General features: G+C 39.5%; 3 protein-coding genes and 1 long non-coding RNA gene across 7 annotated transcripts; 1 reads left to right on the top strand and 3 right to left on the bottom strand.

The window, feature by feature from the left end:
• Window positions 1-16,573: 16,573 nt before the first annotated feature.
• Window positions 16,574-26,317, bottom strand: LOC103722841 (protein IQ-DOMAIN 12-like). Of its 3 annotated transcripts, none has more exons than XM_008813537.6 (6): window positions 25,964-26,317; window positions 24,554-24,675; window positions 24,198-24,482; window positions 21,868-22,098; window positions 17,652-17,783; window positions 16,574-17,510 (listed from the first exon to the last, which is right to left on the bottom strand). In XM_008813537.6, the coding sequence occupies exons 2-6, from the start codon at window positions 24,626-24,628 to the stop codon at window positions 16,875-16,877; spliced, it is 1,359 nt and encodes a 452-aa protein (XP_008811759.3). In that variant the 5' UTR covers window positions 24,629-24,675; window positions 25,964-26,317; the 3' UTR covers window positions 16,574-16,874. The 3 variants fall into 3 exon arrangements, with proteins under 3 accessions (XP_008811759.3, XP_008811760.3, XP_038972889.2); XM_008813538.6 differs by having other exon boundaries at window positions 24,554-24,648; window positions 25,964-26,266; XM_039116961.3 differs by having other exon boundaries at window positions 24,554-24,714; window positions 25,964-26,132.
• A 5,182-nt stretch (window positions 26,318-31,499) lies between these two features.
• Window positions 31,500-41,380, bottom strand: PAP16 (purple acid phosphatase 16). 2 transcript variants are annotated; one of them, XM_039116959.3, is made up of 5 exons: window positions 40,981-41,378; window positions 36,501-36,725; window positions 35,477-35,750; window positions 35,206-35,380; window positions 31,500-31,856 (listed from the first exon to the last, which is right to left on the bottom strand). In XM_039116959.3, exons 1-5 carry the CDS (start codon window positions 41,276-41,278, stop codon window positions 31,626-31,628), a joined length of 1,203 nt encoding a protein of 400 aa, XP_038972887.1. In that variant the 5' UTR covers window positions 41,279-41,378; the 3' UTR covers window positions 31,500-31,625. The 2 variants fall into 2 exon arrangements, with proteins under 2 accessions (XP_038972887.1, XP_038972888.1); XM_039116960.3 differs by lacking the exon at window positions 31,500-31,856 and adding an exon at window positions 31,886-34,279 and having other exon boundaries at window positions 40,981-41,380.
• A 15,206-nt stretch (window positions 41,381-56,586) lies between these two features.
• On the bottom strand, window positions 56,587-58,129 carry LOC149752976 (uncharacterized). The gene is made up of 2 exons (XM_089924632.1): window positions 58,120-58,129; window positions 56,587-57,143 (listed from the first exon to the last, which is right to left on the bottom strand). The coding sequence occupies exons 1-2, from the start codon at window positions 58,127-58,129 to the stop codon at window positions 56,587-56,589; spliced, it is 567 nt and encodes a 188-aa protein (XP_089780758.1).
• Window positions 58,130-58,641: 512 nt separating this feature from the next.
• LOC149752977 (uncharacterized) lies at window positions 58,642-59,443 on the top strand. Its single transcript, XR_016396078.1, has 3 exons — window positions 58,642-58,776; window positions 58,866-58,967; window positions 59,064-59,443. It is a non-coding gene; the product is annotated as an uncharacterized LOC149752977 (long non-coding RNA).
• The last annotated feature ends 1,505 nt before the right edge of the window (window positions 59,444-60,948 follow it).

The following is a 60,948-nucleotide window of genomic DNA, read 5'->3' on the forward strand; positions in this document are numbered from 1 at the left end:
AGCAATGAAGGTGATGACCCCGGAGTTCATGTAGATGTTGCGATCGACGGCGACAATGGTGAAGGCACCAAGGGGGAGAGACAAAGGAGCTGAGCCGAGGGGGATGCCCTCCTTGTCTTGGATCGTGAACTTGAAGCTGCGGATCACTTTCGAGGACTAGATTCCCTAGGTGACAACCTTGCAAGCAAGGATCTTCTCGAAGATCTGCATCTTTTCAACTGAAGAAAATTGGAAACTTCAGCATTGGTGGGGGTGGCGAAGGTGAGGAATGAAGCCCTTTACCTCATTGTTTTTGCTTTTCCTTTTTGCTCGGGTCAACCGAGTTTAATGTACTCTTCTTTTTATTTGGCTTCTTCTAAAGTCAGTGTATATATTCACAATTTTATTGAAAACAAAGTGTTTCTCAAGTACCTGACTCCGATCTTGGTTTGCCTCATGTTGTTGTTTGCTCTTTGTTTGAGTTTGCAATAGGCCTCGGCCTTTCACCATAGATCTTTTCGCTCAGTTTCGTTCACCTACCAAAAGATAATGTAAATAAAGGACTTTTTAAAGTACATGTTTTCAGTTTTTATTTGTTGTCGTTTATTTCTTTATTCGAGTTTAGGTCGTCGCATCAAAACCTCTTGGTCGTGGAGCTTTAGCTTGTCTTGGGCTAGTCGGCTGATTTTTTCGAAGTCCAACTCTTGAGAAATTCTAAGAGGGCTCGGTCTTTTCCTTGGGCTATTTTCGATCCGAAGAGGTCAATTGGCACACCAAGCCTTCGACGTAATGGCTGATTCTTCTACTGAGCCTTCAGCACGACGGCCAGTTCTCCTTCTCGGGCCATTATCAATCTAAAAAGGTCGGTTGGCATCCCAATTTTTCAGCGCAGTGGTCGATTCTCCTACTCGAGCCATTCTTGACCTGAAGAGGTTGGTTGGCACGTTGAGCCTTTGGCATGGCAGACGACTCTCCTACTTAGGCATTATTGACTTAAGGAGGTCGGTTGGCACCCCAAGACTTTGGCGTGATAGCCGGTTCTCATGCTCGAGCCATTATCAATATGAAGAGGTCGGTTGATTCACTGAGCCTTTGGTATGGTGGTTGATTTTCTCATCTCAGGAGTATGCCCCCTCAAACTTTCCTGAGGTTGGCTTCTAGGAGAAATCCAAGTGGGCTCGACCTTCTCATATCCTGAGTATGCTCCTAGAGGCATCTCTGGGTTGGCTACCTAGAAAAAAAATTGAGTGGGCTCGATCTTCTTATTTCTAGAGTATGCTCCCAATGACATCTCTGAGGTTGGCTACTTAAAGAAAATTTGAGTGGACTCAGTCTTCTCATCTCTAGAATATGCTCCATAAGGCATCTTTGGGGTTGGCTACCTAGAAAAAATTTGAGTGGGCTCAGTCGGCTCAATCTTCTCATCTCCAAAGTATACTTTCGGAGGCATCTCTAGGGTTGGCTATCTAGAAAAAATCCAAGTGAGCTCTATCTTCTTAACTCCGGAGTATGCTTCCGAAGGCATCTCTAGGGTTGTCTACCTAGAGAAAATCCGAGTGGGTTCGATCTTCTTATCTCCAAATTGGGGTCTTTAAGGAATCTCGAGCAAGCTCGATTTAGGGAGGCTCCAGGCATCCCCAAGATGCACAAGCATCCCCAAGATGCGCAAGCATCCCCAAGGTGTCCCAAGTAGAATAAGCTTGTCATGATTGTCCTGTATTAGAGATAGAACATAACAAGAGGATCTTTTATTAGAGATGAACTTGGACTACAATGGACCTTACTAATAATAGACGCGCAGGTTGTCGGAGTTCTATGTCCATAGAATCGGAGTATCATCGAGCTACTATAGTCAATATGCTCCCAGTCGCACAACTTCGATAACTCGGTATGGGCCTTCCCCATTTAGGCTCTGCTTATCGAGTGCTCCTAGTTGGGACACTTCAACCTTTCTCAGGATGAGATCTTTAGGTTGGAAGAGCCTGCTTTTGACCCTTAAGTTGTAGTACCTAGCTACTTTCTACTGGTACGCTGCCATGCGGATCTAAGCTCACTCCCTAGTTTATTCCAGCAAGTTGAGGTTGGCTCGGAGCTGATTTGAATTCGTCCAGTCATCAAAGTTCTCCACTTGAAGTGATGGGAGTCCGATCTCCAATGGGATCACCGCCTCTATTCTAAAGGCAAGGTTGAAGGGTGTCTCTCCGGTAGGAGCTCAAGATGTGGTTCGGTATGCCCACAAGACATTGTAGAGCTCTTCAAGCCACAACCCTTTCGCCCGATCCGGTCTTACTTTTATCCCTTGCAAGATCATCCGGTTGGTCACTTCGGCCTTCCTGTTGGATTGGGGTTGGGCTATCGAAGTGAACTGGTGATCGATCCTAAGTTTGGTGCAAAACTCTTCAAATTGGACATTTTCGAACTAACACCCATTGGTGGAGATGATTACTCGAGAAAGTCCAGACCTACATATTATGTTTCACTAGACGAATTCTTGAGCTTTCGCCTCGATAATCCGAGTCATTGGCTCGGCTTCCACCCATTTGGTAAAGTAATCCACCGCTACAAAAAAAAAACTTGCGCTACCCAGTTGTCGCTGAGAATTGTCTGAGGATGTCAATCCCCCACTGCACGAATGGGCAAGAGGCACTGAATGACATCAACGGTGCCACTAGTAGCCATTGGACATTTGCGTGGTGTTGGCATTGCTCGCACCTCTTGATGAAGTTGGAAGCATCCTTGTGCAAGGTCGGCTAGTAGTAATCTTGTCATAGGATATTGTAGTCTAGAGACCTACCCCCCAGATGATTTCCACAGATTCTCTAATGCACCTCCCAGAGTGCATTGTTTCCCATTCTGGTTGGGGGCACTCTGCCGAGTGCGTTGATTCTAATGTGAATCAGGATCCTAGTCTTGAGAGCAGTGACTGACCAAGCGTATGCGGTGAGCCGACGATTGAGCGTGGGGGCTGGGTTGATTGAATTTCAGTCGGGTCGGCTCTGACGCACAATTGCCTATTGTAGGCCCTGGACCGTCGCGGTCAACATTTGCACCTATTGAGTGAGCAGGTCAAACTGATCCTTGTATACAGGTGTAGTGGGCCAATCCGGTGGAGCGAGTTTGGGGATTTACAACGACCCTAGGTGGTCAAAGCACAACGTTGCGAACCACGCAATGTGTCGTGGGTTCCTCATGACCTCATGCTGGGTGTCTCTTCCTCCAGTTGAAGTTGTTATAGCTAGGAGATATACCTTCCTCTAGCTCCAATCTGGTGTCGTCAAATCTAGACTGAGGTGGGAGTGTAGCTCCGATGACAACAGTTGATGAATCGGGTACTAGTCTCCTCTGCTAGCTAGCCTAGAAGAAGTCCACTTGCCGGCCAATTTCCACTGAGGGACCCTCCATTGCCAAAGTCAGAATTACGAGGCAACAATATAGGAAGGAGAGATCTCAGCAAAAGGTGATTTTTGTGAGCGATAGTAAGTGCTTATTATGCATGTACCTTAAGTCTTCCAAATTGCCCCTTTTTATATAGGAGAGCCAGTCTTGTCGTTACCTGGGTCGACATATCGATGTGCAATGAAGCTAGGCAACAACAGTTGGTACGGTCGCGGTGCGAAGGTTAGTCTGTGTGGGTAGAGTGCAGTACAGGTGTGACTCTGGATATGGGCTGCCATGACTGCGGACGGCTTGGGCTGTCAGTTGTTAGGGCTGCCAACCCTGGTCGGGGGCGTTGATTGGAGCTAAAGTCATTCACCTCTGTTCATGTTCGAGATCGGGGGATCGGTCTAGCCTGAAGTCGGGGTATCCCATATTTTCCCCATCAATCATCATCCTTACCCCTTCAAAATATAGTGTGTGTGCCTTCTTTCAAATAGAATTTACTTTCTATTAGCTCCCTTATTGCCGCTTTAAACTATTGTATTACCTTTGTATTATCCAAGACCTTTGCTTGAGGAAGATGATTGGAGTGGGTAAGCAACAAGGAGGACTCTATCTTTTGCAACAATCTACTGCTTTTGCAGTTACTGTGAAATCTACTCTAGAATTTAATGTTTAGCATTGACACCCGTGACACTTGATTTCTTTTCCTTGCTAGGTCAAATAATAATATTTTTGTTTACAACAAATATATCATTGCAGTATGTGCCTTTTGGCAAAAGAAACTAGGGTATCTTTTTTTGTTAGCTTATTTTCTACTTCTATCTCATTTGAATCGATTTACTGTAAAATTTGGGGTAGATACAAAGTACCATCCTTATCTGGTGCATATTATTTTTTAATAATTGTTGATGATTATGCTCATTGCACTTTGGTGTATTTGATGAATCACAAATCAGAAGCACCTCATTTTTTGAAATCTTTCATAGCCATGGTGAAAACTCAATTTAATAATTTTGTTACAAATATTTGAAGTGAATGTATCAAAAAAAAAAAAAAAAATTAAAATGATAATGGTCTTGAATTCTTTTCGCAAGATAAAATTCATTTTTCAAGAATATGGGATCCTTTAATACCATAGTTGGGTTGGAACTTCTCAACAAAATGGAATTACTGAAAAAAAAACATCGATTTTTATTTGATGTTGCTAGAGAATTAAGATTTCAAGCACGTTTGCCTTTGACCTTTAGGGTGATTGTGTTCTTATAGCTTCCTACTTGATTAATCTAATACCTTCTCTTATTTTCAATTACAAGAACCCAAATAAATCGTTGCTTAACTCTAAACCCACTTATAAGCATCTTTATTTTTTTTTCTTATTTAGTTTATGTCCATAATATCCACCACAAGTATCAATTTATTGCTCGTGCTTGATGGTGCGTGTTCATTAGTTACCCATGTAGTCAAAGGGGGTATAAGCTTTAAAACCTTGATAACCACACCACTTTTACCAGCCGAGACGTCAAGTTTCATGAATATATGTTTCCTTTTCATGAATTACTTGTTAGTCCTCCAACCCATTCTGGTATTCCATTATCAATTCATGAGCTGACACATAAGATATCACCCCCATATTTATTTGATACTTCTCTAGAATCTATACCAACTCCTAGTACTAATGAGGATCCCAATGAACACAATCATGATCCCATGATTCCTTACAGGAAATTCTTATGCTCCCATTGTCCCTCATTGCTCCTCTGGACAACATTCGACCCTATGTTGGCTAAAAGATTAGGAGGGCTCCATTAATTATTGCTCACTGCCACTCTCTATCGGCTTCTTCGAGTGTGATCTCAAAAAGTACTATATATCCTATATCTCAGTACCTTAAATCTCAGAATTTTTTTAAGCCTCTCATTGCTTTTGTTACAGGTTTATCTTCTAATTCTGAACCTAGAACTTTCGTTTTCATCCAGGCAATGAAGCATTCACATTAGAGAGATGCCATGGCAATAAAAATTCATGCCTTAGAAGAGAACAACACTTCGACTGTCACTTCTCTTCCACCAAAAAAGAAATCCATAGGCTACAAATGGGTTTACAAAATCAAATACCATGCCGATGGTTCCATTAAGATGTACAAGGCATGATACACTCAGCAAGAGGGGTTGGACTACCATGAATTTTTTGCACTAGTTACCAAGGTTAATCGCAGTGAGGTGCCTTTTAGCGGTACCTACTAACAATGGATGGCCGTTACATCAACGATATGTGAATAATTCTTTCTTACATGGCAACCTACATGAGAAAGTTCTTTATAGTTTTTCAATAAGGGGTAGAATCATGTTTTGTAAGCTCTATAAAGCTCTTTATAGTTTGAAGCAAGCACCACGGAATTGGTTTGTGAAGTTTCAACCACTCTCTTTGAAGCTGGCATTACACGATGTCACGCCCCGAACCCATCACCCGGGTCCGGTACGTGACCGGCCGCATGAGCCCTAGAGCATTGCCCTAAAGATCATGCAAGGCCTAAGATAAACAACAATTCAATAAATCCACAACTAATTAATTAATTCAAATTGACAAATCTGAAATGTCCAAATAAACAATCGGTTCAATTACAAGATCTTCAAATGTTCATAAATAAAAGAGAAGCTGCTTCCAACTATCTAGCAGTCTGACTCCATATCGATCTCACTTTTTGTCCCACCCGACATATCCTACAAATCCAGTGCCTCTGAAAAAAATGTAAGTATAGTATGAGCTTTTCCAGCCCAGTAAGAATCCCAACAGCCACACACAATAATAATAATAAAATAATCAAAACATCAAATAAATGTCATTTCATCTTTTCAAAAGCTCAACAAATAACAAGTGTATAAAATCAGTACATATACACAAATCCTTTTTCACATTATGTGATCCATTCCCGTATTACTCTGATCTCAAGTTTTCAGACTTTTCACTTCTGGCTTTGGACTAACCAAGTTCATGACCCAGTCCAAGACTGCACAAATCCCACACATAAGCTCGTGGCAGCTATCCCATGCGTAAGCCCGTGGAGGCTATCCTACGCATAAGCTCGTAGAGGCTATCCCACGCGTAAACCCATGGAGGCTATCCTACGCATAAGCTCGTAGAGGCTATCCCACGACAAGGTTAGTCCAACCCATTTTACATGTCTAGTTTTACATGTTTAATCACATTTCAATCATGTCACATATTTTCATAATTTCTCAAAAATATGTTATTCATTCCCAATTTAATTATTCCAATACTTTCATAATAAACAAAATGCACACCTCATAGTGTCATACAAGCTCAAAAACAAATAGCAACATGCTGATAAAATATATCCAATGATAAATCCAATATATGCATAAATAAAGTGCTCAGATGTAGGGATTCTTACAGAAATTTGTGGACTGACTCAAATACGGATCCGGATCACAACCTACGAGCTGGGGTGCTGAGTCCCCTGATCAAAACCTCCTGACTCTGCTGACTCCTCTCCTACAACATCAGTTACCAATCACAAACTAAATTTTTTAATATTTAAATATTCTAAACCATAATTCACATCTATTATGGGGTCCATCACCAGGTCCCCAAACATCTCAATCCTTCCAGATCTAGGACAGTCAGGGTGGTCTGACTCCCACCCTTGTACCACCGGCCTATGTCGTCGCCAGCTGTGGCCGCTACCACACCGGCGATGATGGCCGATCCCCATGAAGAGGCCAAAAGAAAGGGATGATCCCTCTCTCTTCATGGTTGGGAATACATCTCCCTCCCTCAAATCCTTTTTTTTTTGATCCAAGGGCAACAACCATGGTGGCTGTGCCCTCTCCTTCCCCAACCCAACAACACCACTGGCCGAGCCATCGCCATATCATCGCCGGCCAAGAGAAGGAGGGAAGAAGAGATATCTTCTTCTTCTTCTTCTTCTTCTTCTTCTTCTTCCCCCAAGAGCCGGTATGCTTTCCTCCCTTCCCCCCTCCTCCATCATCAACGGATGGCCATCATCACGGTGGTTCTGCTTCCCCCACCCGACGGCAGCCACAGTGGTCCCGATCTCCCCGCCGTCGCCGGCCGGCGGCCCACCGACGTGAGAGAAAGCGGAGAGGGAGATGAAGCCATGAGGAGAAGCCCTCGGTCCAACAACCCCCATCCACAACAAAGCCCTAAAAATCTCTCACAAACCAACACAGTCCCGTCCAACCCCCCCATATGCCATGGATCCCGGCCAACCGGCGGCCGGCGGCGGTGAAATCCGAAAGAAAGGGGCCGAAACAGGGGTATCCTGTTTCGGATCCCTCTCCGACGGCTTCACTGGCCAAAACTCCACCAACACCACCCAAAAACCAATCAATGAAGCACAAGGGATTACCTCGGTCCGGCGGGATGCTCCGGCGGCCCTTCCGGCGAGAAATCGGTGGAAAAATCCGTGAGTAAACCCACGGATCCGAGGCCTCTTCGTGCGTTTGGTGGGTATCCTCCTCCTTGACCAGCCGGCTTGCGAAATCCGCTGCCTTCCCCCACGATCGCCCTCTTCTCCGGCGGTCAAGCTCCCCCGACGACCGGCCTCCTCTCATGCTGCCGCCCCCGCTATGTTCCTCCTCTTCCATGATTGTGCCTAGGGCACAATCGTAAAAAGGGAATGGGCTCGGTCTTTTCGGGCCAGCCCATCATTTTTTTTTTCTGGGTATTACATACTCTCCCCCTTAAAAAAATTTCATCCTTGAAATTAACTTACTTGAAGCCTCAAACTTTAAAAAATATACATCCATCATATCATCCCTGAGATCTCAAATAGTCTCCCTCTTGGAGTACCTACTCACAAGATTTTGACATACAAAAATCATAGCATCTCAAAACTTGATCCTTTCTATTTACCACACGTAGTAAGTTCTTTTGATCTCCTTCAAAAGAATTTCAAACTTCCAACCTTGGATTAAAATGCCATAACTATATCCCAAAGAGATTAATTTCTCTTGATTCTACACAGAGATCATAATTGGCTTGACAGAAATAGGAGAAATCTTTAGTATCAAATGCTCTTAATATTCTATAATCATTTTTCTTTTCTTAACTTTGCCTGTGATTAAATGATCAATCTTTATCCTAGGAAAACCGCAAACCTGTTCAAATAGGTATATTAACAATGTTAGAGCTAGAAGTTGAAGAACTATGTTAAATCATTCCAGGCCCAAGCTTAATCACAGAGCTATCAATCCGTTAACGCTAAATTTGAGATGCCCCAAAATTCTTCTTAGAATTATCAAAAATAGGAGAGCTCATAACTACTTCCAGTAGGCAAAAAAATCAACGATATTCCCCTCTACAAGAAAACTGAGCTAATAACTACTTCCAGTAGGCAAAAAAATCAACGATATTCCCCTCTACAAGAAAACTAACTCAAGTCTTCTATAATAATACCTTTCAGATCAAGGTATTATTATTATTATTTATTTTATTTTTTTTTAAATCGGTTTCAAAATAACTCAAACCACTACACTTCCGCTGCGCACTCTGATCTAACTCATCAAATTCTTTAAAGTCACAAAATAATTTCTGACCAAAGCATCACTTTGCACCGAGACTAAGAAAATCCAAATTTTAAATTTTCAAGTAGAACTATAGCAAAATCTCTAGATCTTTTTGTCCTCGATTTATATAGAGTATACTTACCATAACTAACCCCCAATCCTTTAGTCAAGTTTAAGGTCACTACGTGATCTCCACAACCTTCTTAGAATCCAAAATATCTAAGTTTAATTTAAAAGGGATAATTCTTGTATTTCCTTAGCAATTTAATTAGAAAATCTACATTGATTTTCCTTCCAACAGAATTTACTTCAAACTCAATGGGTTAGAACTGTTGAGCCAATATCACTATGAGTAGGAATTAACTCTATCCACCTCCAAATCCTTCTTCACCAAAATCCTTGATGTCTATGATCAATGCTACACATAATAACTCACATAAGCATCTCAAAATTGAAATCTCTACTCAATATTGTATTTTACAATGACAAAAATTTCTGGTTAGATCAGAAACCTAGACTTGAGTTCAAGTTAACACATCCAATAATCTCCAACAATTATAAGAAAAATTCAGGAGCCCAATCCAAATATACAAATTCAAATAATTAGAATACTCCACCAACTTGCATACTATATGGCCTTAAGAATTTAATCCACTAATAGAAATACATAAATTTACAATATTCAAACATGTCAATTCCAAATATAATCCACATACAGATTTAACCTCGAAAAATATTCTTTTCAATATTATGAAATCTTCTTAGCTCACTCCAATACTAAATCAACGTACAAATCCCACTCTAATAATTAGTAGCAAAATCAAAAGTACAATCACATCAAAACCCATTTCAAGTTTGAATATTCAAGTTATTTAAATAATATCTGAACATGGTACGATCGATATGCCATTGCTGACCTTCCTACACTTATCTTAGGTCAAACCTCTCTTATCATGATCAAAGACAATTTATACTTTTCTTCCACACTCATCGAAAACCAAATCCGATGCATACATTTTATCACAATGCCCAGTGATCTTACACCTTAAGCACGAAATTTAATTGTCATATCCCAAGTGATCATAACCTTAAGCTATGATATATTTCTGCAACAGTCCCTAGTGATTTTAAACATATGCTCAGATTCCAATATCATTCCTGTTACAATCTCAGGTAATTATAAACCAAGGTTCTGATAGTTTTCCTATCATAATTCTCCACTCACACTCATCTGAACCTAAACCCTAGGATACCTTAACCTGAAGCTCTAATACCACTCTGTCACGCCCCGAACCAATCACCCGGGTCCGGTACGTGACCGGCCGCATGAGCTCTAGAGCAGTGCCCTAAAGATCATGCAAGGCCTAAGATAAACAACAATTCAATAAATCCACAACTAATTAATTAATTCAAATTGACAAATCCGAAATGTCCAAATAAACAATCGGTTCAATTACAAGATCTTCAAATATTCATAAATAAAAGATAAGCTGCTTCTAACTATCTAGCAGTCTGACTCCAGATCGATCTCACTTCTTGTCCCACCCGACATATCCTACAAATCCAGTGCCTCTGAAAAAAATGTAAGTGTAGTATGAGCTTTTCCAGCCCAGTAAGAATCCCAACAGCCACACACAATAATAATAATAAAATAATTAAAACATCAAATAAATGTCATTTCATCTTTTGAAAAGCTCAACAAACAACAAGTGTATAAAATCAGTACATATAAACAAATCCTTTTTCACATTATGTGATTCATTCCCGTATTACTATGATTCTCAAGTTTTCAGACTTTTCACTTCTGGCTTTGGACTAACCAAGTTCATGACCCAATCCAAGATTGCACAAATCCCACGCATAAGCTCGTGGTAGCTATCCCACGCGTAACCCCGTGTAGGCTATCCTACGCATAAGCTCGTAGAGGCTATTCCACGCGTAAGCCCGTGGAGGCTATCCTACGCATAAGCTCGTAGAGGCTATCCCACGACAAGGTTAGTCCAACCCATTTTACATGTCTAGTTTTACATGTTTAATCACATTTCAATCATGTCACATATTTTCATAATTTCTCAAAAATATGTTATTCCTTCCCAATTTAATTATTCCAATACTTCCATAATAAACAAAATGCACACCTCATAGTGTCATACAAGCTCAAAAATAAATAGCAACATACTGATAAAATATATCCAACGATAAATCCAATATATGCATAAATAAAGTGCTCAGATGTAGGAATTCTTACAGAAATTTGTGGACTGACTCAAATACGGATCCGGATCACAACCTACGAGCTGGGGTGCTGAGTCCCCTGATCAAAACCTCCTGGCTCTGTTGACTCCTCCCCTACAACATCAGTTACCAATCACAAACTAAATTATTTAATATTTAAATATTCAAAACCATAATTCACATCTATTATGGGGTCCATCACCAGGTCCCCAAACATCTCAATCCTTCCAGATCTAGGGCAGTCGGGGTGGCCTGACTCTCACCCTTGTACCACCGGCCTATGTCGTCGCCAGCCGTGGCTGCTGCCACGCCGGCGATGATGGCCGGTACCGGTGAAGAGACCAAAAGAAAGGGATGATCCCTCTCTCTTCATGGTTGGAAATACATCTTCCTCCCTCAAATCTTTTTTTTTTTTGGATCCAAGGGCAACAACCATGGTGGCTGTGCCCTCTCCTTCCCCAACTCGACAAAACCACTGGCCGAGCCATCGCCATATCATCGCCGGCCAAGAGAAGGAGGGAAGAAGAGATATCTTCTTCTTCTTCTTCTTCTTCTTCTTCCCCCAAGAGCCGGTATGCTTTCCTCCCTTCCCCCCTCCTCCATCATCAATGGATGGCCATCATCACGGTGGTTCTGCTTCCCCCACCCGACGGCAGCCACAGTGGTCCCGATCTCACCGCCGTTGCCGGCCGGCGGCCCACCGACGCGAGAGGAAGCGGAGAGGGAGATGAAGCCACGAGGAGAAGCCCTCGGTCCAGCAACCCCCATCCACAACAAAGCCCTAAAAATCTCTCACAAACCAACACAGTCCCGTCCAACCCCCCCAGATGCCATGGATCCCGGCCAACCGGCGGCCGCCGACGGCGAAATCCGAAAGAAAGGGGCCGAAATAGGGGTACCCTGTTTCGGATCCCTCTTCAATGGCTTCACCGGCCAAAACTCCACCAACACCACCCAAAAACCAATCAATGAAGCACAAGGGCTTACCTCGGTCCGGCGGGATGCTCCGGCGGCCCTTCCGGCGAGAGATCGGTGGAGAAATCCGTGAGTAAACCCACGGATCCGAGGCCTCTTCGTGCATTTGGTGGGGATCCTCCTCCTTGACCCGCCGGCTTGCGAAATCCGCCGCCTTCCCCCACGATTGCCCTCTTCTCCAGCGGTCAAGCTCCCCCGACGACCGGCCTCCTCTCATGCCGCCGCCCCCGCTATGTTCCTCCTCTTCCACGATCGTGCCTAGGGCACGATCGTAAAAAGGGAATGGGCCCGGTCTTTTCGGGCCAGCCCATCAATTTTTTTTTTTTCTGGGTATTACACACGATCTAGAGTTGATTTCTCATTGTTTATGAAGCATCATAGAGTTAGCCATATTTTTATCTTGATTTACCTAGTGAAGCAACCCAAGAGAGGAGTGAATTAGATTTCTCAAAAAAATTTCTAAGTATGTGTAGTGTAAAACTAACTTCTGAAAGTGTACATGAGAGGCTTAAGACAAGAGTGCACAGTAAATATACAAAAAAATAAAATCAATAAAGAAAACAATCAGAACATCACAAACATAAAGAAAAAAAATTTATAGTAGTTCAATGTCAAACCCAGCACTTACATCCACTCCCCCAGGCTCCCTCCTTAGAAATTTTTAATCCACTAATCATTCTCAAATGATTACAACTGTCGTATATTACTGACTAGGAATCCTAGCTTAACCCATGTACTCACTCATTTTTCGGGCATGAGCAAATCCTCTATACTCCATTCCAAGGTACTAATCAACCTATCCTAAGTTTCAATACGCTTGAAACTTGTTACCCATAAATACAAAGAGAGATAATGAAAGAACAATGAATACAATAAATACTCCTTAATGAGCTGAAATAAAACCAATATAGCACTTTTTAATTTGCTTGAGGGAAGCTCTTTTTGTATTGCACTTCAAGTGAAAATCTTCGCTTAATGCTCTTGAAGTGGTGGTTGTGCTTGCATTGAATGCTCTTCAATATATGTGGCTTTTTTTCTCTTTCAATATGCTTAATCTCTTCAATCTCCTTTCCATGTGCTTTTATTATCTTGATTATGGGTTCAGAAACCACACGTTTCTCTGGATCATCATAGCGTACTTCCACATATCCACTCAGAGGAAAGTCTTTTCGTAATGGATGACCCTCGAAACCATAATCTGTTGATATACGGCGTAAATCTGTGAAGCCTTTGATATCAACTAGAGGTGTTGGAGAATGGTTTTTGACCATTGAAGGCCATTGGAGAGTGGTTGGAAAGCATTTAATATAGTTTGTTCGTATTGAAAAACTAGCCATTATAGAGTTGTCATAACTAAGGTGTCAACCTTAGGGGCTCGTTTGGTTCGCGGGAAAAGAAGGGGGGAAAGTGTGGTCAACGGAAAAGTAATGAGATGCCTCTTTTTTGGTTGGAGTTTTTAAAGGAAAGACATGAGAAAGTTGTATTTCCATGGGAATATGATTCCCACATTTGATGGAAAAGTCTTTCCCATGAAAAACATGGAAAATTTACTTTTCCATGAGGTGAGAATCACTTTATTTTTATTTTTTCCCAAAAGGGCCCTTCGGCATTAAAGAGGCATTAAAGACTTAATTTTTATTAAGGGCATAATAAGAATTATACATAACTTTCCCAGGAAAGTGGATGGCCAACCAAACATAAGCACTTTGGAAATTTGTCACTTTCCCATGATCAACCAAACATGCCAAAAATACTTTCCTGGGCATCCTCTTCCTAGAAATTTGTTTTCCAGGAATCATATTCCTAGGAGGGAAAATGCTTCCCGCGAACCAAACGAGCCCTAGGTCTTTAGGGGTTGATTCCTGGTCCTTATAGTCGACTCCTAGTCCTCAAAGGTCAACTCTTAAAAGGCTAGAAAAACTCTATTTTCTGCCTTTGGCTTTCCAGAGGTCGACTTCTGAATTTCAAGGGTCGACTCTTGCATCTTGGGGTTAACTCATGAAAGGCCAAAAAATGAGGCTCTTTTGTTTTTGACCTGTGGCTCTTTAGGAGTTGACTCCTACAATCTAGGGTAGACTCCTAGCCTGTGCCAATCAGCTCCGAAGTGCTAGATTCGATTTTTAAGGTTCAGTGGTTAACTCCTATGCACTTGGGGTCAACTCCTGATGCTCAAAAAAATTTAAGTGCTCTATGTTGACTTGTGGGAATCCAAGGATCATCTCTTTTCATGCTTGAGTTAGCTCCTATGGTGTAGAAGCCTCCAAATAGCTTCAAACTCCTCTCCAACTTCAAAGTTTTGATCTTTTAAGCTTCTCCATGCTCCTCTAACTATTCAAACTTCTAAAGCTTCCTCGAACAAAAAATTAAACTACTCCAAAAGAAATAAGCATTAGTAACATACTCAATTATTTTATATCATCAAAATCAATCTTTTGGGTCAACATCTTGTATACATTAATATCATCATCACCGACAATGACTCTATTATGATTGATCATGTCAAGTCTTTCTTAAGCTTCAAATTCCATGTCAAATATCATGGACATCTTAAGTTTTTCCTTCGCATTGAGGTGGCTCGATCATGCAAAGGTATTTTCTTGAGTCAATGGAAACATACTCTAGACATACTTGATGATGCTGGTTATTTAGGTGCAAAAATTTCTGATTGTCCAATGGAACAACATTTGAAGTTCAACAACTGGAATGCACCTTTACTTTCTGACCCTTCATCCTATCATAGGCTTGTCGAATGACTCATTTATCTACTGTCACATGTCCCAATATCATCTATTTAGTCAATATCCTCAGCCAATTCATGAGCCAGCTAAGAAAACCTCATATGAATGCTGCTTGGCATATCTTGTGCTATTTAAAAGGCACTCCTAGTCAAGGCATTCTACTTTCTTCTCAAATTCCTCTCCATCGTTCAGCTTATTGTGACTTTGATGGGAAAGCTTCCCTACAACTTGATGCTCAACATCAAACTATCGTATTTTTTTGGATGACAGTCCAGTCTCATGGAAAACAAAGAAGTAACATGTAGTTTCATAATCCTCTACTAAGGCTGAATACTATTCCATGGAGGCTACTACATGTGTGCTAACTTGGTTATGCTACTTGTTGAATGATTTGAAAGTTGATCGTCGTCCACCATCCACTTTATATTGTGATAATCAAGTGGCTTTAGACATTGCTACAATCCTGCTTTTCATGAAAGAACCAAATACATTGAAATAGAATGACACTTGGTCCATGAAAAAATTTCGTAAGGGGTTCTTCAAACAAAGTATATACCATCTGCAAGTCAACTAGAAAGCTTTGGTTGCGATCAATTTAGTCACCTTGTTAGCAAGTTGGGCATCATCCCTGCACCAACTTGAGGGGAAGTGTTAAAGAAAATCAAGGAAGATTAAGGCACATAGTAGAATTCCTCTGTACTGAAGATCTTTCCAGATTCATTGGAACACAAAGCACATGAAAAAATCAAGGACAGTCAAAGGCACATGGCAAAAACTTTTTGTACCAAAGATCTGTCCAATTCATTGGCATGCCAAGCACATGGGAAAATCAAAGATAGTTAAAAATACATGGCAAAATTCATCTGCATGAAAGACCTATCCAAATTCATCCTATACATATCACAATATTTCTTTTTTTTGTATTTTTTACCATTTTTAACCTTTAGATTCTGCATGAATGATAGGATCTCCTCTGTTCAATTGTTGTATATATATATTCCACTTCATAAGGTAATAGACAACAAACCATTTTTAAATCTCTATATTATTTTATAAATCCAATAACAAATACCATGATCAACCGATGGCCAACCAACATTAAAACTTTTGTCATGTGTAGGATTTTTTTGAAGTATCTTTCTAATCAAAATTTTGCAACCCGGTCTTGACAGAGTGGTACCTTTACCACTTTTGCGAAACTCAAGTCATTATTCCATTTTTGAAATCTTAGACTGGGCATTACAAAGAGTAACGACAAGGGGCTAGGCATAGGTTGAGAATATTTAAAACTTTAAATTGTTCCAAGAAGAAGACCTAAAACCAAGAAAATAAAGGATTGGCCTCATCGAAGTCTTAGACTAACCAAAAATCCGAATCCCTCAAACTTAGCTAGACAAAGTTTACAATGGCCAAGGTGGTCCTCTTCGACCAAAGCCTACCATATTGAGTGTTTTATCTTCAATAAAAAGTATTGAAGGTCAGAAGCTTATATTCCCCATTGCTAGTGTACCACCTGATTAGCTAGGTAATCCTCCCTTGTTGCTACTGTTAAAGGAGTCATGCATTAAACCAAAGCCATTCACCTTTTGCTTCATAATGCTACCTTCCTACTAGAGGATTTCTGTTTCAAAGATCATAGATACATGATAGCAAGCAAGTTTACGCAGGGAATATATAAGGTAAAACATCTAACAACCAATTGGTGACTTTGGCCAATGATGAAAAAATTTCTTTTTCACAGAAGGGTAAAGGAATAGGTATCCAGTAACATAGTTAAACAATTCAAATTTAAGACATTTTTATTCTAGGATACATTGTCAACATTATCCACTGCTATGAGCATCACTGCAAACCTTGGTCGCAGTCTATATAGATGCAATCTCAAACCACACCCATGCAAAACTATAAAGAAACTTTCAAGAGAGAATTCTGATCCACTCCTCTAATATAAAATCCCAAACTGCATTACGAGAAGAAAAACTGAAAGCTTCTTATATGCTGCACTCTCACAAGAAGTTCACCTAAAGGCATCACCTCGATCCCAATCCAGCAAGGAGCATTCAGAGTCAAAGCCAAGGTAGTTAGAGGACCTGTGAACTTTATTGGGACCTGTCTGACCTTTCAAGTTTGGTGATCTCTGATTAAATACTGAAGGTTTGCTGGTCTTGCTGGGGCTTGCATCACCGATGATGGAAGGGAATGGTGAGAGGAATCTATTCGTATAGGGGGAATACTGATCAGAACAAATGTCAGTTCCCACCCGCTGTTTTGGTGTGCTCAATGATCTAAACCTTGCCTTAGTTGATGCTGTTGATGCCATGTAGTTTGGAAATGAAGGGGATGGCCAGAAGGAATCGTCATCCCTTGTGGAAGTTCGTCTTGACCGGTTAAATGATCTCCTGCCAAAATATCTGAGTTGAGTTTCTTCTGCCTCATCTTTGTTGTCAGAATCCAAACAGATTTGTGAATTTGAAACATGAATGTCCTGATGGAGTTTTTCCTCTGGACTTGGACTCGGATGAACCACAGGAATGTCCTTATCCAATGGCTGTGAGCCAACCCATTGCTCTAGCCAGCTCCATCTATGGTTCAGATCATCAAAGTCTAGTTCTTTAGATGATGGAGTTGTTGCCCTTCTTGCGTTTCTCTTCTCCTGATGAAAGAAAAAGATCAGAAGCATGGTGGCAAGTAAGACATGGATGCTTACTAATCAAAATGAGAACTATACTCGTTGAAACACCCCTCTTAGGGCGAGCGGTAAAGAAGAGAGTAATGTGATCACCAGAAGCCCTACCTGATGGACTGATGCATATTCCATTGCTCTCTCCCGCTTTAGTGCGGCCTCTCGCCTGGTTTTCAGTATGGCATCAATCTCGTCCTTCGATAATATGCTTCCATCCCACCTTCTCTCATTGCTTTCTTGAAGCTGCCCAAGCAATAACACAAATAAATGTGTAAATTTTATAATAGTAACTTATACTGGTCCGGGTAAAGTTTACAATAGGAGATAAATTTATGGCAAATCATGCAATGTTGTAGCCTTCTAATTTTTCAGACGATCACAAGCCACTCGCACTCTTGGAAAGATAAGATAAACTGGTCATATAACACTGGGTGAAACAGGAAAATTAAATGGTTTAACAACATATACTGCTTGTTATTGGATGTAAAAGAAGATGCTGAAAAATTTCTATAATGAAGAAAATTAACCAAAGTACCAGAGGTTGGTACATCATGCACCTGGGCCACAGCAATATTGTGTGGACCTCCTGAGTATTTTTTTCTGTATTTCAAGAATAGAGATAAATTGCAGATGTAGTAGTCCACTATTTTGGGCTAATGGGCTGGCCTGAAGAGGCCAAGCCCATTAGCAATCAATCATGGTCGATCACAATCGATCAGGGGAGGTAGAGAAGGAAAGGACTCTAAATAGGATGAGATTCCAGCTTTATCCGGCCAGTGGTTGGATCTCCTTGGACTCTCAGAGTCTAGCATGATCAAAGGTTGGGAGTTTCTGTCACGCCCTAAACCCATTACCCGGGTCAACCACGTGACAGGGCCACATAATCCCTAAAGCAAAGCCATAGAGATCATGTAAAGCCTAAGACAAGCAATATCCACATATAACCAATAATAATCAAATTAATTCAATAAACCACTAACATTAAATAATCAACTAGTTCAATTACAAAGTTTTAAATGTCCATCGGTATCAACAAAATAAAAGAGATAACTAGCAAGCCCATAAACTCTATCCCACGCGTAAGCCCGTGGAGGCTATCCCATAACAAGGTTAGTCTGAACTATATCTTAATCGCCTGATTTACATATTACTCTTGTCAAATCAATTTTTACTTACAGAGTGTATTTCTCTCAAGTTCCAGGTATTATTGTTCATATAACCATGCTTTCAATAACTCATACATATAATATCCATATGAGTATATTCGTACTAGAAATTATATAAACCATACCATTATATGCCAAACCAAATTTATCGATGGAAAACTTCCGATGCAAATCCAGAAGTACAAATCAATAACATGTATATATATTTATAATTGTAACCAAGTACAGAGATTCTTACCTTTACCAAAGACTAACTAAATACAATAATCACGACCCACTTCACGATCTACGAGCTAGGGTGTAAAGTACACCGATTAAAATCTTTTCGCGTAGAAGACTTTCCCCTTATAGAATCAAACTCGAATATCAGAAGAAAAACATGCATGGACTAGTAACCTAGACTGCCTACCAACGTCCACCAGGGGTCCATCACTAGATCCCCCGAGTCCCTTCATCACTTACTTAGCTCAACTAAAAAGAAACAAAAAAAACTATGAGAGAGAAAAACTAGAGAGAAATAGAGAGAGGAAAGAGAAATGGGAGAAGGAAGAGAAGAGAGAGAAAAAGAGAGAAACCTCTCTCTCTCTTCTCTCTATATGAACGGGGAAGTTCATCTTCCCCTTCCCATCCCCCATCCCCCTGCAGGTCGAAGGGGTGGCAGCCATAGTGACCCAGGCCGCCCACCCCCACCAATTGATGGCGGCGCAACCTAGGCATTGTCAACAATGACGGCCAGCTGACATAAGGAAGAAGAGAAGAGGAAGAAGATCAATCCACACAGATCTCGGCCAAGATCACTATCGATCACCTAGGCCAATAGCTGCACAATCTCAGGGGTCCCAACCAAGTTCAAGCCCGGCCTAATCCAACCATGTTATGTCCTAAATTTAGGGCATAATATTTTAGGTATCAAAGCCTAGGTTTGATCATAGGTAGAAAATTAAGCTTAGGTTTATGATTTGTAGGGGCATAGAACGAGTATAGAAGAGTTTGGTTTAAATCACAGTTGCACAGCAGATGTTTGGTGGATAATTAGATGAAGACTAAGTACCTTCATTTGTTTGAGAGTGAAGTTAGGGTAAGTTTCAAGGATGAAACTCTTTTTACAGAGGTAGAATGTAATGGCCTGGTCAGGGCCCGATCTGCTTGACCACCCCTACCAAGCTTTGGCTTGACCCAGCCAAAGCTAAGTGTGCCTCGCACGTGATGGGCGGAGACTTCCATCGGGAGTCTTTCTTTCTTCCTTCTCCCCTAACAACTCTGACTCGAAGTTGGAGACCTAGGGCCGCCGAAGCCTTAGAATTCCTCTATAAAAACACCTCCCCACCCCTTTGTAACCTCCATTACAAGCATCATGCCTCCTCTCTTCTTTCTCCTTGTTTTGTCGGGTTCCTTCCATTGTGAACACTGGAAATCTAGGCTAGGGAACATTATCGGAGCTAAGGTAAACACCATCCTTCCTTTCCTTTGTTTTCTTTTCTTCCCACGGCCTTAAACCACCATCATTGTCCAAGAAATCGGTTGAAAATCGACCAACAAATTCTCTTGTTAATTGCCCCCATTTTACCTTTTTCTTCATTTTTCGAGCCACCGATGCTACTGCCTCTTGATGCCAGACCCCTGGTCGAGTCCTCCAACCTCCCTACAACCTTTCCGGTGGAGCTATGACTGTTGGTGATTGGCCAACAACCAAAAAATGGAGAAACCCCCTATCCTCTATTTTTTCAACCCCTTTTTCCATGATTTCTCGTCGGTCCACCACCGCCATTGGTTATCCACCGGCCGCCGGCTATGCCCCCTAGCACAATTCCCAACGATCACAACCTCCTTTTCTTCTAGGATAGATAAAAACTCTCCCTTTCTTGTTTCTCTCTTTTCTTCCTTTTTCTCTCTCTAAGTAGACCTATGGACCCCAATGATGGATCCGGTCTTTCTTTCCTATGGATCCAAGTTGACCCCCATAAAGAGGCCCTGAACTACTATGGCTTCATGATTTATTGATCGAATTGCTTAGACCTAACCCATCTAGAGCAGTCAATTGTTGTACTGGCCAATTGTTCCCTTTTCATGTTATTTTAATACTATTAAAATCATCAAATAGGAATTAATTTTATTTTTAATATTTTAAATAGGTTTAGTAGATTCATCTAGCAAACTTTGAAGGTTTAAAGTAGAAAAGTAAGTAAACCTTACACTCCTTATAAATTTTCAAACTATAATATTTTTCATGCATTTGATTTGCTATTTATAATACCATATTTTTTTTAAAATGAAGGATCAGTATATGTGATATAGAAATCATACTTTATTATGAAAAGTAGTTCCATAAATATTTTTAATAAAAATGACATATTTATGAAGCGCAAATCTATCATGTCATTTAGTGTGTTTTCATCTACTTTGTGCTAAGAAAAATATTAAATATTTTAAAGGCTCTCAGATAGCTATGTATAAGCCCCTAGAATTGGGGAAGACGAAGCTAGCATCCATACAAAACACGACCCTGTCAACAGATTTAAAGTTGGCATACGAAGCATGATACATTATCAATTACGAAACATGCCCCAATCTCGAGTACAAGTGACCCTAGTACGAATATATGTGAGCAATGCTTTAAATTATGATATAGCTAAATGGCAAAAAAAATGAATTAAGTATTTATTTGCAATATAAATTTAGAACAATATTTATGAAATATGGATGATCTGTTCATGCATAATTTGCTTTATGAGTAGCTTTATCACATTGTACCATGAAATGCTTTATTTTTGTAATATCTGTTATTTTTTTAAATAATGCATGCATTATCATAGAAAAACTTATGATTGATCCCATCAAGTAGTGTAAGTCTTACTTACTGAGCTAGGTAGCTCACATCTCTTTATTTTGTTTTTCTTTTTCTAAATGAATAGGATCACTAGGAACGAAGGATGGTCAAGACTTGAAGTTCACGCTAGCAAGCTCGGCAATTTTGTAGCAGAATTTTAATTCTTTAATTGACTATGAGTTTGTAGTTTGTGACTTTCTAAATTATAATTTAAATTATATGTTGAATAGAATATTAAACAAAATATTTTGAATCAATTACTTGATAGCGTTGAACATGAAGTAATAGGGGATGAGGTAACAAAATCAGTAAGCAGTGAGATTTAGGAACCTACCACTGTCTTTATATCCTCCTTTTCCTTTGATTTCCTATGGATAAGGTCTCTGCCATCACGATTCGGATTATCCTCGACAATTCTCATTCTGCTAGCACGGGCCAGTGATTGAATCTTCATAAGAGACTGCAAACCTTTGAGAGCAATGGCTGTCTGACGCCTCACTGATTGACCACGAACAAGAGCTTGAAGCCTAACCAGGCCCTTCAGTGCTCGCAAAGCTCTCCTTGCCTACAAGGAATTTGTACCCAAACCAAACACAAATGTAATGCCTGTCATACTAATAAACTCTTGAAAATTCAGTAAATAACGAAGGCTTTCTCTAAAGGGTGTGCTGAATTAAGTTTTCCATCCTCATCCAAGATGCCTACGCAGGAAAAAGCATAATTTGAGAAAAGTTGGTATATCATGTGGACACATAAAAGTTCTGCATGAAAAACCTACGATTTAAGTATGTATGGATAAGTGTAATAAACTTCAGGGAAGATAGGGAGAAAAGTAAATCTTTCTAGAGTGCTTCACAGTACTAGTGTATACTGTCACATACCGGATAATATCATATCAGTACCAAACCGAGACTCGCTATGCAAGATGTACTAAATCTCGGTGCACAAACCGACCTCCGTACTGGGCAAAACAATACTGTACCAGCATGGTACCAATATCGGATCCAGCACCAAAAAGGCAAACTTTATTCAGAACTTTTAATTAGAACATGGGCTTCGAACTAGGCTGAGATACAATTATGGATCAGTATCAATCACTCTCCTAGTTGATACCATCTGAAACAAAACTGAAATTGTCTGCTATTTTGACCAGTATAACTCTGTCATATAGTTGGAATCTTTGCAGCAAGATGTCAAGACAATTAAGATGCTTATAATCTGAAAGAATATTTTTGCTTCAGCCAAGCAAAAGTTTAAGTAAAAGCTATTAGGAAGACCTCAGCCAATAACGCTATGATGTGAATGATATCAACTTGACCGACAATAAAATCATATTTGTCACTCTTTTATTTATCATTTGAACTAGAAAGGAGCCTACATGTAAGCTTTATTTTTATTTCTGTCACTTGAAAAGAAAGAACTTTGATGTGCATTGCAATAAGAAGGTAAATAATTTTAAAAAAAGAAAATTGTGATAAGACAACATTGCTTTAAGAACTCTAGAATCTAAATCATGGTAAAATTAACATACTCAAAGTCAAGTTTAGCTGTGACAAAAAATCGTATATGGGTCAATTTGTTAATAGAATCTTGGTTTTGTAGTTAAAGTTGGAATATTCTTTTTAGTATTATATTATTTCACATACAAGAAGAATTGCTTCTTGGAACTTGCATAATTTATTGGTTCACGCGAGAGCATTATTGCTGTCCAACACTGACTGACCTCCTTATACCATTACATCACATTAAAGCATCTCTTGGAAAAAATGTTCAACAGTCTGGGTACAGTTCTGAAAATGTTAACATGGAGATAATAAATATAAAATATTCTACAGAATAGCTAAAACATGGCCAAATTTTAACACAATATAAATGCAATACTAAGTATAGGCTGCTTTTGTTGCGGAATAAGGAATGAGAGTAGCTATATAGCCCTCTGTCTCATTATTCCTCCATAGAGGTGCTCATCCTTTGTTCACAGGAAAAAATTGTTTGGTTGCAACCTGGGTAATAATGGCAGGAATAGAGATGAAAAAAGTAATAGAAAAGGTAAAAGTTGGGATCAAAAGTGAAAAAGTGGGAAAGCGAAGCCAGTACAATATTAAGGTGACTGAATGTAGCATGATAAACCAATACCCACAAGTTATTTAGGTTTATTCCACAAGTCAAATGCAGCCGAAAGAGCCCAAGACATTCTTGAAAGGCAAATGGTACAACTGATAAGGTGGCATAATGGTCGAGGGAAATAATAGCTCATGAAAGAATTGATTTAGTAAAGAACAACTTGGTTGATCCCAAGGTAAAATTGCATCACGGGATAAGAGAACATGGGAAACTTTAAAACTGTATGAAAGAGAGTAAAGAAATCCCTGTCATATTATACCCTGGTGCTGCAAACTTACATTTAACAAACCAAATGATCTGAATGTTCTACTAAGATTTCAAGCTATAGGCTTGCATGGGACATTCAAGTCCATGAAAACCATAGCGGAACTGGCAAGCTTATGGAATTTTTCATTGTATGTATGTGTTGGCATGCACTGAGCATATTGCACCATAGGTGAGATCATTGTGATAGAGGAAAATGGCAATCTATAGAATATCTGGTATCTCATGAACAGTAACAAAGTTTGCTTAACAAATAAACAGTAACACAGGGCTTACAAGATAGCCACGGAAGGCGGTCTGAATTCTGATTGCTGCAATATCTCTGCTCCTATGATAAGATGATGGAGTTCCTGTGAGGCGGACAACCGCAGCAGCTGCCTGAGCAGCAGCAACAGCAGCCTCGGCAGCTGCTGCAGTTGCAATGGCAACAGCCACTGCATGCTTGCTCTGCTCTTCTTCTACTTCTCTGAGTGATGGTTCCTTCTGTGGTGATGGAGCCGGAAGGGCAGGTGAGCATTTGGATTTTAGCCTTCCAAAAAGCCATCTTCTCCTCCTCTCACTCTGAAACAGAGGCAAACATGACACCCAATCTAAAGTGTTGTAAAGCCACAAAATGATGGGTAAACTCTTACATTTTCCGGTATTGATCTGGCCTCAGAGCTAAAGAACCTCTTCACGCGTTCAAACCAACTCTTCCTTTTTTCCATTGCATAATCATGGCAAGGTACTGAGAAATTTCAAACATGAATGCCACCTTATTTGCATTACAAGTAACTTATTAGATCATAGTATCCTACCATAAAACAAAGAAAAATAGTAATAACATCAAAAAATATATGAAAAAGTTCAATAATAAAGTAAGAGAAGAAAAAAGAAAGATATATCATAATTCATAACATTATCGTGCATAATTAATTAGAACTTCATGCCATACCCAGCGAGGAAAAGAAAAAACCGCATAGACTCTGTGATTGCCATCTGTTCAGGAGTGAAGGACATGATATGGAAGGCTATAACAAAATTGAAGTTTTGATTTTGGGGAGATATACGTAAAGTTTACAGATTACGAAGGATATAACACGCATTGATATATTGAATGCAGCATTATGAGAGCTTTTGCCGAGAAAGAGGTCTCAGACAAGCAGAGTCTGGCTTTATCCACAGATTAAATGCCTTTCTTCAGAAACTGCGATGAGATATTTACAGTCATATCTCTTGTTCACTATCCAAAGGTGATTCAGTAGACAATATCCAACAAAAATCATGGACACACACAACTAATTGGAGGAAATCCATTATGTTTGTTTGCCATCAAACCCAAAGAAGAGAAGTTTAGACACATTGTGGTTGTTACTATCAACCAAAACTCAAAAAATCTTCGAACATCTCCTTGCAGAAACATGAACAGTAGAAACATAAACTGTTTGCAAACAATCATACCCTAATAAAGACATGTAGTCAAACTTACATCAAATGCAAATAGTAATGAAATCTAAGCAACGCCAAAATATTTAACTCCCCACACAAAACCAAACCGAAAAGAGAGAAATAAAATATAGGGAAAAGGAAACAGCGATAATAATTATGTTTATAAAAGTCATTTCAATTTCTTTCTGGATTAGCCAACTAAAAGACTAACACCATAACATGCATCATGCCAACTGGATGAGGAATCATAATATTTCCTGCAGCCACCTACAACACATCGACAGTGCAATACCAACTAAAAATCGCCTCGAGTTGGAAATCATGGCTACAGAGCTATAGCGCATTCCTTTTTCCCTTCCCATGGACAGTTGTAACAGAGTTCAGAACTGACCAAGAATAGCTAATACAAGGTGATGCCGGTTTACCTATCATCAAATCTAAAGGCATAGGTGCCTGAATGGCTTAAAACCCAATAAATCTCCTCGACAGATCTCTTAGAACAGAATAACTATAGAATATAGCGTAATTCAAATATCTGTATGCGATTTGCACCGAACCTAGAAGAAGATACTGTGCATTTATATCTAATAAACAAAGGATTAGTGTATGTATACCTTTTCACAATGAGACAGCACTGGTTTAAGGCCCGTAACTTCTCAAGGGACATATATGTAGGATATCTTCACATAGTCCTCAGAGAACCTGATCTAAGAGCAGCCAAGAGTGCCATTTGAGAGCCCCAACTCCAGAACTTGATCATTGAAGGGAGAAAAGTTATTCACTGGTCTCCCCTTACTTTTCTTTTGTCTTTATGTTAATTTTTTTCCCCTTGCTTTTCTTCTGGTTGCTCCACTTCAGCAGGTGGAGAGGGTGGGGAAAGGACTGCCTGGAAAAGGCTAGACTGCCTGTTTTGAGACGCATGTTTTGGCCACGCCGCTACTATTCAAATGCCAGTTAGCAGACTCAACTTTTCATCCTCGAAAGCAAACCAAGCTGCTTTCACAAAACAGCTGTCCAGAGAGCCCACGCAGGGGAGGACAAAGGTCCACTGGGAAAATTACCCATACACCCTTGTTCGTATTGGGTAATACTAGTTGTGGGTTTCGAAAGGAGGTGCACGTGTCTTGTTTTGTGAAAAGGATCTCTCTCCTCTTTGAGTGTCATGAATTTTTTTTTTTTTTCTAAAACAGATATTTCATACAATACGAGTACGAATACATCCAATAGAGTCGGAAAATAAAAGATCCCAAAGTGCTCCGAGCATCTCTCTCTCCCCATACTATAGGATACCTCCTGAGTGGCTCGCAACATATGCCGCCACCCAATCGGCCGCTCCGTTAGCCTCACGATATACATGCATGGCTCGGAATATGACACACTCCCTCGCCATCTCAAAAATGTCGCAAAGTAAAGGGTGAAGCCCCCCATAGCTGCTCGAGTCCTTTCGGACCCAGCTGATCACAGTAGTCAAATCTCCCTCCAAAAAGACTGACCTCGCCTGAAGCACTAGCCGCGCGTAACACATACCCATCCAAGCCGCCCGCAGCTCTGCCCCAGGGACCGAGGTGTCAAAAATCTGACAGCCCCCTGCTGCCACCACGCTAGAGCTCGACTCCCTGATGACGAATCCAGCCCCTCCTCTCCTACCTCCATCCAAAATTGAGCCATCAAAATTGACCTTGAGAAAACTCGGAGGTGGTGGCTCACAGGTGAAGAATACCCTATGTGGAGCAGCCGAAGCAGTATGGGGGCCCCAGATGTCCCGAGCTGTCAAAGGTCTATGGGCTAGGTCTACATGTATGATCTTTGCTGCCTGAGCTCGAACCCGCTCCATCACGAACCGCGATGATGGCCTGCCCTTGCCAAAAATCCGAGCGTTCTTGGCCAGCCATACCTGGTAAGCTGTATAGGACGCCCGAATAGCCAAGCTGCGCATCTGAGGGATACCAGCCCATCGCCGAACCACCTCCAAAAAGCAATCCCTCCGGCTCCAAGCATCCTCCGGAATCCCAGTCAGACTTCAAGCACCCCGCGCCCAGTCGCACTGGAAGAGCACATGATCCACTGACTCGTCCATCCCACAATCCAGGCATAGGGGGGAAAGACTCACTCCTCGTCTACTCAACACTGAGCACGTCGGCAGACGCTCCCAGGCCACCTTCCAGAGAAAAAGAGCGACCCTCTGATGTAGCCCAAATCTCCACACCCAGCTACAGTCCAAGCCCGATGCTGACATCCGCTGAATAGCTCGGGACACATCACCGACCCCGACACTCGCTCTGCAAGTAGTGCTCCACATCCTGACATCTGGGCCTGCAGATCCCGGAATGAGGAGCGCCCGAATCCGCTCTACCAAATGCTCTCCAAACGATTGGCCTAGTCTGTCACCATCCCACTCCGTCATCCCCGGCCTGAGAAGGTCAGAAACCCGAAGCCCCTCTGCCCCCTCATCACTAAACATCGTCGGCCATAATCTCTATGGGAGTGCATCCACCCACGGATCCTCTATCACATCAATGCTTCATCCGTCGCCGATCAACCATCTAGAATGCGCCAAGGCCATCGGCAAGTACCTCACGATCTCTCGCCACAAAAAGGAAACCCTCTGGCTGCCGACCGCCTGCACAGTAACTCCGCTTCGACCATATCTAGCTGTCATGATTAGGCTCCAAAATCCATGTGGCTCCAGAACAACCTGCACTGCCCACTGTGCTAGAAGAGCCTCGCGCTGCGCCAGGAGTGACTACACCACAAACCACCCTCACGCAGAGGCAAGCATACTCTCTTCCAGGCCACCAGATGTACTCCATGACCCCCCCACGAGAGCCCCATAGGAAACCCCTCATGAGCTTCTCAATCTCCTCTAGGATCCTCTTCGGCATGACTGTATGTGTCATCAGATAAATGGGCATAGAATATAGAACTGACTTGATCAGCGTCGATCTGCCCATCATAGAGAGTGATGATGCTCTCCAACCCTCTAGCCTGCTCCGCACCCTCTCCAACAAGGTAGAGCACTCCACCACCTGCAGTCTCCTTCCTGTAAGGAGGATCCCTAGTAAACCAGGGTCCCCAGAATCGCCCATACCTCCCATCGTGTCCTCCGCTCTGTGCTCGGACTGAAGTGTATGGCTGCTTTTTGGAGTTGACTATTTGCCCAGACATCTCATAATACTTTGTCAAAACTCTCTGAAGGGCTCTCGCATCAGTCTCTCTCGCCCTGGCGAGCAAGAGACAGTCGTTTGCAAAAAGTAAGTGAGAAATGGGGCGGGCACCTAGGGCTGGACTATAGGCTACCAACTCCCGGTTCCCACAAGCAACATGCAAGGCACATGACAGTACATCAGAGCAAATGATAAATAGATACGGGGAAAAAGAACATCCCTGACGAAGACCCATAGTGGCTCAAAAGAATGGCGATGGCGTGCCATTGATCAAAATGGAAAAGCTAGGCCTGTGCACACATCCCAATATCCAGTCAATCCAAATCTAGTGGAACCCGAAGCTCTCTAACGCTCGCCGAAGAAAATCCCACCGTATCCGGTCATAGGCGTGCTCCATGTCCAATTTCACTGCCATCAAGCATCGCCTTCTCGAGGCGCGCAGTAGATCCCCCATCATCTCCTGAGCTAGCAAAATGTTATCAGAGATACTCCTCCTCCCTACAAAAGCTCATTGCTCCTGGCTAATAATCCTCGGCAATATATCTTTTATCCTCCCCACCATGATCTTCGCGACCACCTTGTACATAGTAGTGCATAAGCTAATGGGTCTATAGTGACTCGGTTCCGAAGCATCCATTCAGTATCAATGTTATAAAAGTGGCCTTCCAATCATCTACCATCACCGTCCGACCAAAGCAAAACTGTACTGCCTCCACCACTCCCCTCCGAATAATGCACCAATACCTCCAAAAGAAGAAGGGTGGAGATTCATTCGGTCCTGGGGCCTTATCCTCGGCAAGACTCCATACCGGCTCCTGCTCCTCCATCTCTGACACTGGCCGAATCAAAGCTGCATTTTCTATCTCCTCAATTCTGACCGGCGGCCTGGAGAGCTAACCTATAACATGTGCTCCACCATCCTCCGTCCACCTAGATTTGAAGAACTCCAATAACACCCGTCTCACTGCAGCGTTCTCCTCCACCCGTGGACCTGCCCCAACCCTCAAAGAGCGAGTCATGTTCTTCTGCCTCCCAATGACTGTCGATCGGTTGAAGAAGCTGGTATTCTGATCACCATCCTTAACCCACTGAACTCTGAACTTCTGTCTCCAAAAAATCTCCTGGTAGCGGAGCAATGAATGATGGATAGCTAGTGATTGCCGTAAATCCACCATATCTGCCTCCATAAGCTCCTCTCCCCAATCCTCCCGCCCTTGAAAATCCACTATTAGAGTCTCCACCTCCTCTAGTCTCCGGAATTGAGTGTCATGGATTCATTTTGAATTATTTGCAGAATTGAGGAGCTTGTTTGTCTTTTGAGGCTGCCAATCAGGTTTAGTTGGTAGAATTACCATGGATTGGTCTACTCCTGATGCATTTTGATGGGCTTTTACGTATAGCTTATGATCTCAATGAATTTTGATTGGTGTTATTGAGATTCATTGTCAAGTCTTAATCTTATTACAAATTTTGTTATTTGGTCATTAGGTCTAATTACTTTAGGATTTGGGTCAAGTTATATTGAGCCTTAGGCTGCATATATTTGAGTTTATTTTTTAATTAAAGTGGGATATTTGTATTTTTATCTTTCAAGAGGAGGTATTATTTTTTTTATTATCTTGCATTAGGAGAGAGATTGTGATTACCTAGTGTACAACAAAGCTTTTGATGCATAGTTAATTCTGAAGCTATGCCAAAATCCGAGCTGTTAGAAGACTTTATGCATGAGAATTTGATTTCATGTATAGAAGCCAACTGGAAGCTGCTCAAGTGGAAGTATGTGAATATAACCAAAGTTTTACTGTTAATTTTATAGGTGTGTAAGAAATGGCTGGTACTTGGTACTTTAGTAAGCAGTGATTGTAACTCGCAACTTAATATTTGTTGGTGTAGCTCGCACTTCTCTACAAATATTTTTTTTTGTGTTTGGTGTTTATTTTGGATCTTGGGCCAACACGCCGATATACTTCATCTACTCCAGATAGCGTTCCGCTCTGCAAGTCCTACCTATTTGTGAGAAAGACAACGAGCTTTGGTATGTGATGTAGGAAGGTTCTTTCTTACATTAGTGAGAAAATTTAGTTCCAAAGAATTCAATTTATCCAAGCTAAAACTAGATTGAATCAGACAATCCATGTAACCTTGAGGATTAATTTGCCATGCAAAATACGATTTTGCCAAGTTGATCCGACAGAAATTAGGAAGACTAATCACTCTAGCTCAACAATAGAGAAGATCAAAAAAAAAAAAAACATCCCAAGGGCATTTAGGGTGGAAAGGTGACCAAACCCAAGATGAAAACTAGTAGGCCCATGACCCTAATAAGATAAAACATAAGCTAAATTAAACCAAACGATCACATCTAAAATTATATAAGAGCAGATTTTTCATCCTCCGCCCCTGATCAAATCAGAACAGATCCGAGTCAAGCATGATGGAGCCCAACTCGGCTTGTACGTAGTCCCACTGTCAAAATATGTGATGGATCCACATGCATTTGTACCCAAAGTGAGGCGCACACCCCCATATTAAGTGGGGAAGGGTGCGGTCGACACGAAATCCGAGTTATTTTTACCCTCAGAAGTAGCATCAGAGGGGGGGGGGACATTTGCAGACAGGGACATGTGCTTCCGAGGAGGGTGTCCGAGAACCAGTGTGAAAGAGGAGTCAACTTCGTAGAAAACTACAAGAATGAGTTTTGGGAAGTGGAGAGATGCCCTTACCTGTGTAACTCGGTGGGGCCTCTCACAACTGTCTCCCTGGTGTTTACAGCCATGACTCTGCATTGGACTCACCTTATTCCCATAATCCCATATCTCCAATTCACATTCCCCTTATAATTCACTGCACCACTTGTCAATATCTATTCCACAATAGAAGAAGATCAGAGACTGCCCCATCAGCTATTTTCACCTTGGGAAACATAATAGAGCATGCTTAATTTTTTGGGCCCAATCACATGGACCTCATGTGAGAATTCAGAAGCTTTTCAACAACAAGCAAATATAAGAATGATGATATATATTGGTAATGTAAAATATGTATATGTGACACATAAGAGATTAATGAAATTCTGCTATACAATCAATCTGCATTATTTTCTCTCTCTTGCTTAACAGCTGCAGGTGCTTTCTGAGCTCAAAATGACTTCGCTGTGCTCGGACCCATCCTCCATCCTTATCCAAGACCTCAGTGTAAATGGCTGTTCAGTCATCTGGATAATTCTTGCTCCCCGGGGCCAGTCTCCGTAACCACCATATCCGGTATGGCGAGCAAAGCACAGCCAAAGATTCTTATAGGGGCAGCACCAATCTAACCCATGGTTGTGGCCAACAAAGACTGCCTGCAGAGAACACAAACAAGGATAACAAAAGGGAAAAGTCACTTTTCCATGGATCTATCCAAAGCACATGGATGTCCTGTTGTCACCAAGGACTACCATCTATAATGCACAAATAATAGTTATATCACCTAATCATTAAGATCCATGTGATAGATTGTGCAAGCTCTTTAGAATACAGAGCAAAGTAGAAAGTTGTTGACCGCACTACCACAAAATTAATCATCCCGAACTTTGACCATCAATCTTATACAGGCAACAGATTGATGAGGTCAGATATGTTATATCTATGTCCACTAAAAGAACTAGTTAGCTACATGTTGGATCTACTAGATGTTGATTTGGTACACAATGAAAAGTTGGAATCAGTCAACAACCTTTTTAATATCAAGCAAAAAGGAACTAATAAAGGGATTTAATTACATGTAGATTAATTTATTTCTCCTTTGTGTTTGCCTCGTAAAGGAAAAGTAAAAATCCTTGGGACGCGTTTAATTTGCGGGAGAAGGATGAAAAGTACGGTCCATGAAAAAATGACAGTGTCTTATATTTGGATGGAGGCTTCTAATGAAAGAGAGGGGAAAGTAGCCTTGTCTCATGGGAATAAGTTTCCCACCTGCCATGGGAAATAGAAACCTCTGTAGGATATGGGAAACCCACTTTTCCATGGGCTAGGAATCAAAGAAAAATCCTTTTCTTTTCAGAAATGCCCTTAATCCTAGTGTCTTATGTCGTTTTTTTTTTCTGCATATAGTCAATTTTTTAAAGGCATAAAAGGCATTTTATATAGCTTTTTCAGCAAAATAGATGGTCAGCAAAATATAAATCACTCCAGAAAGTGGGCTTCCACTTTCTCCAGGTCAACCAAACATGCCAAAACAACTTCCCCATATAGCTAGACATCAGCTTCCCAGAAAACACATTTCAGTAAGGTAAAATTCTTCCCGCGAACCAAACAAGTCCTTGGCGTCTATCGCCAAAGCAACGTAACAGTGTTCATCATCTTATCCAAGATTTTGAAGAATTAATTAGTGCCTCATAGTTAGTTGTGCATTCAATAAAAGAGAGCTGATACATCTTGGAAAAAGAGATGGAGACAGATTAACATGTCACTTTCAATTATGCTCATTATAGGACTTCCAGAGTTAAATCCACAGGTGGGTGCACATGGGATGGATTCCAGAGTGGCCAAACAAATTGCCCAGGATTCTGTCAGAACGTAAGGACCAAAACCTGACCCGTGATCATATGGACCAGGTACGTAGAGCCACCAACTCAGTTTTCCATCAAGTTCAGTTGGTTTTGTCCATGCTTGATTTGTTTTCATGAACTAATTTCAACCTGTCAAATAGGTTTGTAACAGAGCACAGAACCTAATGGTTCTATATCTATCTAGATCATGCCTTATTGTTCTTGTTGCAACTAAAAAAGCTGCCAGGCTGATAGTGGCCGTGTGCTTTCCTACTAGAAAGGCAGTTCACCAAAGGATTGTAGCTTTAAGGAAGTCAAAATCAACTATTAGTCAAGTCTAATAATTCTGGCTGCATTATACTTGATGCCAGTGTGGGTTTTCAAGAATTCTAGTCCTTCATGGTAAATCTTGTTTGCATCATGAAGTATTTGTGGCTCTCTAGAACTTGGCAATATAAATGACAATGTTTAGACAAAAGACAACCATATTCATGGGGCATGACAATGAGCTTACATGTTCAAAACTAATGTACTATAATCTACAATCTGTGTCCTGAAATGCATAAAAAGATTGCATCCTGCTAAAGATGTTTGTATCGATATGTATATAATTCTATAGTACTTTCTTATGCACTCCCAAGATCTGAAGAGTGATCATACACCAATAGTTGCTTTACACAAGCTATACTAGAGAACCGACAACAAGAAACAAAAAAGAGATATATGATCATAATAAATATATGGAAGGGGTATATAAGAAATGGAATATGCTCAAATCCGACAATTGACAAATACAATGAGAGGCCACGACCACTGGAAACATCAACACATAGGGTTGGAACTAAGCCCCAGCCAGGCTGGCCCGGCCCAAGCGGCCCACCTTTGGTTCAGGTCGGGCTTGGGCCATTTAAACGGGGCCTAATTAATCTTCAAGCCAAGTTCATGTACTTGTCCAAAACTTAACCCACCAGGTGCAGTCCATACTTCTCTCTCTCTTCCTGCTCCCACCCTGTTCCTTCACCTTCCCTTCTCTCTTCTCCCTCATCTCTCTCATCTTCTTTTCCCCATCCCACCCATCTTGAGCTCTCCTTGCGTCATCTCCATTTTATACATTGTTGTATATGTATTTTCTCAACAAAAAATAAACATTGTTGTACACTTATCGTATGCAAATATTGTATGCGAAAGCCTCAGCAGTTCTAGACATGATTGCATGGTTCCAGCGCACCCAGCTCCTCGAGTTTTAAGGGCAATAAGCAGTTTGCAGTGACAAGGGGAAATGAGTAAAATTAGTAGATCCACATGTCAGAAAGAGCATACACACTACTCTAGATTTTTTATTTTCCATTTTACATTTGGTTGCATTAGGTCCAGAAATCTAAATTGTGACAAGAATATAGCCACATATCTACTTCAGCATAACAAAATTAAGAATAAAATTTTCTTGTCATTTCCTTAATAGAGAAGAAAAGCACAAATGTTCTCAAAGACAGTTGAAGAAAGTTGATTCCATGAACTCATATAGAAGTTGGCACATCGATCATAAAATACGCATCAACTTTTCAAAGAGAGCACTATGCTGGTTCCATTTGAATTTTAAGGCATTTTCTATTCCACTGATGGGAGAGGTTGCATGACATTTGCAAGTGGTACAAAACTGCAAACCCTGCTCCCCCTCTTTCAAGCAGATGCACACACGCTCGCACACGCACACACGCTCGCACACGCACACACACAAACATAAATGGCCCACTTTTTATATAGGACCTTCGGAAATAATTGAAGTATATGAAATACAAGGATAGTATCTCAAGGATGCTCCAGTAAGGCTCTTTAGAAGAACAAAAGGAAAGCATACAAAAGGAACAAAAAAAAAATCAAGAATTTTCTTTAGATTTGTTGAATTGTGAGAAAACAAATATAGTCGTTAAGAAAGCTATTAAGATATGGATAAGTTACCCTGATCCAGTTGCCATGCCTCTTAACGTTTTACCCCAAGATCACTACTTCTTAAGAAACACACACAAAAAAGAAAAAGGAAAAAAACTATCGTGGAGATCTATAAAAAAGCTAGTTTACAGCACAGACATGTATCTTTCATGAAATATGCAATTGTATGTAAACTAAAGAAAAGTTGCATCAGTTACAAACTTTTCCTTACCTTAACAGAAGGCCTATCTACAAGAATGTCCATTATCCCCCATTCATCTTCTTGGGAAGCCACTCTTTCTTTGTTGATAGAACCAACACATGGTTTGCGTAATCCAAAAGTACGCATAGGAGCTATTTTCTTGTATGCTCTACTTGGTATATGCCAAAAGATAATCTCATGGATCCTGTAGAACCAAAGAAATTCCATACTTGAAATTGTGTTATGTCGAATGGAAATAAAATTACAATACAAGGAATTACAATATTTGTAGGTTTTCAACCTTGCGTCAGGGTTAATTGCCTGTGATTGCTTCTGGAACCATTTAGCCTGAGCACTAGATATGACTTCTGGATAGGAACCACCACCAGAATCAAGGAAATACAGGAATACAGCTGGTGAATCTGGGTTTTTGGATGAAGATATTTGCAATACATAGTTGGAAACACTGGGCCAAAGTTCCCTAGGACCGTTCATTGAATAAGATAGAACATTGCTGTTAATTTCCTCCTCCATCAATTCCACACGTGTTGTCCCCCTAAAAGTACATTCTTCTCCTGCCATGGATATTATTATATATCCCTAATATGCTGAATGAAATAGACATGTTTCACTGACTTATATACTTTACATTATCAAAACCACTTGAGAAAGAACATATATGCACAAGAAGATCTAAGGTAATAAATTATTCAGATAATATTGAAACAGATTATAAATTAGGTAAGTTAGCAACCAGCATAAATGTTAAAGAATAATTCAAAATGTACATCATTTACTAATTTGCACGCATATATAAGAGGAAAATACAAGATTAGCTATGAAGAAAACACCAATAAATTGTTCCAGAACTTTTCCGGAGAAATATTTTATAATACCATAGATACTTTAGGAAAAAGGTTTGATGACAGTTTCCCAAAAAAAAATTACTTAATCTGACAATGGAAGTTAAGAAACAGCAGATCAAGATTTGTAGTTATCAACTTATCATAAAGAAAGACACTTGCAGCTAGAGCTGTTTATGAAAGTATTCTTTAGACAGGGACAACAGCAGATCAAGATTTGTAGTTATCAACTTATCATAAAGAAAGACACTTGCAGTGTATCAACAAACATCTATCAATAGCTTCACACCTTCATCTAAATTTTTCCCAACGTTAATATTCCTCCAGATTGTTTTTTGATTCAGTCGACTAGAAAATAAAAAATTAACAACATAAAGCTGCAATTAGCCTGGACATATTACAGCACACTTTTTAAAAGAAAGTACACATAAATTTAGTTTTACTATTTCTTTCCTTTCTTACCTGAAATTGAGATGTTTTCGTGAGGACATTGCACTTGTGGAATTCCAGTGGCAGAAAACCATTCAGATGGCCACTCAAATTGTGCGTCATCATGGTTTCCAAATACTGTAGCCCAAGGAATTCCTCTGCTTCTCGTAGGAGAAATAGCCCGGCCCCAGTATAAGCTTGCATTTGGAATTGGAAGATTGTTTGCAGTAATAACGTCACCAAGATAGATCACGAAATCTGCAATAATATTTTTTCGACTAACAGTAAAAGTCATCAACCAAAATATCTTTCAGTTAGACAAAAATATTAATGAAGTTGGCCTACTTTCTCACATATAAACTTAAAGATCATGGACATGAGGATATTTTTATTAGCGCATTAGATAATAAAACTTCCATATCTTAAAGTACAACTTTGTGGTCATTAATACAAATGTGACTCGCCAACAAAACCAAAAAACAACATTATATGAACCATAAATGAATAAAAATTCACCATACTTTTGACTACAAAATGCAGTACCGATCATTCAATTTGCAAAACAGTAACTATGTGAGGTCTTCTTGCTCATGCAAGGTCAAAAGACTCCTCTGCACAGAGAATTCCCACATATTCATTGTGCTACCAAATTCCTTAGAAAAGCACAAGGAAAAACTTTCAAAAAGCAAGTTCAGAAACATATTAATAAGTATTTGTATAAAAGGATCAAAATGAAATAATTTTTTTAAAAGGATCTTGTAAAGAATTTTGTACAGATCAACAGCTCCATTTTGTCCTTATTATAGAAGACCATACCCCATCATTCAATTCTGCACCACAATGGTCTGATCTTTGCAATACAAGTCAGATGCTTCTGAAGCATCTTTATCTCCTGACATTCATAGGACAACACAGACTTACTAACCATAATTACATTCCTTATCCATGGGAATTGTCCATGTACTGACTTATTCAAATACTTCTGGCTCCCCTGATGATCTGGCACATATTCTTTGTCGATTAAAAAAGGGTGAATGAATACAAGTCATATACAACTGGTCTTGTACTTCTGTATCAAATTTTCAGCAAATCTTGGAGATGAGGCATGCTTTTACTTGGTTGGTTTTGAGGTAATTATGTCTAAGAAATGGTATTGTGCTTCCATCATCTAAATAACCTTGAATAGCATGCAACAATCACAAAATACTCCAAAATATATCCTTCATTGCATCCACAAGGCATAATGTCACTAAATATCTTCATTTTGCTGAAAATTATATTCCTCCAAAAATATTCATATAATATCTGAATTTTTTTTCCCCATAGTTTCAGCAAAAGCTTCATTGTCATTCATTCTAATTTTACAGCCATTATCATGGGATGCCATTTGCTTGGTTTCCATCCAATTGATTCTAAACCCTTATTGTCAAAAGTTTTTCTTCAGACTTAAATAGCAGTTTTTTCTTGTAATCCAATCAAATAACAATTTCATCATCCACAAGTATATAGAAAGTCCGATAATGCATTCTTTGAAGATCTTAAGGCTAATCTTTAAAGCTAACACAAAAGAAAACACATTAATCTCATCAGAGTTAAAATTTATTTTGCTCTATCAAAATAACCATTTGCAACATTAATTTTTCTTATGCCCACCAGTTTGCATCTCAAATTGTAAGATCTCACTATCCAAGTTGATTAGGATTGCAAATACCTCATGTATAAAGACAGCGTAGTGTTTAAAACTTCCTCATAATCATAACAATAAAAACTGAAGCTAACCCCACTATTTGGGATCAGCTTCGTTGATACTTGTTCACCAAGCGTTTCTATTTGGGACCACCACTAATGTTATTTCGAGCTTTTTAATACCTTTTTTCACAAACACCATCCATGTCACTTAGGTCTTCTCCTCCTTTTCCTGCATCCTTCAACATGAAGTAACCCTCCTTATTGGAGCCCACTAATATCTCCATTGTACATTCTCTTACAATCTTAATCAATTCTCCGTTGCTTTGTTCTTTACATGTGAAACTCCAACAATTCCTCTTGTATTCTCATTCTTATAAATCTACAAAAAGTTTTCTAACAAAATAGCAAGAAGTAAACTAGCTATACTTCTTAAAATTATATTGATTGAGAGCATGATTCAAAGTTTCCCCTACAACTTAGAAACTAAAAAATATTTCAGGCCTGTTTGGTATTTTGTTGTTTTTGTGTTTTTGTTTCCCTACAAGTGAAATGCCATATGAAAATTAATGCTGGAGAAAGCATTTGCATGGAGCTTCCGCCAGTTTCCATACTTTTTTAAAATAACAAGTCTTTCTTCCAAAAAGCTCTAGAGGTTGTACAAACAATGTTAATAAAAACAAAGGGTTTCTTCTTACATGCTTGTTCAGTCTAGTTCAATTTTCTTTTTGGATTTTCAAAACAAAGGCAGAAAACAAAAGCAATACCAAATGAGCAGTTTCACCTGAACTAGTCCATAGTGGAGTGAATTTCAGATTTTTCACCAAAGCTAATTTACAGGAACAAACTAATTGTATGTATGAGCTATTGATGGCAATTTCTCGTTGCCCCTTTTTCTCTTTCAATTTCACAAATATTCTAAATTGAGCTTAGATTTTGCATGTTTTAAGATGATCAAGAAGCATGATGAGATAATATTCAAGAAATTTTTAAAAATAAAGTTTTAGGCATAGGTTTACAATGGTGACATATTAGGATCTTGAGAGCCTCAGTTACACCACTGATATAACTATATCTGGATAAGTCAACCTATACCCTAAATATCATTCTAACATATAAAGAGTAGTCTCAAGGACTCAAATTGGACACAAGTGATGTTTAATTATAAGTATCCATCAAGGGTAAACTTCGAAAACAAGCATATTACTATATAATTAATTTCAATTTTTCCATTATCCTTTATGGTAATCAAAGAGCCCCTCCAATCTTATCATCGAGGCCCCACAGAGACATCAATCCATCTCTAGCTAGTCCCAAGCTGAAATGAGCATTCCACTGCCTTACATCTTTCATCAACCTCGCCCCTACAACCCCCTGCACTAGCATGAGTTTCTATTGCAGCCTTAATTGGGTTCACAGTCATTGTAAATTTAGAGTTATACGTTGCTTTGTTACAAATGTCTCCTTCCCCTATATAGTGGACATGATATCCTTACGATAACAGTCTTTTCATATTCTTGTAGCCTTGACAGTGATTGATGAGTGTGGATTTTCTGCTTCTTTTGTGTACTTCACAACTTTTATTACATCATTCGAGTTGTACATGCTTGATCACCTCCTAAACCTAGTACTACATTCTCACATGGTAATCACTACATCGTCAATTTCCTAAACTCGCCTCCTTATCATTAGATTCTTACTATGTCATCTCATCAGTATTTAAATTTAGGGACTACTTTCCTTTAGAATTCTGATAAAACTGCATTCTGTATATCATTATTTTTTGCTTCAACTCAGTTAATTCTAGATCCTTACTCTTCAAACCATTCTATCTAATTCTAAATCACCTTAACTCTATATCTTCTACAGATAACACAGATCAAATATCCCTCCAAATTCAAGCATGAAAAGGGTATAAACAAAATTATTATAATGCTCCTTACCAACAGAACGGCTTGCTGGAACCCTCAAATGATGCTATACCATTAAAAGCAAACCACCTACACCAAAGATTTAATGCATTTCCAATAAAAATAGACTAAATTGTAACATCATCAGCTAAGAGTGGCAAGTGACCTGTTAGCAAAATGCAAATGTCAGCGATCCAATACGGGTCTATTTGGATGATTGAGCCGAAAACCCTATAGGATTCATGGATTGGGCCAGTACAAAAGGTTAGACTAGGCCTATATCCATAAATACCTAGGAATAGCTTTGAAGTGGACCAATCCAAATCTCATACAGAGAAAAAAAGAATCTCAGCAAGTCCCTTTTTCTCCCTACGGGATTCGGGCTTGCCCACTCCAAAATTATTTCTGCGTATTTATAAATATAGGCTTAGCCTAGCCTGTAATCATGTGATCTTGCTGCTGGATATACTGGCCTAATCCATCAATCCTATAGGATTTCCAGCCGAATCATCCAAACAGGCCCTAAGACTTCCGAGAGTAGGCAATTAATTAAAAACAAATACACGTGTTATCACTATACCACTAGAGCTAAACCAAGAAAACCTTTACCAATCCAATCTTTAATTAAGAAAACAATTGCAAGTGCCTACCATTGCCATCCCCTTATATCAAATGCCATTAAATCAATTTGTATGAATGAATTCATTTCCATTTTATAATTGCCACTGACGTTCCAATATTCATTTACAATTCCCCAACTATTACTCATGATCATTATCTTCTTCTTCTTCTTCAATATATATATATATATATATATATATATATATATATATATATATATATATATATATATATATATATATATATATATATATATATCTTTGCCTGCAAGATTGATTGACGCAATGAAGCAATACCTGGCGTCTCTTGATCGAGCACGGTCGCCATGACCCGGTCGGAATTGACGTCCTGTGCGGGACCCCAGTCGGTCCAGGCGTTCTCCCCGTAGTGGAGGTCTGCGAACAGCGCGATCTTGAATGCCGACTCATTGGAGAAGAGGAGGGTTTTTTCACGGGGAAGCGAGGGGTCGTAAGGTCGGCAATTCGAAGTAAATGTTAGAGTGATGAGGAGGAGGAAGAGGAGGAGGCGAGTAATGGGGGAAATTAGTCTTGGACGGAAGGAGACGGAGGTGGGAGAAAGAGGAGGCCTTGCCATTAGAGATGAGTACTAGAGAGGTGAGTTGAGGATTAGTTGTTGGACTTCGAGCGTGTGGATGTTTCTAATTGACGATCTCTCTCCCTCTCTTTAAAAAAATAAAATAAGGGTGGAGGTGTAACCAATGCAGAGTTTTTCTAGTAAAATACTTTTTGCCGGATACTGTTTTAGTATAAATTATGGGATATTCTCTTTTTCCTCTTTTGGTAAAGAATATGGGATATTCTTTCAACACGTGATTGAGTAGAAGATTCAATTTTCGGAAATTCTTCCATGGCTGTCGATAAGAATATTCCATGGAATAGGAATCTAGGAAGAGCTTGGCTTCCTATGTTAACAATCTACTGCCTTTTCTTTGCCTAATCTTTTCGGTCTTTTTTATATTCTTATCTATTATCCATGCATCTCTAGTTTCTTATCTATGACATGGAGGAAAGAGATCTTATAATTCAAAGGGGAGATTTTTAATTTAAAATTTCACCCTTTCTATTTTTTCAAGTAGGTATTTTGTAACAACCGAGAATCTCATCTAAAAATAATAATAAGAAGGTATTATTTAATTTTTTAAGCTCTGTATAAATACCTAATTATACTTAGTGCATAGCTTGTATGGAACTAAACACACACCCACATGGATCATCGCATGATCTTTCCTTTTAAGCCCTAACTTTCTTGGCCGGCCAAGAATATAAATCTTTTCAAATCCAATCACAAGTATCACTAATCCAATTATAAACATTACAATCAGCTCATGGTCACCTAACTAGGCCTATATTACAGTGTTCTAAAATCAACTTGAGCTATGGGTTTGGTCCACTCTAATATCATTTGTAATAACTTAGGATCTCTTAAAAAGGCTAACTAGAAGGTATCATTTAGGTTCTTTAGCTTCTACAAAGATCCAAATTTGCCCATTATATAGTATAAATGGGACTGAATACACATCCATACGAATTTTCATATTGGAGTGTGAAACTCGATCTCGACTCAGCCAGGTCGGTTGAGTCAACCTAACAAACTCACCAAGCTAGAGCTTAGATGCCCAACTGAGCTAGATTAGTGCTCGGCCAGACTAGAGAGTCTGAAGCCTCGCCTGAATGACGTGGCTATATACGCAAACTGCGAGAGGATCTTGGGTAAGCTGCCATGCATGACAGTTGACGAGGGCATGTAAAAATTTCCAAAACACTTGTCTCTAATTTTGTTTTATTTTCCACTCCTTCCTGTTAGGGGGAGTCTCCACTCCTACATGGGTTCGGTCCTATTAAAAATAGGGTGACACCCATGTATACCTATCAGAGCACGCATCTCTATACGCCTCCGGACGGAGAGCCATGCTTCGTCACACGATCACGCGTGAGAGTTTCCGGAGATCGGTCACAACTCTTGGACCTTTGCTCTGATCCTGCAATCATATCATAATTGACCATTGGATCTTAATCCCACCATTGGATGAAGACATAATGGGTCAAGTAAATGGCGCCTTGCATTGGAGCCCTTGGATCATCATCATGAAAGATCAAGAGGTGAGGCGTGATGGACATGTGATTAGCATGTGATGTTGACTTGGTCAAAATATGGCATCACATGAAAGGACATATCATTTGATACACCTCCTCACTTGATCTGCACCTCCTCTTATTTGATATGACCCTTTAGATGATGCCCTTTCATGAGAGGATGTGTGGATGGGATGCATCCCTTGGAGATGCATCCCTACACCTATTATAAATAGGTTAGCACTCCATGGGTTTCATCATTCCAATTCCACCCCACTCCTCTCTTCTTTCTTTCTTACATTAGTTTCTTTCTTTCTAGCATTGCTTCTAGTGTGTCCTAAGCCAAGACAAGGTGGTCTTCTTTAGGACAAAAGGATTAGAAGTGATTTTAGAAGGCTAAAGAAAAATAGAAAGGAATGAAAGCAAGCCATTAGAGTTCTTTAGAAGAATTCTGCATTAAGGATCAAAAGTCTTTGGAGCTAAAGTCTTGATCAAGTTTTCGTGTGGATCACCATTGGAGGGCGGACACTTGGACGCCTCGTGGAGATTGTACACTTTGGATTAGCGTTTGAGGTATTCTACTAATTCTGCATTTATTTTACATTATTTGATTGTAATCATTAAGGTGATCTAGGCTTAAAAGGGTTTCATGCATAGGGACTTTATTAAGAAATTTTTAAAATCTCTAGCTTTTGCTGCGCATTATAACATGCTAAAACCCTTCACTTCCCTCCCCCGATCGTCCTCCATCACCACGACCATCCTCTCATCCACCATCCCCTTTGCTCCTCCTAAGCTTTCAAGCGTGCACCGAAGCTTTCTTGTTGCCAATGTCATAGGGCAAGCAACAATCAAGATGACCCTACCTCGACGTCGTTTAAAAAGGCTAGGTAATCTCATTGAATTCCTCACTTCTCTTATCCATTTAGCCTCTTTCTTCTCCTTAAGGTTGCCTGAGGTGTCAGCATGCGCTCACTAGGTCCTGTTGCTTAGCTAGTAGTTAGTCCCAAGCCAAGCTCAATAACCCTATTTCAAGGTAGAGCATCCCCTAACTCAGAGGTTCGAGCCTGATCGAATCTCCTTCTTCGATCTTTCTTTTTCCTCCCTACTGCCACTCGAATTGTTGACACCACATCATCCTCGCCTCCCTATTGGACAACCGTTCAAGCCCTGTCTATGGGTGTTGACTTCATTGTCTTTAGGACCAGGTGCCCATTTCAACAATCGGTTTCTCACTAGATTCTCATTAGTGTTTCTCGTCTCGCTAGAGTGGTTGCCAAACCCCACTGCTTTGTTGACGATTGACCGAACGTCAGAGGTGCTGAACCTTTCTCTACCATTCCCCTATTTCCCCTTCACCATTCACCTACCTGTACCCCGTCTCTTCAGCTACATCAGTCATCACCAACAACCCATATAATTCATGATGAAATCTATCATGCCACCAAACATTACAGCAATATCATTTAAAAATAGAAATTAATTATTTATAAATATCATCGGTGACATTAAGATTGCATCACCAATGGTTTCAAATTTGCTAATAAAATTAAGGTTTATCATCAAATCATCATGATTAATTTTGTAACAAAAAAGAGGTTTTCACCACCAAAATAAATGGTTATTTAGTGACGAAAACCTATATTAGCTCGTCAAGATCAACACGACCTTATGCTCACATCTATGGCTGCTAATGCATCCATTCCACATGCCCCTCCCAGTTCATGTAAGATATAAGCAACATACTACTTTTAAACTATTTTTTAATAATAAATTCAGCATTATCCCTTTGGTAAGAAAAACTAATGTATCTTTATCTAACTCTTATACTATAATTCTCTAACTACTCTTATATTCTGTATGTAGGTTGACGATAATAGTTTTGGCTCATTATAGTTGTGGCAGTTTTAGAGATTCTTCAAATTACAACTTGAACTCTATTTTATCTTTTGTTTATGAGTTATTAGAACTTTTTGAAAGGAACATAATCTCCTTCTTTATTTATGATAAGTTTAGAACAATAATAGATGTTATGGATTTTTACAAGCTTTATGTATGTAGATAATGACTATTTATTTGTAATAAAATTCAATTCATCAGAAATTATAGTTATAAATGGTCATAAAATATTTTCGTCACTATATTGTTGTCTTAAGTTTTGCTAATGAAATTTATTCTTGAAAACTCAATAGTTGATGATTAAACATGATGCATTACGAAATTATCATTATATTTAATGACAAAACATTCTTGTCACCAAATGTTCAGCATAAACGTAGATCTATGTAATGAAGCTTTTCTGGTACTAAATTCAATATTTAGTGACATAATTTGACTCATCACTAAATCACCATGATATTTTGTAACAAAGAAAAGTTTATCACCATATGATCATGAAAAATTCAATATTTTAGTGAAAAACTTAGTTCATCATCAAATTCAACATTCTATGATGAAAACTCGCTCGTCACAAAATTACAATAACATTCAATAAAAAGTATTTTCGCCACCAAATCCAAACCATTGCATCATATAAACTTCACAAAAGATTTATTATTGAATCTTTTAATGGTGATGGTATACCCTTTACAGACAAATTTCTTCTAATTTTTTTTCTTTAAATTCTTTTAATTTTCATGATGAATAATTTTATCACAAAAATATAACATCTTTGATGACAAATTTGTTTACCTCACCAAAATTTAATCTTTGGTATTGAAAAATATGTCATATCGTGACAAAATTTGCAATTTTTTGTGATGGAAAATATCATCACCAAATATTTTACCATTTGGCAATTATATAGTTTTGTTGTAATTAGTATATATTTGTTGACGAAATATTTCTGTTTTTACCTTATACATTTAACGACACATTTTTTCTGATGAGTGTCGTGATAATTTTTTTCATCACCAAAAGTTTTCTATGACAAAATTAATTTTTTGGGTGATGATTTTTTAATCAAAAATATTGTTTTTGTTTGTAGTGAGCCACCACGATTGCCACTGTCATAGATGCTATTACCATCACTACACCTCCGTTACCATTGTCATCACTATCAAATAGAATTGAAGTAACTGCCAAACAAGTTTTGGGTTTCGTTTTCAATAAAAACTAGAAATTGGTTTCAAATTTCATAACTAAAAACTAGAAGTGATGCCACATGCAACCCAAACCTTACTTGATTAGCAACATTTAGAAATCAACTTGAATCCAAAATTCCTACATAAGCTTACGAAATGTATTAGTCTGACTTAATCCACAATATAGACAATCTTTGTGAGACCGAATATAAGTCCAAAATCAAGCATACAATTCCTCCTTTTCCATGTTAAATAGCATCTACTTGAAATCCAAAAACAATCTAGAGAAAATAATTAAGAAAAATCATTCCTCTCATTCAAACTCAAGTTTCTTTCTAGAGGTGTGGTTTGGGACTTGAGCAAATCAAGGCCAACGCAGCCTAACCTGATCAGTAAAATATGCAACATAGCCATACATGACCTGACAACAAACCTGATTAACAAAACTAGAACCCAACTTAGATCCCTGATTTTGAATCTATATAGTATTCAAACTGAGCCAAATTAGGTCAAGTTGAAACGAAATTAAAATTTGGAGGGGTAAAGGAGTTCATATTTTACAAAATACATATTTACACCTCATCCTGACAACCTGAATAATTGCCTCGAGTATTTGTCATGCGGACAAACCTGAGGACCAAGACAGGTTAGCAGAGTTGCCACATGATTTTGTTAGGCCAAATGGAGCTCGGTGAATGACCACAAGAGGTATTGATGTGCAGATCAAACAATACCAGGACTTTCATGAGTCAATTTAGTCCAATAATGATTGAAAATCAATTATTTGGCTTGCAAGTGTGTAGCATGGGAAGCGCATGACCTGTTATTGAAACAAGTGGAATCATGGAAGGTAACCAACAAAACTGCTAGAGATACACGATGAACCGATATGGGCAGTTATGTGTATTGAAAAGCAGTCGCTACTTAATATATTAGAGTTGCATTGTATAAATAATCACTACAACAAATGTTGGTTTTGCCGACTGATTTTTTCCGACGCTAGGGGAAAGCGTCGGTAAAGTTTGGCTCAGCGCCAACCTTTGCCGACGCTTTGCGTTAGCGTCGGAAAATCTCAACAAACAACGACGCTCTAAAGCGTCGTTAAAAGTTTAAGAAACAACGATACTTATAAGCGTCGTTAGAAAACTTAAAACCCCCAACCCCTCGCTCAGCCCCCTCTCCTCATTTCCTATCGGTCGATGCCCTAGCTGCGAGTGCGCCAACTTCCCCGCTGCCGTCGACCTCTCCTTCTGAGGTAAGCCACCTCCTCCTCCTCCTCCTCCTCAAACTAATCTCACCTCCATCCCTAGCCCCGATCGGCGATCGAAAATTCCGCTACTCCGCTGCCGTCGACCTTGCCGTCGTCTGAGGTAAGCCTCCTACTCCTCCTTCTCTTCCTCCTCCTCCTCCTCCTCCTCCTCCTCCTCCTCCTCCTCCTCTTTGTTTTCTTCTTGTCTTTAACTATCGCCCGGCCCCGTCTCCTTATCCTCTGCCGGTCGATGCCCTAGCTGCGCGCCGACATCTCACCTCCATCCCGAGCGAGCCATAGCTACTCCGCCGCCGTCAACATCACCGTCGTTTGAGGTAAGTGATCCTCATACTCTCCGTATAGAAATTTTCCAAGCCATTCAAAGAATATGCCAATGTTTAGGCTAAGGTTAATTTATGAGTTAAGAGTGCTTGGAACTCTTAACTCGGGAACCAAATTTATCTAATAACCAGGTTAAGTAGGATTGAACATTACCTGTATCTATTTATGCCAAATCAAAATTTGCTTATTTTAGTTTAGCTATCTGTCAGATTGATAGATTAGATCATAAATTACCCCTCCCAATCCATATGTCAACCTTGTGGATAAGGTAGTTCAACTGGATCAGCAACTGTTGAAAGTGAATCAGTTACCAAACATGAACGTCATGGCCTGACAAGTTTTACATTCGTATATTTTTGAAGTATAGGTTTATCACAGCAATGTAACATTCATGTTAATATTCATAATTTCATCTATATGAATGTCTTACAATTTTTTTTTTTGTTTTAAATATCTCTTCTAATGTCAATTCAGGACGTTGACCAAAACGATTCAAAAGTCATGACAGCAATTGCTTGTAATTAGGGGACCTGTTTAGTAATCTTCTGTTGAAGTAAATAATTCCAGTTTTCATGTTACTAGCAGAATTCATTGCTATTTGTATGGTATTTCTGATGATTCTGTCATAATAATGGAGTCTATTTCATTCCTTAGCATTAGGTGGTCTATTTTATCCAATTATTTCATTGACAGTCTGATTTGGGTCCTGACATAAAATTAAAATATGTGGGAGAATAGATGGTGTTTTCTTCGAGAGGTAGATTTCTGCCTTTTATTTGCCATGCTTGGGGCTTGCAAATTTAGGGCATTGGTTGAAAAGTTACTTTGGAACAAGGTTACCACTCCGATCAGGGATATCCTAGGTTGGGTGCTATACTGTGCAAGCGATTGAGAAGTTTGGTTTTTATACTTGATGGAAGTGTAATACTAAGGAAAATGTAATGCAACCTTCAATTCTTATTTTCTGGCTAAATGGAAGTGTGTGTCTATATATATATACACACACTACAGTAAAAGAGGAAAAGGACGACGCTTAACTGCCGACACTAGAGGAAAGCGTCGGCAATATCTGCTCCCGCGCCAACTTTTTCCGACGCGTTTTATGAGTGTTGATAGGTAGAAGCAGTGAATGACGCTTAGAAGCGTCGTCGTAGACCAAACACCAAACGACGCTTTAAAGTGTCGTTCGTTTGACCTAAGATGACGTTTATAACCGTGGTCAATTGAAACGCTAATACGACGCTTATAAGCGTCGCCGAAGCCCCCTTAAAATCCAGCGGCCGAACCCGAGCCCGCATACTTGTCCTAGCTACTCCCGAGCCCCCCATTCTCCTCTCCAGCGCTGCCCTATAGCCTTCGTCTTCCTCGTCTCCGGCGCTGCCTTAGCCCCCATCTTCCTCCTCTCCGGTGCTGCCTTAGCCCCCATCTTCCTCCTCTCCGGCGCGGACCGTCCGACTTCTACCTCCCTCCTCTCCGGCGTCGACTGACCGACCCCAAGCCGCTCCGCTCGAGGTAGTTTTCTCCTCCTCCCTCCTCTCATTTCGTCTCGCTTGTTCTCCTCCTACTATTGTTCAGGTGTTCGTGGGTTTTTCTCCTTCTTTAATTTGTTCGAGGTAGTCCCGATCGATCCAGGCCCGCCTCCGCTCGAGGTATTTTCTAAAACTAGTCTGTCATGTTTCTATTGCAATTTAAGGTTCTATAGCACTTCATGTGTCCCTTCTCTCTGATTACATCTTGGATCTTTCTATTTATTTTTGTTTGATTAAATGTTCTGTTATTCATGTAATCATCGACTGTAATACATTGCATCAAACCTGCTAAACTATTCTAAACAATTAAAACTACGGATTGTCAAAGTTAGGTGAGATTCTTGATTTAGTAGAAATGACTTCGATCATTTCTTACACGTTCTGCTCTCCGGTTAAATGAAGAAAAGAAAAGAATGCTACATATAAAATACATAGTTTTGCACATATTTATCTGTGGTAAAAGAGCAAAGTTATAACAGAACATAACTTAAAAAATCCTGCACTAATCTATGCATATCCACTTAGAATCTTGTTGGTAATACGTCACAGGAGTATAATCTCGGATCATGTCACAGGAGTATGAGTTTAACTCTTCTGCATACATCTAGCTTTACTTGAGCAGTCCCTTAATCATATTGCTAAACAGTGAAGTTACATCCAAGCCATTAAATAATGACTATTTGGATTGCACTAGACACTATTGAGTCACAAGGAGAGAGAAAATATCTTGGTTAAGTCCTTGACCACTTCAAAATCTTCAAATCTCAGCTTGCCAATACAATCACCTCTGTCTCTCTCTCTCTGTGTTCTTTTTTTTGGTTTAAAACATTTTACTTTATCCCTAGTGTATTTTGCAATGTTCTTTTGTATCCAACTACTTATGTTTTGGCTTGGATGCATACTTGACTAATTGAAAGCCATTTTATTGATCATGAACTAGTAATTGGTGAGTTTTTACAAAAAAGAAAAAAGGAAAACAACTGAACAACTTAATTATGCAAGAGTTGGTAGGAGTTCTGCACATGCTATGCATGCATGGAGGGAAGGTAGACAAAGGCTTTGTACAAGTATGTAAAAGCAGACATAAGAAATAATTATACAAACATAAACTATAAGAAGTTTACTTATTAGAGTTGCGAGTTTCTACGTAATCTTGTCTCTCTAGTTTTCTTAAATTGCCTTCCTCCCCAATATTTTGAAAATTACAAAATTATCTATCTTCAAGCATATAGAACCCTCCATTTGGTTAAATTAAAATGGGATCACTGACATGGCTTCTTTTTTTTTTTTTGATGTTAACGACCCTTTTAGCCTTATTATGGGATCGATCGTATGATTCATAGGTGAGGGCATAAGGAAATTTTCTGGTTGTTTTACAAAAATCAAGGAGATAGACTGTAATTTTGAAAAGCCGAATACATCCCTGACATAATTTTAATATTTAGTTTTAGATAGTAGAATCAAAGAGATTTCAAAGTTACTTGGACAAGTCGTCGAATTAATAGGCAAACCATACAGAATGTATTTACAGTCTAGAATGTCAAGGGATTTTCTAATACCATTATTTTAGGGTATGTTGCTTAAAAATATTCAAGTAGCTTATGACTACCATTTTAAAGTACATTGTTTCATATGAATATGCTGCTGGAGTTTGAACTTTGAAGTTTGAACATGTAGACTGATATGCAACTATTGTACTTGTATTGGGATTAGATTATAGATTGAAGGTGACAGCGTTTTGTCTCTTTGCATGTTTTAATCCCTTGCAAGCTAGAATGCTGAAATGAGATATCAATGACCAATTTGGATAGACATAGTTAGAATAGCCGTAGAAAATTTTGCACCACTTTTTCAAATTGAATTTAGTATTACATCTTTCAAAGACTTCAGGTCAAGAAAAACTTTGAAGTTTGAACATGTAGACTGATATGAATATACTTTGAAGTTTGAACATGTAGACTGATATGCATATACTTTGAAGTTTGAACATGTAGACTGATATGCATATGAAGTTTGAAGATGATATAGTTGTATGATGATCCATGTTCTAAATGCCTTAAAAATCAGAATGATTGTGATGATCAGCTTGATATGGCTGGTTGGTGTCATATTGTCCTAAGAAAAATATCTCTGGCGATCTTCTAGAGTAAAATTTGATCTTCTCTTTTATTAACCCTTTATTTAGTATAAATTTATCATTTAACCAAATATTGATTCTTTTTTGTGCATACCAGGTAACAATATGCCCCGAGGGAGACGATTTAGAGATGTGGAGTTCCAGCATTCTCAAGTGGGATCTACTTCTGAGCAGTCCCTGCAGTCCCAGCAGCCATGTGATCACCAGCAGCACGAGTCAGGATCTCAGCGCGAGCCTCCTGCTGATTGTCCGGAGAATGAGCTCCGGATCCAGGGTAATTCGATTTAAAGTTCATATTTTATGTTCATATTTGTCTTCAACTTTTTAAGACATTTTATTTAATTTGAATAGATGGACAAGGGACAGTGAGGAGGAGACGGGGACCCACTCAAGCAAAGGATGTGTGGAAGCTTCCTCCGGGTGAGAAGATCATCATCCGATGCAACGAATTAGGGCAGCCCATCAATAGAGCTGGAAGTCTACTATCAAACTTTTTAGGATCGGTTGCACGCAAGGGTCAGCTGTGTCCACTCAACCATACGAAGTGGAATGACATGCTTCCTTCGTATAAGGTTGAGCTTCTTATACTTATACAGGTAATGAATTGAATTTATTCTTTTTAATTCGACACCTCATGTATGTTAATTTGCTTAGTATCATAATTTTATTTTAGATGTTTAATATTATTATAACATTCTGTATCTTGTTGTAGGGTAAGTTTGTACTCCCTCCAGAGAGCCATGATTGGGTGCTAAAGTTCCTCAATCGCAAATGGAAAGAATATAAAGCAAAATTGAAGACGGACTTCAAGTGCGAGGGTATGACAGAGGAGGAGGTTGCTCGTGTGACTCCTCCTGATGTATACCCTCAGCAGTGGAGGGAACTTGTTCACTACTGGTTTTCTGAAAGAGGACAGGTCACGTATATTGTTTCAATTGTTAGAAATCTCACAAGATTCATAAAAAAAAAATTTGATGAAGATCATCATCTAAATCCCAAGAACCATCATGTTGGATCACCAAGAATCAATAATTGATAAGCGGAAGCGTACCTGAATCCATAACAATCCTATCTCTGTAGAGTCGTGTGGTTGTTCTTCTAGATCAACACGTTCTCATGGAGAATCCCCTTTTTTTTTTTTAGCTTCTCCCTGTTCTCTATCTGATGATGGGATGTCACAATAGAATTATGCATACGTGTGATCCAGGGACCATAACCACCATTAAGATAACCTTTGGTATACCACCATTAAGATAACCTTTGGTATACCACCATTAAGATAACCTTTGGTATACCACCATTAAGATAACCTTTGGTATTCCTATGATTACCTTTTGGTATTCCTATTTCAGCCCATCATAGAAAATAAGAATAACCCTTAAGTCTCTACACATTAAAGGCCCACACCCTATCAGATACATTAAAGCCTAAATAGTCCATACCTTAGTAGATCACTTTTAAATGGGTTTAACCTTATATGACAGTCTGCAATGCATAATTATTCACATATAAGCCCAACGTTGGATTAAGGATCCAACAATCTCCCACTTGGACTATATGTGTAACCTTATAATTATGCATTGTAAAAATAACCGTACGAGCTCAACTTTGCTATCATTACCGAAATGTATCTATAACCAATCCGGTCCATCAATCATACCAACATAGGATCAAAGCGGCCTTTGTTACAACTGTCGTAACTCGACCCATCAATGGTCACGTATGCCAATACAACTGAATGACATGGATTATGATGTGGTTGTGTAGCATGGAAATTTCATGTAATGTGATCTTAACATGCCTATTTCCAACTGGTCCGTCTTAACTTTAGTGAGATCAAACCATACCAAAATCAGAGTGTGAATAAACCAAAACTTTATTTCTGCAGAAAATATTTACAGACTGTAATGACTGAAAAATAAGTCTTTGTTAGAGCAACATCTATAATTACAAACTCTCACTAAAACCAAATATCCTGAAATGATATGACACCCATACGAGCAGTGTGCTCATGAAACACTTTAGGTGGCAATCCCTTAGTAAGCGGATCTGCAACCATGGAGTTTGTACCGATGTGCTCTATAGACAACTGTCCACTCTGAACTCTTTCCTTGACAACTAGGAACTTGATGTCAATATGCTTCGACTTCGTCGAGCTCCTGTTGTTATTGGAATATAGCACTGCTGACTTATTGTCACAAAATAACTTGAGTGGTCTTTCAATATCGTCCACTATGTGCAGCCCCGTGACAAAATTCCGCAGCCATATTCCGTGATTGGACGCCTCATAACACGCTATGAACTCTGCCGCCATGGTAGAGGAGGCTATAAGAGACTGTTTAGCACTCTTCCAGGAGACAGCACCTCCAGCTAGCAGATAGATATAGCCCGATGTAGATTTCAAACTATCTTGGCATCCAGCAAAATCAGAGTCAGTATACCCAACGATCTCAAGCTGATCTGACCTCCGATACATGAGCATGTAGCCTTTTGTTCTCTGTAAGTATCGCATGACTCGTTTGGCTGCTTTCCAATGGTCTACTCCTGGATTGCTTAAATACCTTCCTAACATCCCAGTAACGTACGCAATATCCGGACGCGTACAAACCTGAGCATACATCAGACTTCCTATTGCTGACGCATAAGGAATCTTCTGCATTTCCTTTTTCTCAAAATCATTCTTAGGGCACTGATTGAGACTAAACTTATCTCCCTTAGCCACAGGGGTATCTCCTGGTTTACAATCCTGCATGCCATATCTCTTGAGAACCCTTTCGATATAGCCCTTTTGTGATAATCCTAGAATACCTCGGGAGCGATCCCGGTGTATCTGTATACCTAATACAAAAGAGGCGTCACCAAGATCTTTCATCTCAAAATTCTTAGCTAGAAATCTCTTGGTTTCGTGCAATAAGCCTATATCGTTGCTGGCAAGCAAAATGTCATCAACATATAAAACCAGAAAAATATACTTACTCCCACAGAACTTATGGTATATGCAATCATCGACCAAATTCATCTCAAAACCAAAGGAGATGATCACTTGATGAAACTTGAAATACCATTGTCTAGATGCTTGTTTGAGCCCATAGATGGATTTCTTAAGTTTGCAGACCATATTCTTTGGGTCTCTTGACACAAAGTTTTCTGGCTGCACCATATAAATCGTCTCATCAATATTACCATTGAGAAACGCTGTCTTCACATCCATCTGATGTAACTCAAGATTGAAATGCGCCACTAATGCCATTATAATCCTAAAAGAGTCTTTCGAAGAAACTGGAGAGAAAGTCTCTTTATAGTCGATGCCTTTTTTCTGTGTAAAACCTTTTGCGACAAGACGAGCCTTGAACCTCTCCACATCGCCTTTCGAATCCCTCTTGGTCTTAAATATCCATTTGCAACCAATGGGTTTCGCACCTTCAGGCAATGGGACAAGTTCCCACACGTCATTGTCCTTCATAGACTTTATCTCCTCATTCATGGCATCTATCCACTTTTGAGAGTTAGAACTCTCCATGGCTTGATGGAAGTTGATCGGATCATCTTCCATCACTCCAATATCTACCTCATGTTCTTGGAGAAATACAATGTAATCATCTGGCACTGCACTTCTCCTTTCTCTAGTGGATCTCCTTAATGGCATAGGATCTTGAGGTGGTAGAGTTTGTTCTTCTGGAACAATTTCTTGAATGGAGGGTTCTCCGACATTGTCTTGATCTATTGCATCTTGAACAAGGTCAGGAATAGAATCCTGAACAATGCCTATAGCATCTGTGGGAATATCAATATATTCCTCTTCAAAGACAAAGTTCCTAACTGTATCTCCCCCCGCAAACTCGACATCCTCAAAGAACCGGGCATTTCCTGACTCGAAAATCGACTTAGTCGTGGGATCATAAAACTTGTACCCCCTGGATCTTTCAGAGTATCCAATAAAATAGCAACTCACCGTCCTTGAGTCCAGTTTCTTTTCATTAGGCCTATAAGGCCTTGCCTCAGCTGGACATCCCCAAATGTGCAAGTGCTTTAAACTAGGCTTCTTGCCTGTCCAAAGTTCATAAGGGGTTTTGGCAGTTGCTTTAGTTGGAACCCTGTTAAGGATATATGCTGCAGTCTTAAGTGCTTCTCCCCAGAGTGAATCTGGTAAGGTAGAATGACAAATCATACTCCTCACCATGTCTTTAAGCGTCCTGTTTCGTCTTTCAGCAACACCATTCATAGTGGGCGAACCCGGCATAGTGTACTGCGGGACGATACCGCATTCCTCTAGGAACTTAGCAAAAGGTCCTGGACGTTGTTCACCTGAACCGTCATATCTGCCATAGTACTCACCACCACGGTCAGATCTGACGCTTTTAATCCTTTTGCTTAGTTGGTTCTCAACTTCAGCCTTATAATTTTTGAACATATCCAGCGACTGTGCCTTTTCGTAAATGAGATAAATGTAGCCATATCTAGAAAAATCGTCTATGAACGTTATAAAATATTGTTGACCATTCCAAGCAACTGTAGGGAATGGCCCACAAATATCCGTATGTATAAGTTCTAAGACGTCCAAAGTCCTGTTGGCTACAAATCTCCTTTTATTGGTTTGTTTTCCCTTTATACAGTTAACACAAACATCAAAATCTGTAAAATCTAAGGGGTCCAGAATGTCATCTGACACAAGTCTCTCTATTCTCCTTCTGGAGATATGACCTAATCTCTTGTGCCATAACGCAGCTGAATTCTCATCGGTTAATTTTCTCTTTATACCTCGTGTACTTAATTGCAGGGATTCACTAAATGATGTAATTGTATCAATTAAATAAAGATTATCGTAGCTTGACAAAGAACCAGATCCAACCAATTTTGAATCATGAAACAAACTGAAATTTCCATTTCCAAATGAACAAGAATAACCAAATTTGTCCAAAACAGAAACAGAAATCAAATTCCGTCTAAAAGACGGTACAACAAAAGTTTCATTAAGATCCAAATAAAATCCAGTCTTTAACAATAATCTAAATTTCCCTATTGCCTCAACTCGAACTGTCTTGCCATCGCCCACATAGATGTATCTTTCACCATCACTTGGCTCTCGGCAACTCAGGCAACCCTGCATAGACACACTGATGTGAGTGGTTGCACCAGAATCTATCCACCATGTGTGTCTAGGTACCGAAGTTAAATTAACCTCAGAACAAACCAAATTAAGAAGCATACCTTTCTTAGCACGCCATGCGTGATAGTTGGTGCAATGCTTCTTCTGATGCCCTTCAGCTCCACGGAAGAAACAACTAGTACCTGCCGGCTGATCCAATTTCTTTTGTTGTTTCTTCTGAGATGCTGTATCTGCAGCTTCCTTACCCTTCTTTCTTTTCTGTCCCTTGTTCTTGTCCTTAGAGGTTGAGGCCAGGTGAGCACTTTCTACCTTATCTTGCTTCAGCCTTTCCTCTTCCTGAACACAGTGTGAGATGAGCTCATTCAGAGCCAAGTCTCTTTCTGACAGTTGTAGCTCACCTTAAACTGATTAAACTGTGTCGGAAGGGATATCAAAACCAGATGCACTAGCAAGTGCTCAGAGAGTTCAAGCTTAAGTGCTTTCAGCTTGGAAGCAAGATGAGACATCTCCATGATGTACTCCCTGATATTGCCTTTCCCCTTATACCTCATTGAAATTAGACTTGTCAAGAGCGTACCTATTTCAGCCTTTTCGTTCTTGACAAATCTCTTTTCAATGTCTGCAAGGAACTCCTTAGCCGTAGTAATTGTTTCAGATATTGTGCCCCTGAATGCTTCAGGAATGGCTTTCTTCATGATCATCATACACATGCGATTTGATCTCTCCCACCTTTCTTTCTCCCTCTTGTCATCAGAGGTACTCTTATCTGTAAGAGATGGTGGAGAATCAGCCCTTAACGCAAGGTCAATATCCATGACTCCAAGAACTATCAAGAGGTTCTCTTGCCAAGACTTGAAGTTAGTGCCATTCAGCATAGGAATAGAATTGATGCTAGCAGTAATATTAGCAGGAGTGAAAGCTGAACAGAGAATAACAAACAAACAAAACAAGCTCACATAAGTCTCAAAACAGAAATAAAAATAAATAAATAAATAAATAAATAAATTCAAATAAAGGTAAACCCCATCTCAAGGTACCGGTCACTCTATTAATATTTCGTCTTTGGACAACAATATTAACTTGTAAGTGATACCTTGGCGCAGTAATTAAACACTGATATAAGAGCATGTCAAACAATAAATCTTCCTTTGGGCTGATTCATTGTTCACATGTAATAGAAAACCGAATTATTATCACGTGTTTATTACCACAAGTGCACATATAAATTTGTCAAATATCAACCTTCCTTTGGGCCGGTCAATATTTTCATAGGTTACATGCACACAACCGTTTATATTTCAAAACAAATTAATTTCCGCAAGAGAGGTCACTTTGGCGACATGTTGCTTCAATTAATTTGTCCCAAAATACATATAACTTTACCAATATTTGAATTTAAAAATTGCACCAAAAATTCCCAGAATTTGGTCTGCGGTCTCGGCCTGAACCGGAGTCGGCTCGGGGTAACCTTTCAGATTTTCACATTCATAACCCCACCCACGGGAACACAAGGGCCCGTGCAGAACAAAACAAGAATCCCGAGGGGTTTTAGAGATCAAAAAACACGAGAATTTGCGATCCAAAAAACCATCAAAAACAAATAATTCCGATCTATGTTCTTCCCCTCTCTCCCGAAATTCCTTAAAAAAATTTTTTTTTTTTAAAACTTCCGGAAGAACATTCAAAAATTGTTCTTTTGAAAAACAATACCAAAAGATAATCATAGATCGAAAATATATTCGATCCTCAATGATTCAACATGAAAGGGCTCTGATACCAATTGTTAGAAATCTCACAAGATTCATAAAAAAAAATTTGATGAAGATCATCATCTAAATCCCAAGAACCATCATGTTGGATCACCAAGAATCAATAATTGATAAGCGGAAGCGTACCTGAATCCATAACAATCCTATCTCTGTAGAGTCGTGTGGTTGTCCTTCTAGATCAACACGTTCTCATGGAGAATCCCCTTTTTTTTTTTTTAGCTTCTCCCTGTTCTCTATCTGATGATGGGATGTCACAATAGAATTATGCATACGTGTGATCCAGGGACCATAACCACCATTAAGATAACCTTTGGTATACCACCATTAAGATAACCTTTGGTATACCACCATTAAGATAACCTTTGGTATACCACCATTAAGATAACCTTTGGTATTCCTATGATTACCTTTTGGTATTCCTATTTCAGCCCATCATAGAAAATAAGAATAACCCTTAAGTCTCTACACATTAAAGGCCCACACCCTATCAGATACATTAAAGCCTAAATAGTCCATACCTTAGTAGATCACTTTTAAATGGGTTTAACCTTATATGACAGTCTGCAATGCATAATTATTCACATATAAGCCCAACGTTGGATTAAGGATCCAACATCAATATCTTCTATTAATATAGATTGCAAATATATACATTGAATCATATTATACTGTGTGCTTTTATTTTGGCAGACATATTCTAATATTGCTAGAGCTGCACGAGCATCTCAAGCAGTTCCTCATACTTCAGGCTCGAAGAGTTATGCAAGACGTAGAAATGAATTCGTAAGTTTTTTTGAAACTATTTGAAACTCTACTAACATATAGCACGTATCATGATATATAGTTTGCCCATATACTTTCCGTATGTGTAGATAGTAGAGCATGGAAGGGAGCCTGGTGAGGTAGAGTTTTATAAGATGACCCACACTCACCGAAATGGCAGCTTTGTCCGGGACGAGTCGAGAGATATAGTTGTATGTATTCATTTTTTATTTGATCATAATTTTTTAATTAATTTTACTTCTTTCAAATTATTAATGTGATTGTTTATTTTTTTGAGAGAGATATAGGAAAGAGCTACAAATCTTATTTCAGAGCGCGTCGGAGAGTCATCATCATCCGACGCGGCCAGTCGCGTCGAGGCTCAGGTCTATGCCGAATTGATGGGCCCAGAACATTATGGTCGCATGAGGGGTTACGGTATCGGAGTTACTCCCACTCAGCTGTCTGCAGTGAGCCGATATACCCAAGATGCCAGACAAGGTACTAGCACTGTAGAGGTTTGTAGTTTGAAGACAGAGATGGCACAGATAAAGCAGTCATATGAAACAAGGATAGAGGAGATGAGGCAGAGTCATATGACTGATATGGCGGAGTTGAAGCAGAGCCAAGAGTTGAAGATACAATCTTTGCAGGATCAGCTTGACCATATTTCATCTTTTTTGCAGAGATTTGCATAACTAAATATATTTGAATATTTTATATAATTATAATGTATTCTTGTATTAGCGTGATGACTTTCGTATTTTTAGTTTCTAAAGTATTTTTTTTTTCTTGTAGGTTGCTGATACTTCATCTACTCGTAGAGATGATGCCGTCGACTCTTGATACATCGTAGATTGTGTATTTAGGAATTTGAGATGGATGTTTTTAGAATGTTTTTGAAGTACAATGTAATCAAATATGATAATATTGAGATTTTGAATGAAAAGTTCTTGTCTGTGTTGTGTATTTTGTTATCTATGTGATTTAGTGTATGTGTTTTGTTAGAAATTAATGTATACAGAATATTAAAAATTGCATATACAAAATTTTTTTAAAAAAAATGCCATTGCGGACGCTATTTAGCGTCGAAAATACCAACCGGCACGGAATGTGAAACGCCTTTAACGACGCTTTATTGCGTCGGTAAAGTCACATAGGCCGACGCTTTTAAGCGTCGGCATAGTCCAACGGAAACTACGGTGGGAAGCGTCGGTTGAGGTACGCTGACGCTTTTAAGCGTCGGATTCCTATAACAGGAACGACGCTTAAAAGCATCGGCATAGACCGACGACGCTTTTTTGACGCGTCGGGTTAAACCCGACCCATGCCCACCTGCCCGACGTCTGACCCACGCTTTGCGATGCGTGGGCTGGAAATTCGCCGACGCTTAAAAGCGTCGGTAGAGACAAAAAAAACCGCTGGGAGATATTCTTTCTTTTGTAGTGAATAAGATGTAACTAGAAGAGAAAATCCTTTAGCCAATCCAATATACTTCCTCTTTATCTTCATCTTTATTTTATCATTGTATTTATCTTTAATTTTCTTACTTTAGTTATCTTGTTTTACTCTAGTTTATTCGTAGCTATTAGAATAGAATTGTAGCCTCAGCTACATCCTGCCTCCTCTTCTTTCGGGCATAGTGAAATCTTTAAAAGTTAAGGCATTAGGATCCGCTCTATCAACCTTTCATTCTATCTTCTTTTCGATTATCCACACACGTGGCATGCCTATGAACTAGCACGAATCTGCCTGAGGGACGTAGGTGCCACTCATCCCTCCTCCCTTGTAGAGATTCCGATGGCTAATAATGTGGATCAGGTATCAAATCATATAATGTTAGAAACTTTGGAAATATGAGCTAAACAAGAATTAGGCCAGCTTAAAGTTTGAAATATGGACTCAATTTGTCTTATGTTGCTCGAAAGCTCTATCACAAGAGTTTAGTTGCGCGAACTAGGCTTCTAAAGCCAGCACCAGCAAGAGCCCACTTTGGGAGTTTTGGTTCGCTTGATGCGTGTTAGAGATAGTTTCATTGTCCACAATTGGGAGAAATGGCTCAAAGTGACAGGCCCAAGGGAGCTGAGGTCAGTTCAATGAACTGGGCGCCACTCATCCCACTTACAACAAAACAAACATGCCTATAATATGATAGGCTTGTTTGGATTTTAGTCAATCATGATCCAACTTGGC

The sequence above is a fragment of the Phoenix dactylifera genome, chromosome 8 (assembly GCF_051530095.1).
Source record: "Phoenix dactylifera cultivar Ajwa chromosome 8, Ajwa_hap1_PhDact_Kaust_v1.1, whole genome shotgun sequence".
Taxonomy (NCBI): Eukaryota; Viridiplantae; Streptophyta; class Magnoliopsida; order Arecales; family Arecaceae; genus Phoenix; species Phoenix dactylifera.

What these genes read in the sequence shown, in the direction of transcription:
- LOC103722841 (XM_008813537.6), bottom strand. Translation starts at nt 24,628, where the DNA reads ATGGAAAAAAGGAAGAGTTGGTTTGAACGCGTGAAGAGGTTCTTTAGC. An exon ending in CCGCCTTCCGTGGCTATCTT is followed by an intron (nt 22,099 to 24,197) that starts GTAAGCCCTGTG and finishes AATTCCTTGTAG; the next exon opens with GCAAGGAGAGCTTTGCGAGC. An exon ending in AATATGCATCAGTCCATCAG is followed by an intron (nt 17,511 to 17,651) that starts GTAGGGCTTCTG and finishes TTCTTTCATCAG; the next exon opens with GAGAAGAGAAACGCAAGAAG.
- PAP16 (XM_039116959.3), bottom strand. Translation starts at nt 41,278, where the DNA reads ATGGCAAGGCCTCCTCTTTCTCCCACCTCCGTCTCCTTCCGTCCAAGA. An exon ending in CGAAAACATCTCAATTTCAG is followed by an intron (nt 35,751 to 36,500) that starts GTAAGAAAGGAA and finishes TATCCATGGCAG; the next exon opens with GAGAAGAATGTACTTTTAGG. An exon ending in GCAATTAACCCTGACGCAAG is followed by an intron (nt 35,381 to 35,476) that starts GTTGAAAACCTA and finishes TTGGTTCTACAG; the next exon opens with GATCCATGAGATTATCTTTT.